At 35.5% G+C, this 72,089-nt stretch overlaps 2 protein-coding genes across 3 annotated transcripts; both read right to left on the bottom strand.

Annotated features, from left to right (window-relative positions):
• Positions 1–19,950: 19,950 nt before the first annotated feature.
• Positions 19,951–55,481, bottom strand: TMX3 (thioredoxin related transmembrane protein 3). Of its 2 annotated transcripts, XM_020282228.2 has the most exons (16): positions 55,233–55,481; positions 54,090–54,144; positions 51,772–51,811; positions 51,239–51,362; positions 44,505–44,550; positions 43,071–43,151; positions 40,935–41,034; positions 40,160–40,237; positions 37,370–37,436; positions 34,094–34,192; positions 32,042–32,099; positions 31,816–31,869; positions 30,663–30,719; positions 26,805–26,934; positions 26,058–26,126; positions 19,951–23,717 (listed from the first exon to the last, which is right to left on the bottom strand). In XM_020282228.2, the coding sequence occupies exons 1-16, from the start codon at positions 55,285–55,287 to the stop codon at positions 23,457–23,459; spliced, it is 1,374 nt and encodes a 457-aa protein (XP_020137817.2). In that variant the 5' UTR covers positions 55,288–55,481; the 3' UTR covers positions 19,951–23,456. The 2 variants fall into 2 exon arrangements, with proteins under 2 accessions (XP_020137817.2, XP_075849924.1); XM_075993809.1 differs by lacking the exon at positions 55,233–55,481 and having other exon boundaries at positions 51,768–51,811; positions 54,090–54,107.
• A 7,587-nt stretch (positions 55,482–63,068) lies between these two features.
• LOC142861599 (paired-like homeodomain transcription factor LEUTX) lies at positions 63,069–63,543 on the bottom strand. Its single transcript, XM_075993742.1, is given in 2 exon segments — positions 63,069–63,468; positions 63,470–63,543. Coding segments are annotated over 2 exon segments (474 nt in total).
• Between the last annotated feature and the right edge of the window lie 8,546 nt (positions 63,544–72,089).

The raw sequence follows: 72,089 nt of genomic DNA, 5'->3' as shown, positions 1-72,089 counted from the left end.
ACAGAAAACTAGAGAAGTTAAGTAACCCCCCAAGGTTATAAATCTAGGAAGTAATTGAACAAGGAGTTATTCCCACAAAATATGACTTTATCTAGTAGGAATCCATAGATACAATTCTTTTGTTGGTGCTCTAATCGATAAAAGATTTCCAAAATGCATTTTTCAATTCCTGTAAATAATCACATCTTTTCCAATTTTTAACAGAAAAACAACTTAATAATTATGTTTAAAAAAGTGTAGACTTCATCTGTTAAATATGTAACGCATATTAAAATTAAATTTTTATACTAAATCAGGCTACTATGCCCCCAAATGATACAAATTATATAGAACTATCATGAAAAATTTATAATTGAGGGTTTTATTCCAAATATGGCACCCAGAAGATTGAAGTTGTAGCCATATTATAAAAATTAAAAAGTGATTTTCACTATCAAGAATTTATCACTAGAAATTTTATATTTGTCCCCAAAGATATGGAGCTTTAGGACTTTAAACCATACAGTTAAGACAAAAACATAACTATAAGAATATATGTGGGCCGGGCGCTGTGGCTCACGCCTGTAATCCTAGCTCTTGGGAGGCCGAGGCGGGCGGATTGCTCAAGGTCAGAAGTTCAAAACCAGCCTGAGCAAGAGCGAGACCCCGTCTCTACTATAAATAGAAAGAAATTAATTGGCCAACTGATATATATATAAAAAAATTAGCCGGGCATGGTGGCGCATGCCTGTAGTCCCAGCTACTCGGGAGGCTGAGGCAGAAGGATCACTCAAGCCCAGGAGTTTGAGGTTGCTGTGAGCTAGGCTGACGCCACGGCACTCACTCTAGCCTGGACAACAAAGTGAGACTCTGTCTCAAAAAAAAAAAAAAAAAAAAAAAAAAAAAAAAAAAAAAAGAATATATGTGGCTAAGTAAAGAGAATGATGACATTTGTTTCCAGAGTCACGACACCTTACAGGGGAGCTTCTCCACCACAGAGACCCTGGGTATTTCATTTTCATTTTTCCAAATCACTCTCCTTGACTACTTCGTACCTTTACTGCAAACACTAAAGGGGTGTTTAAAGCTAAGATTTTCCTAACCACTCAAGCTTCCTTCTTGAAGATATAAATTAATCTTTCTTTATAGACAGCCCGTCCCTGGTTTTGTCAGGAACATGTTCTTCATGACAGAAGAGGTGTTAGGGGTATTTCCAGGTGATAATATAGGAGGGTGAAGGAAATATGGCAAATGATGCATAGCCTACATTGTTTCACTTGTTCTCACAATGCCCATCTTTTGCAGATGACATGACTACTTTCATTTTACACATGAGAACATTGAGACCAACAGAAAGCCTAAGGAATTTCTCGAGGGTGACACAACTAGTCTGTGGCAAAGCTGGGATGTGATGGTGGTTGGCCTCCTGGGTCCACACTGCCAACGACGTCTGCCAAGAGACTGTGCCAGCAGCACCGGTCCAAATGCCGCGACTTTCTGAAGGCTACGGCCTAGAACTATATTCAAGTTTTGCACAAAACTTCCCCAAAGCGACACACCTATCTCTTCCTTAGCAGGTAGTTTGAAGAGTCAGAAAGGGGTATGGTTGAACGTTGCTTATGTGCCGAGGTAACAAGGTTTCCTCTCACTTTGGCTACCGGAAAGGACACACGAATTGTGGGTCGTGTCTTTAGCATCAATCTTATCAGTATAATTACCTCTGTCCATTTTCCAGAAACATGGCAGATTGATCCAATTCATGTGTCCCTCCCCCTACAAACATATATACGCTGAACTACAAATTAAAATCATATAAAACTCTAGGAGAAAGGGAAAAAAAGTCTCCTGTAAGAATTTTAATCATAAGACTCTACCAAATTCATGCTGCCCTATAGTATATGAGGCCTGTCTGGCAAGTATACAGCCATTGTTAATATAACGAGAACAGTTAGCCCGACACCAGTGTAACCTGGCAGCCAAGGAGTGTGGACTGGAATGCACACGCGTGAACAATGACAACTTCACTGTACTATCAATAGTCAGTGGGGCGCTAGACACCACTGAGTGAGTATGTGTACACGTAGCTGTCGCATTCAAAACGACTGAGCGAGTACAGCAATGAGTCTGCATATAATTGTGCATTAAGCTTGAACATTCCTACATGGAAACTATTCAGATGATTCAGAAATCTTTTGGGGATGATGCAACGAGTGCAGCGCAAATAAAAGTGTGGCACGAAGGCTTCAAAGATGGTTGAGAATCTGTTGAAAGCAATCCAGGTTCTGGAAGGCCAGCAACAAGCAGAACACCTGAGAATGTTGAATGTGTGTGACCTGCCGTCAACAAAGGTCCCGAGGTGCCCGCTTTGAAGGAATCTGAGGCATCATTGTCCTATGTACAATGTTTCTTGTATCTTCTTCAATAGATGTCTCCATTTTTCATATTACATGATGCATACAGATCTCATATGTTCTGGACATTTGTTATTTTTATGGGTTACCCAGAATGTGAATCCCATTCCCATGTTTTGGAAACTGTACCAGTGGCAGCCTGGGTAGGAGGTAGAGATTCCTTCCCATAAGGATAGGAAGTGAAACAATGTGAACAATGAAACAATGTAACAAGTGAAACAATGTAGGCCATGCATCATTTGCCATATTTCCTGCACACTCCTATATTATCACCTGGAAATACCCCTAACACCTCTTCTGTCATGAAGAACATGTTCCTGACAAAACCAGGGATGGGCTGTCTATAAAGAAAGATTAATTTATATCTTCAAGAATGAAGGAATCTTGAAGAAGATAACTATTCAATTTCCTGGCCATTCAGTCTTTGCAGCTGGTGGACACATGCAGCCATATGACCTACCTCTCCCAAATAGATGCACTTCTGCCAGACTTGCCTAGAAGGAGGTATGGAAAGAGTATCTGATGTTGCCTTGAATCCCCTTTAGCAAGGATGGTAGCAGCAGCAGTGCAAATCTACTTTCCATAGCTAATGGTGATCCAAACCTAGCAGTAGCACCTAATGTCAAGCATGAGTGGTGTTGGTGGTTGAAGTGGAATTGTCTGTGATCTTAATGGAACCAATCGTGCAGCATGATTTGGATACTGTTCTGGTTCTGCAGCACTCAAGCCTGGTTCTCCAGTCCTCCCAAGATACAACACCCTTGAATAAACTGATTTTTGTTTAAGTTAGCCAGATTGGATCTCAGTTGTTAGCAATTAAGAATATTTACTGGCAGAATATGCTAACCATAAGTGTCAAAATTAGTTTATTATAAAAACACTTCTCTACACATGAACCAACTGAAATCTTTATAAGAAGTAATATATAAAAACAGTTCTACAGGTCCAGAATACAAAATTCAATTATCAAATATAAGTTCACAGTGAAAAATACTAAATACACAGGAAAATAAAGCACCATGAAGAAAATGTTATGAGAGCAAAAATTGAAGAAGCGATGACCAAAACCCAAGAAAAACAGAATATAAAATAGACCTTAAAAAGTGTTTATAAAGATTTAAAAAGAAATGGAAACCATAATTAAGAAATAAGCTGGGCATGGTGACTTGAGTCTCTAATTCCAGTACTTTGGGAGGTAAAGGAGAGAGAATCGCTTGAGGCCAGGAGTTTGAGATCCAGCGTGGGCAACATAGTGAGACCCCATCTCTACAAAAAGAATTTTAAAAATTATCTGGGCATGATGGCATGTGCCTGTTGTTCTAGCTAGTCAGGAGGCTGAGGCAGGGGGACCACTTGAGCCCAGGAGTTTGAGGCTGCAGTGATGAGCTATGATTGTGTCACTGCACTACAGCCTGGGAGACAGGGTGAGAGTCCATCTCAAAACAAAAAACAAACTGGAAAAAATCCCAGTATAATGGAAAAAAGAACAAGCATACTTGAAAAACAATAATATATAACTTTTAAAATAAATGTTTTAATTTAGAATAGTTTTAGATGTACAAAAAATTTACAAGATAGTCAGGGGCTTCCATAGACCCCACACTATTTCCCATATTGTTAATACCTTACATTGGTGTGGTACATTGGCCACAGTAAAATAGCAAACACTGATAGCATTATTATTAACTAAAGTTCATACTTTATTCAGATTCCCTTAGGTTTAAAAATGCTTTTATTGATATATAATGTTTGTACATATTAATATATATGTGGTACATGTGATATTTTGATGCATGCATAGGATGTGTAATGATCAAGTCAGGCTATTTGGAATATCCATCACCTGGAATGTTTATCATTTCTTTGTGTTGGGAACATTTCACATCTTCTCTCCTAGCTATTTTGAAATATACAATATATATTTAAATACAGTCACCCTAGTGTGCTATGGAACACTAGAACTTATTTTTTTCTCTCTGTTTATGCCCATTAACCACCCTCTCTTCATTTCCTGCCCCCAAATACACATACATACCCTTCCCAGCCTCTGTTAATTATCATTCTGCTCTCTACTTCCATGAGATTAACTTTTTAAGCTTCCACATATAAGTGAGAACATGTGATATTTGCCTTTCTGTGCCTGGCATATTTCACTTAACATAGTGACCTGCAGTTTGATCCACAGTGCTGCAAGTGACAGGACTTCATTCGTTTTTATGGCCAAGTAGCATTCCACTGTGTATATGCACCACATTTTCTTTATCCATTCATCCATTGATGAGTACTTAGTTTTATTTCCTATCTTTGCTATTGTGAATAGTGCTGCAGTAAACATGCAAGTGCATATATCCCTGTGATATATTTATTTTCTTTTCCCTTGGATTGCTACACAGTAGTGGGATTTCTAGATCAAATGTTAATTCTATTTTTAGTTATTTAAGAAATTGCTGTACTAATTTACATTCCCACCAACAATATGTAAGTTTCCTTTTTCTCTGAGTCCTTGTCAGCATCTGTTACTTTTTGCCTTTCTGATGATAGTCATTCTAACTAGGATGAGATGATATCTCACTGAAGGGGTCTTGAGCCAAAAAGTGTTTTTTACATTTCTAAAGAGTTAAAACAAAGAAAGAAAATGTGACAGAATCCCTAAGAGGCGCCCATGTCCTTTACAGAAAAAAGTTTGCTGACCCCTTGTGGCGCCTTAGAGAAAATATTTTTATGTTTCTGCAGCACTGAGAGGACTTTATGAGCAAATTTTGCTGAAAGAGTACCTGGAGTAAAGACAAGCCTTGGAAAATAATTTTTGACTGTTTACATAAATCTTCAGAGAGATTTACCTCCTGGAGGTATTTGTCTTCATTTCAAGGGGATGCTGAGACCTGGGCTTGGAGACATCACTGGGTTGCTGAGCTGGAGACTTCCGAGTTGTCTTTCCCCTGGGGAGATCTATTTACATCCCAAAGGACTAGAATGAGAACTCAGGATCCTTTTGAAGGAGAGAAAGTTTTCCCCTTTCTTTAAGGAGGGGAGCTGGGCAGTTTGTACTCAAGCACCTGGATTCATTTTTGCAGGTTTCTTGCCTACAGTATAAACTCTGTATGTGCAGCGTTGCTTCAGGCTTTTATCACACTGCCCCAGGGGTGAGAATCTGGGCACAGGGCAGCCCCCAAATTATTGTTTACTGTAAAATAAATAATGATTTATCCATTCTGCTCTAGAGACCTATGGATGCATTCAGGAGAAAATTGATAAATATGAATATTAAAAACGTAAGACTCTTGCTTCATATCTGTAAGTAAAGATCATGAGCAAATATTTGCTTTAAGCTGGCAAAGCCAGCAATACTCTTGCACTGCCCCTCAGTTCTTCAGCCCTATACCAGTCTCTAGCCAGAGGGAACTCTAATGATATTATGCTGATTGTATCAGTTTTCTAGGGCTGCCATAACAAACTATTACCAACGGGGTGGCTTAAACAGTGGAAATTTATTTTCTCACAATTCTGGATGCTAGAAGTCTGAGATCAAGGTGCTGGCAGTGTTGGTTCCTTCCGAGTCCTCTCTCTTTGGCTTGTAGATGCTGCCTTCTTCCTGTGTCTTCAAAATTGTTTTCCCTCTGTTAAGTGTCTGTGTCCAAATTTCTTCTTCTATAAACATACTAGTCATATTGGATTAGGGCCCATTCTCATGACTTCATTTTAACTCAGTTACCTCTTTAAAGGTCCTATCTCCAAATATAGTCCCATGCTGAGGTTCTGGGAATTAGGCCGTCAACATATGAATTTCAGTGGCACAAGTCACCCAAAACAGACTAATCCTGCAGGAAGCAGGAAGGAGCAGCTACGCTAGACACATTGGTGAGACATTGTGTTTCAGAGGGTAGGAATTTAGTCTCACAAACAATTAGAGGACTTTCATCTTGGCAAAATTGCTGATGGCCCAGGGGTCTGACACATGCCAAGATAATACTTGCAACAAGAAGGGATCAACTTGTGGAATCTGGCCTCAAACACTAAGATAGGTGCATTGGTGTCTAATACATTTCTCTGGATGTGGAGGCAACATATACTTCATGTGGGCACACTATTTCAACCCATTTACCAAGTGACCTCAAAGCCAGTTTTGAGTGGAGCCCAGAGAAAGAGAAGGCTCTACAGTAGGTACCAGCTACGACGTGGGCCGTGTGACTCAGGAGATGTGCCAGTGTTTATCTATGAACCAGGTCAAGATGATGTTTGGAGTTTGTGGCAAGTTGACAAGTGAAACACAGCACAAACCGTTAGGATTTGGGAGCAAGCCATACTGTCCTCTGTAGATATCTATGCGTCTTTTGAGGAGCAGGTAGGTTTTGGCTTGCTCCTGGGCGTTAGTAGCTGAATGCTTGAACTTGGGCCACCAACTTGCCATGGGAGCTAAGCTTTTCACCATGGACTAGGTGTTGGCTGGTCCAGCAAGCTATAAATTTGGACATGCAATGGAGCACTCCATTGCCAAATGGAAATTGTGTATATGAGACTGGGAATAAGTAGGGCTCAAGGGAAGAAGCAAATTGCATGATTGCCCTAGATGCTGCTGACCTTTACTTCTGCTACATTCCCTTCTCTCCCTCAGCATGGCCTCACGAAAAGGTCTCTACCAAAAGTGTCTTGAGAAGAAAAAGCTCAGGTGTGGTTTACAGACAGTTATGTACAATATGTAGGTACCAATAGTGGCCATATGCCACCCAGGCAGGAGGTGGCCTTGAGGACAGGGATAAAGGAAAATCTCTCCAGTGGACAGAACTTCAAGAATTGGGTTGTTCATTTTGCCAGGAAGGAGAGACATCTAGAGGTTCAGGTCTATGAACCACCAGCATTTGCTAAAGGTTTGGCAGGATGTTCAGGCCTGAGAAAGACAAATGGATAGAAAAGTGTGGCGTAGGGGGTCAGGGATAAGGAATGAGATCAGACTTCTCATAATGTTTCGAGAGCATAAAAATATTTGTTTCGTTAGAATGCTTAGTAAAGAGTGATCTTAACAAGAAAAGATAATACAATTGGGTAGGTAACATAACCTGCTCGATGGATATCAATCAGTGCCTTGCTGAGCTACTCCTACCATTGCTTGATAAGCTAGTGAACACAGTAGTAGCAGGAATGGGGGTTAGGCACAGGTTTTGACATGAAAATTTCACTCACTAAGGCCATTCCAGCTATGGCTACTGCAAAATGTATTGTTAGTCAATAGCTGAGACCAACACTAAGCCCTTAATCTGACACCATTCCCTGTGGGAATCAGCCCGTGATCTGAAGGCAGGTAAATTACATTGAATCATTTCTATCATGAAAAAGAAGCAGCGCTTTAAAAAACATTTGAAAAGACCCTTTGAGTATGGATTTACCTTCCCTGCCTGCAGTGCTTCTGCCACCTGTCATTACAGACTTACAGAATGCCTTATCAACCATCATTTCTGACCATGGAACTCATTTCACCTCAAATGAAATACAGCAGTTGGCCTGCCATGCAATTCATTAGTCTCACCATGTTAGTCTCCCCACCCCCCTGAGGCAGCCTCAACAGTGGAATGGCATTTTGGAGACTCAAGTTACAGCTGTACCCTAGGCTCAGTCCTGTAGGGCTCAAACTGAATATTCTAAGACACTGTGTATCAGTAACCAATAATTGTGCTGGATCTCTTACAGTAAAGACTGGTGAATCTGAGCATCAAGGGGTAAGAATGAGAGAAGCCTCCTTGCATTATTATCCTAGGGATCCATGAGCAAAATTCTTTCTTCCAGCCTCTGCAACCTCAGCCTCTTCTGGTCTAGAGATTTTATTCTAAAGAAAGAAATGCTTCCACAGGGGGGCCAGCTGACCACTTTGGATTCTCCATGTCATTCAATTCACAACCAAAGAAGAGGTTGCTTCACTGGCTGTGGTGTTTGATCTAGAACATCAGGGAGAAATCCGGTGGCTTCTTACAGCAGGGAAAGTGTGTCTGGAATACAGCTTGTCCTTTAGGGTGCTTGCTAGCTCTCAAATTTTTTTTGTGATTGATGTCAATGGAAAACTGTAACAATCCAATTGAGGTAAAACTTTTCAGGAAAAAATATTTACATCAGCCCACGAAGCAAAGAGCAGTGCCCAGCTGGGAGTTGCTGAGGGAGAAGAGAATGAACATCGCCCAAAGATGAAAAAGGAACTTTGGAGCCCCTTTTGGCATAAGCAATATCATAGTATCGGTTGTATGAATAAAAGTAGTATCGTGCCTTAGACACTATCTTGATTTGGTGATTAAGTATGGTTTAGGAATATGGCACTGAGCCTATAAGTGTCAATGACAGCAGGTGGCCATTTGTGGCTTCATGATTTGGCTGCGCAGAACACTTCCAAAATTCCCTCTCTTGCATGTTTCCTGTGAAGATGACCCACAAGAGGAATCTCAAGAGAGACATGGAGGGCAGAAGTGAAGCCGCAGACATTTATAGCTCACACACATATGGCTGACCTGTCACTCACCTCCTTGGCATGAGGCAATGGCTGGGCCTCAGAAGGCTCCACCTTCACCTCAGTCCTCCTTCCTCTCTGACTTGTGACCCAGGTGTTTGTGGTTAGCACCATGGAGAAGGCTTCGGAAGGACTCTCATTGAGAAGGCTTGGAAGCACCAAGGTCAGAGGCGAGAACTGAGACAGCTTTCAGTTCATCCTTGTGGCCTACAACTTCCTGCTCTCTCCAACCGACATGTTACATACATCCTCTCTTTCTGAGAGCCAGGACTGTAGACTTTAAGTTAAAGACCACAGGCTTAGAGAGTTATGTTCAACCTGCTCCCCCCATTGTGTAAATCTCAAGTCCTATAATAAATCTGTGTGTGTGTGACATATCTCCTAGTGGTTCTGCTTCAGAGACACACTGTATTTATTTAGCTGTCTGCACACACATGACATTTTTCTGTTTTCTATTTTTATGGAAACATGGTGGAAATGTTGCCTTGTCATTACTGACATACGAAAAAGTGACTTTTTTTTGGTCTGTGTGTATGTGTGTGCAGTCATTCCTCAGTGACTGCCAATGAAGACAGTAGATTGTATTTGAATGTTTGGGAGAGGTAATGTGATTTTGGTATCTATAATCTTTTTTTTTTTGATGTTTTGAAAATTCAGTCTCATCTATCTATCCACTGAATTGATTCAATCATGTTTTGTTCAAACTCTTATGAACATTGAGCCCAGGTAACACAACTTCAATTCCTAAAAATGCCATTAGATTTGCACCATATAAAAAATAAATTGATTTTATTCATTAATAGTGAAATTCTGTCCCTTAAAGGATCACACATAAGTTTATACAATGCCCTGCATAGCCAAGATGGAGGGTAAAATTAACACCTCTTCAGCAGTCAATGAGTACTTCAAAGAGGTGTTGATTTATAAATTGAGCTGAATTATTTTTTGTTAAGAGTAGTGATACTCTAATATGTACTAAGCAATAGTAGTCAGACATTTTTGAAAAAAATTCCTGAAAAAAAATAAGTTGTCTAATTATATATTGGTTATTTTCCAAGTTGAGTGAAAGGGATAAAATTTTTAATCTGTGTTCAGGGCTTTTGAACATAATTTATTCATTTATTATTAATATCAAAAGCCCTTTGAAAGTATCCATGAGCCAATTTGTGCAAACTTTTCAGATGCATCTTTGATATCAAGATTTACCTCTCACATAAAGCTATCTTGCATCTATGTCTTTTAATACAGTATTTTTATGAATCCATATACAATGCTGCCATAGTACATTTTATCTAAAGCCACAATGTATGTTTCTATTATGTTTAATATTTTAAAAATTTTCTAGGTATATATTCAAGATTATCATAATAAAAAAGAACTTATTATATTGCTTAACTATATTTACTCCCCCCCACGAATTTATTTTAAAACTTTTCAAGCCTACATAAAAGCTGCAAGAATACAATTCATGATTCTAGGTGAAGGGTACATAGGTATTGTAAACATTTAGCCACAACTGCTTTGCCTATTTGTCTAAATATGCACAATAAAATGTCTTTATATAATGTTTTTTTTTAACTATTAAATAGAACATACACAACTGACTAAAAGCAGAACAACTGTGGTCAAAACCATGGTACCTTCCTGCCTTTCTTTGCAACATGTATCACCCCAGCTAGGAGCTGGGAATTTTACTTCCTTTCTTATTTTCTTCTTCTGCAATCTGAAGTTATTCAAGCCAGTTTCCTAGGGAAGAGAATGCTTTTAATCACAAAAGTCCAATTATCTGGAAATAAATTGCCACCTGATAACAAACTAAAACGTGAGCAGAAACGCCCTCTTACACAGATGTGCTTTGTTGAGTTCTGGGTTTTTCCTTATAGTTTATCCTATACTAAGTAGGTATCCTGCTACACATTTTATATTTGGGAGCAGTTACTATAAAAAGCTGTTTTATGTTAGATATTGTAAAATAAAGATGCAAACCGTGAATGTATTTTTGTGTTTAAAATTTTTTTTTCTATACAAATGACTCATGAGAATGAAGCCGGAAAGCATGAAACTTCGATTGGTGTACACACCTCACCAGGGCTCCTTCTACCCAGGACGTCCTCAATGGCAAAGGCTGATTTAAGTCAGTTGAGCTCTTGCTCATCACTAGAGGAGGAAGGATGGTAGAATAAAAAGAGAAGTAAATAATCCCAGCTGGACATAACCTGCTTTCTTGTTTACAAGAATAAAGATCATTCTCCTGGAGATGCTACTGTTGTGCTAGCAAGTTTCCTCGCTGTCGGCCGAGGCTGAGGTGTCATGATGAGGCTGGTGAAGCGTATCACGCTATTGTGCTCATCTGACCTCTGAGCACGCAGAAGGAAATCACAAAAAATACAACTTCTCTCAAAGGCACTGACATTTTTTCTCCTCCTAATAATCATTTAAACCATCGGTTCACAATTTGGAGTACACATCAAAATCCACAGGGGAAGGTTCTTTCTCTCTTTTCTGGCTTCAAGCAGAAGCTCATCCAAGACCAACCAAATAGATATTTTTAAGATGTACCTGTATTTTCAAAACTCCTCTGAGGTGACGCTCATGTAACTCTGATAAGCACCACTGGTTAAGAATCTCTGACTTAAAATACAGCAATTATTACCACAAAGGCTAACAATTTTAGACTGATGTTATTAGCAAAAGAGATAATTATTCATTGTTTCGTAAGATTTGAGGGATAGAGAATTATCTGCTCACATAAGAGTCTACATAACATAGTACCTGACATCAAATTTGTTCTTATTTTCAATGGCTACATAAATTTTAAGATTTCAGATCCCAAGCTAACGTAAGAAGTCTTTCATATTAAAACTTAAGGCCGAGCGCGGTGGCTCACGCCTGTAATCCTAGCACTCTGGGAGGCCGAGGCGGGCGGATTGCTCGAGGTCAGGAGTTCAAAACCAGCCTGAGCAAGAGCGAGACCCCATCTCTATTATCAATAGAAAGAAATTAATTGGCCAACTAATATATATAGAAAAAATTAGCCGGGCATGGTGGCACGTGCCTGTAGTCCCAGCTACTCGGGAGGCTGAGGCAGGAGGATTGCTTGAGCCCAGGAGTTTGAGGTTGCTGTGAGCTAGGCTGACGCCACGGCACTCACTCTAGCTTGGACAACAAAGCGAGACTCTGTCTCAAAAAAAAAAAAAAAAAAGGACTGGGAATATATAGCATTGGGGGGAAAAAACAAGCAACGTCTCAGACAATTTAGAACTTACAGTTCAAGTGCATTTGAGGAGGGAAGCAGTCGGTAAACAAATAGCTAATATACAATATTATAAAGAAGTGCTTATAAAAAATAAAGCAGTTGTGTAAAGGGTTAGGAAGAACTAGAGGCCAGGAGGTCTAATTTATATAGAGTGGTTCATAAAGGCATTAATGATGAGATCTAAAGCAGGGTTCCCCAACTTATGATGAGTTATATAATTATTTCATTATGTGTTACAATGTAATAATAATAGAAATAAAGTGCACAATAAATGTAATGTGCTTGAATCATGCTGAAAGCATCCCCCCCCCCATCCCCCAGGTCCCCTGTCTATGGAAAAATTGTCTTCCATGAAAATGGTCCCTGGTGCCAAAAAGGTTGGAGACTGCTGATCTGAAGTAAGGAAGTCTGTCCTGTGGACATCCAGGAGAACATTATTCTAGTCAGAGGCATCAGCAAGTACAAGAGCATGCTTGGTGTGTTCCAGGCGCAGCAGGGAGGCAGAGAGCTGCAATGAGCAAGGCAGACAGAGGTTGGGGGAAGTCTGGGAAGGAGGTAGTGGGTGGGAAGTGGGTAGGTTATTAGAAAGCGTCATAGGCTATACGAGTTTGCTAGGGCTGCCCTCACAAAGTACCACAAACTGGATGACTTAACAGAAATGTACGGTCTCACAGTTTTCGAGACTAGAAGTCCAAGATCAAGGTACTGGCAGGATTGGTTCTTTCTGAAGGGTGTGGGGAAGAAATCTGTCCCAGGCCTCTCCTCTAGCTTCCGGTGATTTGCTGGCAGTCTTTGCAATTCTTTGGCTTGTAGAAGCATTACCCAATCTCTGCCTTTATCTTCACATGGTGTTCTCCCTGTGGGAATGTCTGTCTCCAGCTTTTCTATTTATATTAATATAAGGACACCAGTCATGGGATTAGGGCCCACCATAATAGGACTTCATCTTAACAAATGACATCCCTATTTCCAAATAAGGTCACATTCCAAGGCAGGGGAGGTTAGGACTTCCACACATGTTTTAGGAGGACACAATTCAACCTGGAATAGAGGCGCCGGTAAAAATAAAGACCTTGGCTATTACAATGACAGGAATAAGACAGAAATGTTTTGAGCTGAAAAATAGTACAATCTGCCTTACACTGTGAAAAGATCACTTTAGCTGCTCTTTAGATAGTAGACTGCAGTTGGGCAATGCTGGAAGCGCAGAGCCTGGTAAAATTTACAAGTGGCCTGAACCAGGATGCTAATCTTGAAAGTGGTGCAAAATGTAGCTTCCGACCCTAAAGATATAACTGATGGGCATTTCTCACAGATAAGTGATGTTGAATGAAATAAGTCAGAGATCCAACCTGGGTGATTAAAATAATGAACTTACCATTTACTGAGATGAGAAAGACTGAGTAGGAGCAAGCATCTAGTGGAGAAATTAAAAGCGTTTTGGGCATGTTTTTTAAATTATCTATTAAGTACCTAAGTGGAGAGATGTCATGTTGGATATACAAGTTTGGAATTTAAGTGGGAGATACAAATTTGTGAAATATACATACACAGATTTTTAGAACCAAGAAACTGAATGAGTAATGAGGTTGAACACCTGTTAATAGGCTTATTGCCTGTTTGAATATTCTCTTTTGTAAAGTTCCTATTCGTGTCATTCGCACATTGTTTTCGTTGGGTTGTATTATGGATCTCTCGGTCTGTGTCTTTCCTTTTCACTTTTTTTTTTTTTTTAAGAGATGGGGTTTAGCTCTGTTACCAAGGCTGGAGTGGTACAAGTGGCATGATCATCTCATTGCAGCCTTGAACTCCTGGGCTCAATCCTCTTGCCTCAGCCTGCTGGGTAGCTGAGACTATAGGCATGCACCACAGCACCTAATTTATTTTTTAAAACTGTTTGTCAAGACAGGGTCTCTCCATGTTACTCAAGCTGGTCTTGAGCTCCTGTCCTCAAGTGATCCTAACAGCCTGGGCATCCCTAAACCTGGGATTATAGACATGGGTCACTGGACCCAGCCCACTTCTCACTCTCTTAATGGCGCCTTTTGATAAACAGAAATTCTTTATTTTAATGAAATCCAATTGATACTTTTCTTCCATAGTCATGTTATTTGTGGCCTCGTTAAGCAACTGTTTTCTACTAAAGGTCATGAAGATATCCTGGTAAGGTTTTCTACAAGAAAAGTTATTGTTTTATTTTACATAGTTAGGTCTATTATCCATTTTAAGTTAATTTTCGTATGATGTTAGCTAGAGGTCAACGTTCACTTTTTTTCCCCCGCAGAGACAGCCAATTAAACCAATACCATTAACTGAAATCCTTTTCCCCACAGAAATTTAGATAAGAAAGCAACATGATGGTTACTACTTCCTGGAAATACCATATTTCACCAGACTGAGATAGCTCGGAGCTCATTCCTTGGCAGTAGAGTGAGCTATGTAGTTAGGAGACTCTCATTGACTTATCTCTTCCCCCTGGTCATATATGAGCATGGGAAGATTCCAGAAGAGATTATCAGTGACTGAGAACTACTGTCAGTGTTGAGGAATTATTTGATCTTTTATGCTGAATTTTAGAAGATTCTCTGGCAATACAGCTTCCACAAAATATTTTGAATATTTGTTTATAAGATTCCTAGGGAATTCATGGGCTAATGACCAAAGCCTTGGATTTTATGTGGTCTTGGTCATTAAATCTGTATATCATCTTTACAATAGGTTCTACTTCTCAACACTCTGCTGTCACCTATCTCTTTAACTACTTCTAATCTGACCTTTGCACATAAAATGAAATCAATCATAGGTCAGGAAGATGACACAGGTGCCCTCCCCACACAGTCTCTGTGTTGGTGGAGGCAGCTTATAAGAAAGGCAACATGTAGAAGGTGATGGGGGGCTGTCTTCAGTTTTCTAGCTCCTAAGGGGCATCAATTTTAGGTTGCTGACTTCCCTCTCTTCCTTAAATTAAGCTTGTAGCAAGGAATTTGTTGTTTGCATGTAAAAAAACAGAAGGAAAATGGTCACCTCTCAGTCATGCTATATTGTTGTCTCCAGGCAGAACCCTCTTTCTTAGCAAAGTGTACATTCTCTTCTGGTTTTCCTAAGCAATTTTATAACCTTGAATTAAGAGTGTGTGAAATTCATATGTTCATCCTATAAAATCAGTGAACTTGTATTGCAATTATATCACCAAAGCATTGGCATTCAGAAATGTTCCTTCAGATGTGTACCTCCCCCTCCCCCAAACCCTGGTGAGCACTACCACCATTTGAGCACCATAGTTTTAATCAGTCAGTACCAATTTGATGGCGAGTAGATGCGTACCACCTGGGGGTAGGACATGCTTGATGTTTTGGTAAGGCAGGGGGGCAGGGGGAGGAATGGCAGGGGCAATATATGTAACCCTAACAATATTTGTACCCCCATAATATGATAAAATAAAAGGAAAAAAAAAAGAAGTGTTCCCATTCACAAAATACTATACACTGTTAAATATTTTTAATGTAAATTAAACATATTATGCATGGCTAATAGTACCTCTATCCTTTCAAAGTTGTGATTATATCAGACATGTTGGATAATTTGGGTGAAAGTTTATATGATAATCTTAGAAACTAAGCTACTAAATTAGTCTTTAATGAAAAATGAGAATTAACCCATGTCCGAATGTAAGGTGAATTTTGTGAATTTACTTCTTCCAAAGTTATCCCTTGAGAAAAAGGAGTCAGTTATTTACTTAAGTCCTTACATAAATCTTTCAGATTTTACATTACTCTCTCAATTATTAGATATAGAATGTGTTATTCAGAAAAGTCATATCTTAAAACCTCAATGCCATTCAAAATGTTTATAAAGATTTCCTGACAGTTTGAGGAGACAAGAATTTTACATAGATTTATTACACAGATTATGTCTGTGTGTATATCCTTACAATTTTAACTATTAAATGTCAATGTATGAGTCAAAAATCTAACCATTTACTGTATTTTTGACTAGATTCTTAGGATTTAGAATAGAATTTCCAGTGATAGCATTCAGAAACTGTGGTGTATCAATGTTGATGAAAGAAAACCATTGTTACATAAATCAATAAGTGACCATAATCAATTATGAAGATGCAGATTCATGTAAAAAATATGAGTGTATTGTTTCTACTATAAATTCTTCAGCATTGCTGGACTTTTTCATCCACCCGACTAAAACTGGATATGTTACAGTTGGCTAAAAACTGTCTTATTCTTGGAAAGAAGAGACTGTCATGCACATGATCTCCGTAGAGTGTAGCTTGTGTGCTTTCATTTATGGAGTCACAGAAGGTCAGTCTTGAAGGCAATAATACCAAAGAGTTGTCTGGCTTGAAAAACATTTTCAATGTGGGAACTCACAATTTCCAGCAACCCATTCTATCCCTGGATATTCCATTTGTTGAATATTTCCTCACCTTGAACTGTATCCAATCCACCTGTTATCTCCACCCTTACTACTACCACAGGTGAGGACATGCTGACTAACTCTGATCCCTTTGTACAGTTGAAAATTGGTATGTCTTCTGTTTTATACTGGTCACTAACCCTCTTGAGTCCCAAAGATGCTTATATGTTGAATAACAGATTATGTAAGAAGAGAAACTAAGATAAAAAAAAAATTTTAAGAACTTACAATTGAATGTTTTAAGCACAAACTGATTATCAATTACAGTAGCCTAAAAACTCCATAAGGACTGACACTAGGACTGTTTTTTACTGCTGTATCCTCAGTAGTAGAGAGAAGACATTTAATAAACATTTGTTGAAAGAATAAATCACAAGAAAATAATTGCCACTTTTTCACTAGTTGATTAATGGTCCTTTTCAATTTACAGGAGATGAACTAAGAGAAAAGTTGAGGACTTGAATATACAGTCAGGAATGAATGCAGCATAAAGTAATTTTCCCATCTATATTCAATAGCCATTATTTTAAATCTGCCTAAAGCCCATTTATATCTACTTAAACTATTCACACATATCAATCAATAATCCTACTGGATGCTTACATCCAGTTTATTTGTTGTCACTAAAGGCACAAAAACCAGAAGACTTTCAGAGATGTCTGATCATAAATATTTGTAATTAAGTTTGATTTCAATGTTAAAGAAATAAGTTTTTTCATTTCTATCCAAAATATTAAAATCTAAATTGCAGAAAGTAGCCAAGCAAACTTAAACATATTAGGATTTCACATTCCTAATTTTTTGGCTTTTTCTGTGGTAAATGATTATATAAATTTTAAATGAAGTGAGACAAGAAATCAGTTAAATCTGATACAAAGTCAATGTAATCCTTATCAAAATACCAACATCATTTTACACAGAATTAGAAAAAAAAAATCCTAAAAGTCATATGAAACCAAAAAAGATGTCAAATAGCCAAAGTAATCTTAAGTAAAAAGAAGAACAAAGTGGAGGCATCACATTACCTGACTTCCAATCATACTACAAGGCTATAGTAACCCAAACAGTATGGTAATGGTATAAAAGTAGACACATAGATCAATGGAAGAGAATAGAGAATCTAGAATAAAGCCATATATTTACAGCCAACTGATCTTTCACAAAGATGACAAGAACATACACTGGGGAATGGACATTATTTTCAATAAAAGATGCTGGGAAAATTAAACTGCCGTATACAGAAGAATGAAACTGGACTCTTATCTTTTACCATGTACAAAAATCAACTCAAGATGGATTAAAGACTTAAATGCAAGACCTAAAACTATAAAAATAATAGAAGAAAACCTAGGGAAAACTGTTCTGGACATTGGTATAGGCAGAGAATTTATGCTAAGGCCTCAAAAGTATAGGCAGCAAAAACAAAAATAGACAAATGGGACTTAATTAAACTAAAAAGCTTCTGCACAGTGAAAAAAATAATCAACAGAGTGAACAATCTACAAAATGGAAGAAAATATTTGGAAACTATTCATTTGACAGGAAACTAATATCCAGAATACACAAAGAACTCCAACAACTCAACAACAAACTAATAATCCAGTTGAAAAGTGGGCAAAGGGGACATGAACACTCCTCTAAACAAGACAGGCAAGTGGCCAACAAGCACATGAAGAAAGGCTCAACATCACTATTCATATGAGAAATGCAAATTTAAATCACAATGAGATACCATATTACACCAGTGACTACTATTAAAAAGACAAAAATAACAGATGTTGGCAAGGATGCAGAGAAAAGGGAGCACTTATATACTGCTGGTGGGGGAACACTTACATACTGCTGGTGGGGATGTAAATTAGTACAACCTCTATGAAAAACAGTATGGGGACTTCTCCAAAAACTAAAAATAGACCTATCATTTGATGCAATAATCCCACTACTGAGGATCTACCCAAAGAAAAAGAAATCAATACATCAAAAAGATACCTGCATTAGTATGTCTGTCACAGCACTATTCACAATAGCAAAGATATGGACTCAATGTAAGTGCCCATCAACGAATGACTAGATAAAGAAAATGTGGTATAAACACACAATGGTACTGTATTAGTCAGCCATAAAAAAGAATGAAATGATGTCTTTTGCAGCAACATAGATGGAACTGGCAGCCATTATCTTAAGTGTAATGTACACAGGACAAATACTACATGTTCTCACAAATGGGAGCTAAGTAATGCATACAAATGGATGTAGAGTGTAGAATGATGGGCAGTGAAGGCTCGGAAGGGTGGAGGCATGGGGGGATGTATAAGGAATTACTTAATGGGTGCTGGTACAACTTACATTATTTGGGTGATGAATACACTAAAAGCCCTAATTTCACCACTATGCAATATATCCACATAACAAAATTACACTTGCACCCCGTAAATTTACACAAATAAAAAAATCTAATGTTAAGTTTGAACTGTTACTATGTGCCAGTCACTGTTCTAAATATGCTTCATATGTAACTCATTTACACCATCTAATGAGATAGGTGAAATCATACTCAAATTACAGCCAACTTGGGAGCAGAGAGGCTAAGTGGCTTACTCAACTTCACACAGGTAAGTGATGGAGCAAAAATTTGAACCAGGGAGTGTGACACGAGAGCCTTCATATATACAGGGCAATACAGCTGCTCAACAGAGATGATGAGAAGCCTCTGTCACAGTCCTTTGGAATTTAAAAACAGCTGAATGTGCTTTGTCACTCCAACAGAAGCAGCCCATCCTAACCAGCCAGTCTGTGCAAATTCACAAATTTGTAGGTCTATGTTTTGGGCTTATTCCTGTGCCACTTATTTGCATTAAAAGGCATGCCCTTGGTAAAAATATAAAAAAGAAATTATTTTAAAAAGTAACATCTGTGTACAGCTTTGCTTTCCCACAATACTCTTGATGCTATTAAAAAAAAAAAAACAACCCAAAAAACAACAGAAACAAAACATAACTTGAGTCTTTAAATTCCCAGTTTATTGACAATGAAAGTGAGGGGTCAAGGTTGTAGCCAACATTGTAATTTAGCATTAAGAATTCAAATCCAGTTCTTCTAACTTTAAACTCTGTAAAAAGAGATGAGATACCTTTTTGGAAAAATTAATATTGAAAAATTATTAGGTTTTATAAATACAAAATATATAAAACCTATGACTCTCAGGTTCATCTATTATATAATGGAATCAGATTACAATCTTTCTCAAGTCTGTTTAAACTCTACAAGTCTATGTTTCTATAATTACAAATAACTTATAATTTTAAGAATATCAGTCTTTGCTCCCGTCTGCTTGTACAGAGAACTATCCATATCACAAACAACCAAATGATACATCGCAGAAACAATTAGAGGTTTTCAATTACTTTATTTTAGAAAAACAACGGTTTACAGCCCTAAGGCAGGATATCAGAAATTCAACAAGTTAGTAATACAGACTTTCAAAAACCACTACAGATTAGTCCAAAGTAGAAAATTATTTTTTGCCCACTCTTGGACTCAAACACATTCAGAAAAAATATATATTTATAAAAATAAAACAGCAAACCTAATCTCCCCAATTGATAGTCACCACACTGGTTTATTTGAACAATTTCTGCATAAGAATGGCTGAGTGAATTTTTCCCTGTCCTAACCCCAATGTCATATCAAGCAATGATAATAATATTTAAATTATTTTGCAAAACCAAAACTAAAAAGGCACCAAAGCAAAAAACGAGAAACATCATTAACAAAATCTACTAAATAAAAAATACAGCTAATTGTTTTAAGCACAAATATAAGACCCTCCAATCCCTAGACATTTGGCATCTTAATGTTATTTCTAAACCAGATATTGGAAGCAGTATGAGTGAGGAAGAAAATGAAAATTACAGGCCTCACGCACCCCAAACAAGCTTCGGATACTAGTAGCTAGGAAAATATTGAAGCACACAATGAAATTAAAAAAAAAAAAAAAGAATTGCAAGCTAATGGGTGCATAGGTTACTTGATAAAAACATGCACTTTGCCTCCGAAATATCCTTAAATGTTGTCTGAGCACCAGATGCAGCAATAGCAAAGATGGAGAATTTTGAATTTTACAAGTTAGAAGTAGAACTTCCTTGTAACCGAAAGAGAAGGCAAAACTTCAACTTGCTGAAGGACCTCATCATTAATATGTGATCATAAGACTCATCACTGAATCAGAATGATACCTATGTTCTACTAGATTCAATTATTTAAAAATCTGCCTTTATTTTGAAGTATTTTTTTCTGAAATGAAAATAATGTTCATAGTAAGCTGATATCACATTGAAGGGAAAAGCATACGAGATAACAAATTTTAAAATTTGTTTTGTGAACAGTCTTACAATATAAATAAAAATCTCCCCAAATAATGACAAATGTAAAATTCTAATATAAAAAGAAATAAAATTATTCAATTATAAACCACCTACATTTTCTTTTCCCAATAGACATACTTTAAAAGCACAAACAGAATATGAAGCAATAGTACGAAGCTATGAAAGGGTAACAGAACTAAGGCATTCATTTTTAAAGGACATCACAGAATACAAAGGAAGATCACTGGATTTTTGTTTGCTGGTAGACATTGAGCTATGCTCCTTTTTTTCTATTGAGGTCTTTTGTATTTACATGTGATGATGAAGATGACAAAAATATGCAGAAGACTAACATTTGATAGTGATAAACCTGAAGAAAAAAAAAATCAATGACATTTTCTATAACTATTTCTTCATGTCACCAACCATTAAGTTTTCATTTCTTTGCTGGACTGTCTCCAATTAGGTATCTGTATATACCCATACCTTTCACTACTTAAAACAAGCCTCCCCATTGGAAACATTAATATTTATCTTCCCCAAAAGAATCTCTCATTATTCTGTGCAAAAGATATCTCCGGTGTCCACTTAAGAACATTTCATTCTAGTATTTCCTAAAATTTCCTAATGAAATATTTGTTTCATTATTAAAAAAATAATGGGCCGGGCATGGTGGCTCACACCTGTAATCCTAGCACTCTGGGAGGCCAGGGCAGGTGGATGGCTCAAGGTCAGGAGTTTGAAACCAGCCTAAGCAAGAGCGAGGCCCTGTCTCTACTAAAATAGAAAGAAAGAAATTGGTCAACTAAAAATATATAGAAAAAATTAGCCGGGCCTGGTGGTGCCTGCCTGTAGCCCCCAGCTACTAGGGAGGCTGAGGCAGGAGGATCACCTAAGCCCAGGAGTTTGAGGTTGCTGTCAGCGAGGCTGATTCCGCGGCACTCCAGTAAGGGCAACAGAGTGAGACTCTGTCTCAGAAAAATAATAATAATAATAATAATAACAACAACAACAATAATGGAGAGCCAAAAATAAAGAATAGGTGTTTAATTATTAAATAGTAAAAAAGCACATGGATACAATAAAACAATTGCTAGTAATTCCATTTAGTCCTGATCAATATGGCATCAGAAACAATCTGGTGACCAGTGTCAGGACCATAGATTACAAACTTTAAAAAAAAAGATTAAACATTTTTAAATGTCCAATAGCATCTTTTATAATGGATAACTAAATTACTCAAATAACCACTTAAATAGTTACCTAACAAAAATTCTAAACTTAGCTAAAATAAAGGCCTCAAAAATAACTAATTTACAATAAGCAAACCAAACTATTATCAAGAAACCACAATTTTTAGGCATTACCTAGGATAGAATTCCTATATTATTTCACTATAGATAGAAGATGAAAAGTCACTCACTGAAATGGGTGACAGAATTGCAAGAATAGAGGTTACAGACCAATCTCTTCATTGGCTGTGAGTTTTGTCATTGGACATGCTGATTATGTCCCTCATCACTCATTTATGAAAACAGACACACTCACACAGTATTATATATAGATGTGTCAATAAATTTTGTATCTACTTACATATGTATATTCTGAACTGTACGTTATCAGTTTGCATACCATAAACAAATATATATTACTTTTCAAGAAGCATATTTTTATTAAAGAAAATTTTAGAAGAAATATCAATATATAAAATATAAATGAAACAAAACAAAAATACTAGGCTGTTCTGGCTAAGGCAGGATAGAATTAACAGAGAAATTTCTCTTTCTGCAATGACCATAAGACATCTATTAAGAGTATTCCAGGGCATGGGCTGAAACTATTGTTCCCAGTAAATACTATTTATTTTACAAAGGTCAATCACAAGACTATTTTTTCAAAGACAAGACTACAGGCTCACATGAAAATTTTATAATAATGCAACTGAGTATAAAGTTAAAAAGTAACATTTCCTCTCCTTTAAAAATAATAACAAAATAAAACCACTATGCTATATAAAACCACATTATTTTTTTAACCTCATAATCTTAATTTGATACATGGAAAAAGTTATTAGGTCTCTTTAAAGTGCCTAATTTTAAAGACCTAATTTTTGTTCATATAAATCTTGTCCAAAATATATAAGGAGAATGGTTGGTAGCAGGTGGAGGTATTATTTTTCTATATCGTAAATGTATCTTCTACCTGACTGGCCAATTAAAGTACTCTGCCAAAGAATCTTAACTTTCTCACAGAATATTCAGATAGAGAAACATACAAATATAACTGATCTGTTATAACATCTCAAGGTTAGCTTTTTTGGAGTGCTTTGTTTGTTTTAGACAAACCATCTCTTTGCTCCAAACATCTCCCCATTTATGGAAGGACTACTTTAAATCCATGCAATTGATATTAGCAAAATACAAATAACATGTTCTCTTCTGTAAAGATCATGATTAAATGTCTAAATTCAATAAATAGACTCTTTAATAATTTGAAATCCTATCAAATATTTTATAATGTTAAAAGTCTCAATCTTTCTTCTTTTCCAATACATCCTTGGGCTCTTGCACTGTAGGCACTAGAGATCCTCCACTGCTGGGCCCCTGTTGTTCTTTGCTCTCGTCTATCTGTTCTTGGCTTTCCATTTCACTTTTAGATACTTCATATCGTTCTTCTATATAACCACCATCTGTGTCAGCTGTGTAGATTCCATAGCACATGATACTGATGACACCCAGTGGCAGGCCAAAGAGAAAGCAGCCCATAAGTGGTGAGCTCTTGAAAATAGACTGTGGAAAGATAATTAAAACTCAGTTCCCTTCAGATTTACATAACATGAATTTAAAACCACTACAGATTCCCTTCACTTGTAGCTATTCAACTTGCTTCAAGTTCAAATGAAAGAGATTCCGTACTTAAGCAGTAACTATTATGTTAAAGACAACATAAAAGATACACATTCTATACACATGCACACAGGTGAGTCTGTGTAGAATCAGCTACAGGAAGCAGAAAAGGCACCAAATATCCTACAACCATTCCTGAAGACACTTACTTTTCTCACATTAACCACAAAGGTCTCTTTGAGATGGTTACTATGTGTCCAATGGTCTTAGAATTGTTTCCTGAACTACAGGAATCTGCTCATGAAGAAGGTTGGGTTATTTTTATGAAGAAAGTGTGTGTGTGTGTGTGTGTGTGTGTGTGTGTGTATATATATATTCATTCTCTTCACATGACATTTTAAACATTTTTCACTCATCTGGTTAGTAGTAAAGCCTCATTAACTTACTAATTACCCTTAATCTACATAGTATCTCCTCAGCTCCCAGAAAATTAAAAGTAATTTTACTGAACAGGTTTTTCTAGAGGCTATGTTTACAACTCTGGAGAACAATGTAGACAACTTCAGAGGAGAGAAAGATCATTTTGGATTGAGATAATGGAAGAAGGCATCAGAGAATAAAGGTGAGTTTTGAGGGGGAAATATAAGGATGAGTAAAGAATGAAGCAGGACAAGGTACAGTGTGAACACTAGCAATTAGGTCCAAGAAAGCTTATATAATATTCAAAAACCAATAAGGAAAATATTTTGGATAGATAGAGTAGGAAAATGATCAAAATCAATTATTTCAGTAATATTAATTGTGCAACAGTATATAGAATGTACTGGATAACAGGCAAGAGGAAGTGTGGAAAGCAGGTGAAAGTGAGAGTAGCAGCTAAACATACTGTGATAAGAGCCCAATCTATGCTGGGGGCAGGAGGAAAATAAAGAAATATTACTGATAAGCTGAAGGACATCATGCATGGAATGAGACAAAGATTCTCAGAATTTACTTCTAATGAAGACAGTTACATTTTCATGATTGCTTTTGCCACAATGAATGAAAATGCCCATGGAGTAGCTCAAGACAGACAATAGGAACTGAGTTTAGGGCCCCCCAAAATTTAGGAATGCTTTTACTGTTCGGGTAACTGAGAGTTAAAGCTGGGAGAATAAGAATGATTTCTCAGAGTTCCAAGCAAGAAGGTTAAGATCCAACCACTGAAAAGAGGAACCAACCACAGAAAAAGGAAAGAGGCACTGAAAAACACTGACCAACTGGAGTGATGGGTCATGCGTGGGAGGAACAGCGATTACCACAGCAACATGAGAATGGAGAATACCAAGAAATGGATGCTTTGAAGACATCCAGAGGAAATATCGTAAAAGATCTACTAACTAGTAGGCAACTATGAGACTGGGCATTTTTTAGAGTAAAAAGAAGAGCAAATTAGAATGGCAGAGATAATCAGGTGAGAGGTGATAGTGAAGGAAATCAAGGAAACATTTAGAAACTGTAATTATAAAAATAAATAAATAAAAGTATAATCAGGGGCAGACATGTCAATTCAAGTCATCCATTCACCATTGACAATATTCTACCCATGCCTAACATCTGCAGATACACACGGGGACAAACAAATTAAAAAAAAAAAAACAAAAAAACACTGTTGGAAAGGATTTGACCTATCACATTTTAATTCTACATTTAATGCCTGCTTTTTAAAGAAAGAATGAAAGAAAGAACAAAAAAAAGGGAGAGAAGGAAGGCAGGAAGAAGGAAGGAAAAACATCTATAAATGATTCGAGTTATTCATCAACTTATGGGTAGCATAGAATTAACAGAGATGTTTAAAACTTTAAGATCAATTATTATGACTACTGCAAAAATAAAAACAGGAATGACTTCCCAAGATACATCATTTTCTTCAACAGAAATGATTAATTCACAGAAACAAGATGACACTTAGTAGAACTAAAAATTTCATATTATCTACACTTTCATGAAATTAAATAAGAACTTTACATAGTAGTTTCAGGAAATAAAATCTTTAAGTCATTCTATTAAGTGATTCTGAATTTCAGTTAATTCACCAATCATAAAAAATGAATAATTAGAGAAACTTAATTTCCATCTGATGGAAATATTTTCTTAATGTAAATACTGACTAGTTCATACTCTGCAAATTAAAAAGGCGTATTTTGACCTAATCCTTGAAATTCAGATTTTTACAACAGTTAGACATAAAGACCCTGTACACTCTTAATTACCAATGGCACAAAACAAACTGTCACAACTTACCACAATAGTAGATTTGGCATCAAATACTATTCTTTTCAATCTCTGCAAAATGCTATCACCTCCTTGGGCCTTCAGTTTAACAGGAAAAAAATTTAAATTATTATTTACATGCTTTACTATGTTGTATAATCATACAATTGCAGTCAAAGGGTTGACTTCAAAATACTAAGTAATTCAACTGTAGGCTGTATAATAAAACATTTACTGATGTTTTCCTGTCCTGTATTCCTTTTGCCTTCTTGTGTTAACCCACCCTGATTCTGCTCTGAAGAAGCCATCCTCCTGGATTCATAATCCATGCAGCTTGGCTGAAGGTGACCTACCCCGAGTCTAGGCCTGCCTCATTTTTTAATTTAGCTGAGATTGCCAAACTAGAGCTGCAGCAGGATATCTTTGTTATTGTGTAGGGAGAATCTCCGAGAATGAAGCTCAATAAGAAAGTGCTGATAAGCAGAGAGGGAAAAATTCCTGATGAAAATCAATCAAATCTCTGAATTCATTCATCCCTGAAATCTGGCTCATTCCTTGAACTTCTAAGCTCTATAAGCCAGTAAAATCTCTTTGTTGTTAAATAGCTTGAGTTGGGTTTCACTAACTTACAAACAGAAGGGTTCTCACTCGTACAAGTTTCATTTCAACAAAATTATATTTTCACAAACATAAAATTCCTACTACTATGTGATGACTAAGAGTGGTTCTCCTCCACCTTACCCCAGGACCCCTCTGAAATGAAAGTGAACAACATACTTCTACTGTGCCATCCAAAATGTTATTAATGAATTGGACCATGTCTTCGGTATTCTTAATCTGTCTATCTAGCAAAAAGTATTGTTGATTTGAAGTATTCAGAACAACTACAGTTGGTATTGTCAATTCACTGAAAAATAAAAACAAATCAAAATATGCATTAAACATAGCAATAAGTTTATTCTGATATTTATTTATATCACAGTAGCTACAATGACAGGAGGAGCTATATTAATAGGTTTGCCACCCTTTGCCTATATAAGGAAAATTTCAAATTATCCATCTATTTTAAAACTAGTTAAGATTACATGAAAAACATTTTAATACATAATAACTGAGTAATCACAATTAAACTTAAAGACAAAAATTATGATGGGTGAGGCCATCAATTTCTGGACAATATTATTCCTTGCCACAAATTTATTTTTAATACCCTTACTTTTAATCATATACAATCCCACTAGTTAAATGGTACTCAGGCAATGAGACAGGTAAGGGCATGGTCTCTGAAGTCATACTGCTTATATTCAAATCTAGAGCTTTCTCTTAAAGTTGCAAGTTTTTAGGCAAGTAATTTAGCTTTGTATGCATAATGCTTTTCACTTATAAATGGGGAGGGCAATGGCACCTCTCTCACTACAAAAATTACATTAGAAAATTCATGTTAAATATTCAGCACTACACCTTATACACAATACACGTTCAATTAAAACTACTGCAAATTCTCTCAACTCCCACTATCACACTATATATTTCACCACATCCTCAGAAAGTACTTTAGTGATATATTAGACATCAATTCTGTTCATAGATAGGATAACTATATAATACTACCAATGTGAGTCATTTAATTGTCTTAATATCTACGATTATTTGTATGTCTATGTCTATATGAGCATATTATATAAAAGTATAAAACTTCACAGTAGAAATAATTTACATCACTCTATTATCACCACATTAAGTAACTGAGGCCAGTAGGTGGCCTTCTTGTTCATAATTCTTTTTCCCTTACAATACCACACAATTTCCATGCCACCTGACCGCTGACGTTGGGCCCAGTCATTGTTATTTGGTCAATGGGAAGGTGAGAGATGTGATTTCAGCAGAGGCTTGAAGTGTGCTTGATGGCTGGGCTGGCCTGCCTGGGTTTCTGCAATTGCCATAAGAACGTCCCCCAAGAAAATGTCCTACCAGAGTCAAGGACATAAAAAACACAGGGAGTAGACCTAAACCCAAATGGAAGCCATATCTAGTTGTGCCCAGCCAAGGTCAACCAACCCCAGACAAGTAAAGAAGAATACATGATTACTATTTTAAGCCACTGGGTATTAGGGCAGTTTATTGCCAAGTATTAGGCAATAAAATAACTGAGTACTTAAAAAAAACCTTAGCTCCACTCTTGTTCATAAAAGTAAGAGGCAGCTTTTTAATTTGTAGCTGTTATTATTATAATGCATGAACAGCAAAAAATTCTATTTTTACATTAATAAAATGGATTGGAACCTGTTCTTCCTACAAAATACATTTCATGAAAAAGCTAAATACACAATTGAACTAGGAAGCAAATGTCTGTCTTAAAATAATTCAATCTGAATAACAGTGGAAAATAAGATATCCTATTCCCTCTTAATTATACTCACAAAAAACCAATACAATATAACAGCTCAAAGGTCTGATAGTTCCCCATCTTGACAAAAAGTAAAAGCAGAGTCAATGCTATAATAATTTTATGTTATATAATATCATGCATTTGCCTTAACTTAAAAACATTTTAGGAATCAATTTCTATTCCACTAATTTGTCTATAAGTATTAATGTTATAGTTAAGAGATTTGAAGTAAGAGAGAGATGAATTTGAGGACTAGACTTCTTTATTTGTTGGGCATCCTCTGGCATATTATTTAATAAACTTCCTTGAGTTTCTTATAAAAAATTTTAATTTTCTCAGCAATATAAAAAGGAAATAATAGTACTTATGCCTGTCTGAGTTACCACAAAAATTAAAAAATACACAGGACCACTTAGTCCAATATTGGCACAGGGTAAGTACTCAATAAAGACTTTCACATAACCAACATTATATGCCTTCCCTCTTCTCTCAAATAAATAAAATTAAATTTAAAAAAATAAATAAGAGCAGAGTATTAATCAAAGAACAACACAAAACCACCCAAAAGAAAGGGTGGGTGGCAGAGGGGGAAGATTATTGTTGATGTCCTAAGTGCTTTAATTTCAAATCACCTTTCACACCTTCCTCACATGCTTTAAAATAGTTATACACAGTGATATATAATAAACTCTTACTTTAAAAAGAGTTCTAAGAAAACAATTATCTTCTGTTCCCTAAGAGATGTAAAAATCAGTATTATTTCTCATGTGAAATCATTCACATGGCTGCAACACTATAATAGCATTTTTAGCATGTCAAGTCATTTTCTTTTAATAAAATAATCTTTAAAATGCCTGTCCTTTGGAGGGAAAAAAAGTCCAACACAAAATATGTTAAATACATGTATTAGTTTTCTATTGCTGCCCTAACAAACACAAATGTAGCTGCTTAGGACAGCACACATTTACTATCTCACAGTTTTGTGGGCCAGAAGTCCAGCAAGCTTGGCTGGGTCCTTTGTTCACAAGGTGAAAATCAATCAAGGTCTCAGTGGGGCTGTGTTCCTTACTGACGACTTTGAGAGATAATCCATTTCCAGACTCACTCTGTTTTGGCAGAACTTAGGTCCATGCAACTGTAGGATTAAGGTCCTTGTTTCCTTGCTGGCTATCAACCAGCTTATCAACCACCCACATTCCCTGGTTCTTGGTCTCCTTCATATTCATAGCCAACAACGAGAGGTCTTTCTTACACTTGGAATCTCCCTTACAGACCTTTCTGTCCTATATTTTCTCAGCTTTTATTGGAGAAAATTCTCTACTTTTAAAGCCTCATATGATTAGATCGAACCCTCACAGATAATCCAGGATATTCTCCTATTTTAAGGTCCATAAATTTAATTGTTTCTGCAAAGTCCCTTTTGCTCTGTAATGCAACACATGCAAAAATTCTAGGAACTGGGGCATAGATTACTTTGGGGAACCATTCTGCCTCTACTGAACTACTCACACAAAGATGATTAGCATTGCACAGCCTTTTAAGTGGATACTTGCAACACTGAGCTCAGGGTAACAAGAACATGAGATGGCAACAAGATTATTACATTAGTAAAAAAATTAATTTTATACATTCATGATTTAATACTGCATCTTTATGTTTGTTTGCATTGCTCTCAAGTGCAAATGGCATCATGTATGGTCTATAAGTGTTTGTGTAAATTTTGATAAATTTTAACTTTTTATAATAGATTTGTGTATTTTTATGGTAGTAAATAATAAAATAGGCTAGTGTCTACATATATTTTATGCATTCATGACATAGCTAACACATTTTTCAATAATTCTAGGCTATGCAGTTTACCTGTAAGTTTTCAAATTGCTGCAAGTCTCAAAAAAATTCCAAAAAGTGTGTATTATGCAGAAACTACAAAATTTACAAGATTTTAAATAATTTCCTCTTTTTCCAATACTTTTTCCAATACTCTTTTTATAATACTATATAACATTGTTATATAACATTGAATTGGGAGATAAGTGTTTTGTTTTTTTTTAGGATAGAGCAATATTAAAATTCAGTAAATTTCAAATACACAATTTAAAAACTCAAGTATAATATTTAATGGAATATCTGTATCAGAATATACCATAAGCTTTTTTCAGCTATTTAACCCTTCTGCATGTTTCTCAGCAACAGAAATAAAAAAAATTGATAGATTTGATAACAAAATTATTCATCACTTTACTTACTCCATCAGCAAGGTATTTATATAGTCATTTCCATCCATATGGCCAAACTGAAAATCTCTAACCAACAATAACCAAAAAACAAACAAAAATAAGAAAGAGCATAATATTAAATACAAAATAAAAAAGTAAACAATATAACAAATTGAACTTTAGGGCTTTTTAAGCATATAAACACTGTAAACATTTGACATGTAAATTGTAAACCATAAATATAGAAAAGAATGTAACTTGTACTGGCTTTTGAGATAAAAATACATGAGTAAAATTAAGCAAATTCAAATACTTTTCTATTTCATGTATGCACGTTTAAAATGCAGAAAAATATAGGCATTTTTAGCTGAAGTATGTTTAGAAAAATTATCCATTTCCTTAAAAAAGGACTAACCACATCATTAAAAAATTCAAAATAAGAAGGAAATAATCAAATATTACAAATTTATATTGGCTGTCTCTTATGGCAGTTTAGCACATAGCAAAAATATATTTATTGCTGATGCCATTTTTATATTAAGTTATTCTTTCAATTCCTATTATAATCATTATCTATCTCTGATTTCTGATTGCTCGTTTAACTACCTCAAATTTGTGAGTATATTTGCATATTTTCTCTTCATAAAATTTACCTCAAATTCTCTCAAGATGCAGGTATAATACAAATTTTAAATAAAAGTTTATTTTTTTTTAACTTGTAGGATATCCCATAAAAAAATTCAAGATTCAAACAATTCATGCTGAAATTCAATATGCTATATTACAGTACTCCCCACTTGGCCACTGATTTTTAGTTAGCCATGGTTAACCATGAAATTCTAGAAATAAATATTCACATAACATTTATTATAGTACATTTTTATAATTGTTCTATTTTATTGGTTATTGTTGTTAATCTCTTACTATACCTAATTTATAAACTAAACATTATCAGAGGTATGTATGCATAGGAATAAACACAGAGAGAGTTCGGTTCTATCTGTGGTTTCAGGTATCCAGTGGGTGTCTTGGAATGTATCCCCTGTGGATAAGGGGAAACTACTATAATTTACTTCAGTTCTTTAATTCACCTTGGAAAGTAAGAAATACTACTACTTTTGCTTTTACTATATTACAAAACATAAATAAAGATGAAGGAATCTTCTAGAATACAAGCACCTACCTGTGGAAATGGTCTCTATAATCTCTAGCAACTTCCTGAATAATTGACTTTAATCTGTAGAAATAAACACATGAGTATTTCATCTCTTCACTTGAAAACTATAATTATTCAATTATATGGTGCCTTATCTAAGTGCTACAGGAAAAGTAAGATAACAATACCAAATCTATCTAAAGCCATGAACTGGATGACGTTTGAGGCTTAAAACTATTTCAAGGCACTATACCTGGTATGTTCAACTGATGTATTTTTCTCATCAATAACAGCAATAGCCACAAGCTTTCCTGAAATTAAGAATAATATATCTAAATTCAATAATCTTCATGTACTTTTCAATAATCACTTTAGTTGTGAACAGGGAATCAGTAAAATGTTTCCAGAATTAATTCCAATTATCCTACACATGTTACACTGAATTATACCCACATATTATGGTAAAATATGTTTGTAGAGTGAATTAGTCAACTGCAGATGATAAATTCCCTTCCATTTCCTACCCCCAAAATGTAAATAATAGTAAACATATAGCAATTTATTTAATATATACTCAAGTTGTAATTTAATAACAATTTATATGCTCAAATTATATTTTTTTCACACATCCCACAAACTGACGAAGATAACTATTTTATCCATGAGAAACAGTCGACAAAAGAAGTTTACTAAGAATTACCTTAGCTCTAAAACAACAGTATATAACAGTAATAAAATGACTTTTACATCCCATTCCCTTCATTATCACACATCACTATTTGCCAGGATTTAATTGACTTGCATTTACTTAACCCTAAATAGAACATCAGTCATATGCATCTGATATCCTTTAAGAAGACAGCATGATGTCATAACCAGACCAGTGGGGTTCGAGTAAGAAAACCAGACAATGCAATCTAGCAATCTATTATGTTCTAGGCCAGGGGTGAAGAACCTGCAGCCTTAAGGCCACATGCAGCCTTCCAGGTCCTTAAGTGTGGCCTTTTGACTGAATCCAAATTTTACATAAAAGAAATCCATTTATTTTTATTAATATATTTTGATTTTTTTATATTTTAATTTTTCAAATTAATGTATTTAAAACACCAAAGAATAAAATAAGTTTCAACAAAACAACCCTCCCAGATTGACCAATTAGAACATCGGTTAGTCATAAGGGCTAAATTGATGGCTGCTACGCTCATAATTTAGTTCTAACTTCCTCTGCCTGACTGATGCCACTACGGCATGAGGCATGGTTGATTAGAGTTTATGGGTGGTCAAGTATGCCAGTCTGTTACTAGCTTTTGACAACAGTAAACTGTGTTTCTGTTTGAAGTGGAATTTGTGAATGGTTACACAGCTCGAGAGTATTTTTTAATTCTATCTGCTTAATAGCCCATCATGTCAAAGAAGACCAAGAGAATGCTGAATAAAAAGCACAGATTTTTTTTAATGAGGACTGGGAATTGCAATAGTATCTTGTTTCTGCTAAAGATAAGATGATTTGCTTGCTTTGTGATACTGCAATATTAACATTAAAGAAATTCAATGCTCATCAGCTTTATAACATTCATAAGGACCACAAACAGAAATTAAAACATGAAAAGCAAAGCAAAGAAAACTCTTTCCAAGCAGCAATAAGACCTAGAAATAATGCCACAGAAGTGATAATAAAGTAGCTTATATGAGGTCTCTCTGGAAAGTATCCAGCCATTATTAATATAATGAGAACATATTACATGGCTGGATATTTTCCAGACAGACCTCATATACTTGGGGAAAAAAGGGAAGCATGCAGTGATGTAGAAATTGTGAAAAAAGGCATTGTCAAAGCTGTAGGATGCTTAGACCCCAATAACGTTTCAAAGTACAAACAACTGCCTCTTTCAAGGAGAAAAATAACTGATTGGCAACATGAATTAACCTTCAACTTAACAGAATGCCTTCATGCAATACTTCAAAAGGAAAATATATATTATTCAATTACTTTGGATGGATCAACTGTTACTATTGCTCAACACAGGTTTTATACTTCCTTGGGGTTGTAAAAGACAACAATTTTCCCCCTGACACCTCCAGTTCTACTAGTAAAACATCTCTTGAGCTATAATCTTTGGCCCACATACAAAAGTATACTCTTTGGTAATATCAGTCCATATTCTCATAAGAGAACTGGCATTCAGGTCTAACAAAAAAATTAAGTTATAAAATAGTGCTTAAATTCATTTCTTATAGAATAATATTTAAGTGATCAACCAATGAAAAATTCTGTAGTGACAGAAAGTTGTATGTATCTTGTTACCTGTGTCTCCAAGTTCATACAGGAGGAAGCCATCCATAGTGAGATAACTCTGAAACCTCTCCCTATTGATCCATGATGACAGATCACCATCTTCATACTCTTAAAAACAAAACATTGATAAATTATAGTATAAATATAAGTTTAAGACAGTTATAATGTTTTAATCTGGTAATATGTATAAAATGCCTGACAGAGAATCATAATCTTAGATCAATAAATTTTATCTTTAGGAATTTATTTTAAGCAATCAGATGTACAAATGGATTAATGAACAAAGCAATTCTTCAATATAGCATAATTAAAAATAGTAAAAAATAAATAAAAATAAAAGAAATAATCAAAATGTCCTAAATAGGAAATAATTTAAATAAATTCTAATAATGTTAAGAAAGACCATTTACAAATTAAAGAAAAAACTTATAATAAACAAATTGTAAAACACATTACAAAACAATATTACAATAAGACTGTAACTCTGTAAAAAATACAAAGGAAAGATAAAATGATAGAGTAATAAAATGAAGGCATATAGTCCTAAATGGTTATCCTAGATTGATGATTATACTTGGATCCTGACACTGTGGGTAAATTTTATTACAATTTCTTTGCTCTTCTCTATTTATGATATTCTTCCTTAGTTTACAACTCTTTCCCATATGTATAACACAAATACATATAAAACCATAATACATTAGCTTTCTTCCAATATCAGATACTTCCTCTGCTAAGCAGATAGAAAATACAGTATCTAAGAAAAATTGTATGTCCTGATTAGAAATATAATTCTGAAGTAGTTCTGAAAAATCATTACAATTGCATGAAAAAGAAGCTGATGTAAAGCAAAATGTCTTTAAAAGCCTACCAATATTGAAGACTGGGTTTTACTCATTTCTTGAAAGGTGTGCTTTTTCTGTCACTTGCATTGCTAAACAAAACATTTTCAAGTTATCAAACCTATAAAATAAGTGATATAATGCAAATCTGAAAGTAATTATGGATTTGGAATAGAAAAATAAACATAAAACTAGAAGTTGATTCCTGGGCCACAATCTCCACTCCATGTCAAAAGCAAATTTTCTAAAGATTGCACAAAGTAACCAACTTTAAACTCATTAGAAAATTAACTATCATCCTAAATTCCTACCTCAGTGCTTCTGAGCTTATTAACAACAATTAACTATTAGAATGACAATTCAAGTAAAGCCTTTGTTTTATCTGAAGGCTTTAGGCAGCTTCTAAATACCAACAACTGAATGTTAGAAAAATTTGGCTTTTACAATACCCATAGAAACTTAACATATTATTCCTGTCTTTCTTAAGCAAGGGAGACCACACCTGAAACATGGAAAGACAAGGAAAGGGTACTTTCTTACACAAGCTCAAGGAATACATTTAAATCTAAACAGATATGATCAATTTTTTTTTTCCAAAAAAGAAACAAAGTGGCTCTCTAAATTGTTAAGAAACTCATAATAGAAAAAGAATAAAAGATTTGAAGGCTAGAAGTTTGATACCATTGACTTAAGTATTTTAACTTAGAAAAAAAAATCTCTTTAATCCTGTTTATCTGTAAAATAGCAAGAATACTGATCTTAAAGGACTGTTGTGATGATCAAATAAAATAATATACATTAAGTGCTTAAAATATGAAGAGTACTGTAAGAGCAGGTGATAGAATAAGTATAGATATGAACTATTTTCCCTTCTTAACTTCCTTCTTTTCCTTCTCATATTTTCATATGTAAGTTCCTCTTAAGTTCCTTTTTAAGCTCAATGTCTAATTCAGACATTCAATAAACATCCAAGGAATAAATGACTAAGAGAGCATATGAATTAAACATGCTATTTAGTTACACATCTGTCTCCTTATTTAACAGTCTCAGTTGCCTCTTTTGTAATCTTAGGATATTAATCTATCTGCCTTATTACCTCACAGATGACTCTGAAAATAAAATGAAAATGTCAAGTACATAGATAGTACCTTCCATATAATGACAGTATAAATGGTAGTTATTCTATGTCAAGAAATTAAATTCAGTTCTCACATTTAAATACAATAAAGATAAGAAATGTTTGGTTTTCACAACATAACTAAACAATTAAAATGCTCCTTTTACTAAAACAAAACAATCAAATGTTCCCTTTATTGGATAGTCTTCTATTTATCTGAATCATTTAAGCAATTCGAAGTCCACTGCTCAACTAGTCCTAGTTTCCTTTCTGTTATATATTAGATACAACAAGAAAAATAATCACACTCTAGAATATTTCTGCAATAAATGGAATGTTCTATATCTGAGCTCTCCAACATGGTAAGCACAAGCACATAAAGCCACCGAACATTTAAAATGTGGCTAGTAAAAATGAGAAACTGAATTTTTTATTTTATTAAATTGCAGTTTATAGTATTACTAATACTGCTGTTAGATGAGAGTTGGCATTCACTTTTGCTTTTGAGTGGCTGTGTGGTGTCTGACAAATGTCAAGTTTTATCGTTTCCCTTGAAATTTAAAATATCTCCTGGTGCCCCTGTGAGTGTGTTGCACTGCCCTTGAGTACCTCAGAACACAGTTTGGGAACCATGGGAGGAGGTATTTGATAATACCAAGAGATTACTGTTAATTAGATGTCATAACAGCATGTGTTTACTAAAAAAAAGTCTACATTTTTTTAAAAGAGTCTTAATACAGCACACAGTGATAAAATGCCACTGGGATTTGCTTTAACAAGAAAAGAGTTGAAGATGAAGCAAATGTGGTAAGATCTTGGTATTTATTTAACCTAGGTGATGGATATATAGGGTTTTATTTAAAATATTTAAAAAACAGACCAAGTATTTATATCAATAAAGAAATGATGAATCCCTTTAAGTAAGTGGTTACTTCTGAGAAGAAGGGAGAAATGCAGCTAGGGAGGAATACACAGGTGCTTCAACATTATTAAGCATGTTTTATTTATCTTTTTGTGTGTCTGAAATGTTAGATACTTTTAAAAAAATTAATTTTGAACATTTTAAAGTAATGCATAAACACTGCATAGAGTTTACTTTTCAAAAGGCAAATAATTTGACAAAATAATTTACTGTAGATAAAACTAAAAATGAAAGAACACTAGATGGAAAAACTGCATTGGAAGGGTAAAAAAACCCAACCAATCATTCAATTAATGAGGAATCGTAAGAAGTAGCAGCATTTACAAAATCTTTACATGTAAGTCCTACAATAGATATAAAAACTTTAAAATTAAAATGTTGTGAGTTAAAACTTTGGAACTTACCATCATAAACAAAGTACGTGCCATCTTTGAAAACAAGTACAGCAGGCATCTCTTTTAGTTTCACATACTGCAAAAAATTGTAAGTTTAAATGACTTATTAAAAGATTGTAATTGGTAGCTATAAGTTTGAAAGTATTCAAAGATATCAAAACACACACACCCTACTAACAAAAAAACTATTACAGTTAAAAAGACAACAGTCAGTCCCAAACTCATCTAAGGATCAGATCTGTATCTCTTTATATATCCCTAGCACAGTGCTCTGTTTGCTATGGTAAAAAACAAGGATTATTCTTAGACCTGATAACAAGACCTAAAGATACCATCATAAGAAGAATGGGAGGTACTAGGAGTAACAAAACAGCAGGGCTAAGGTATCAAACAGCCTATGTAGGTTTGAGTCCATCTCTACTGCTCACCAGCTGTGTGATAATGAGCCAAACACTACTTCCTCATCTGTGAAATAAGGACACTTAGATCGCCTACCTCACAGGGTAGTTATGAGAGTTATAGTAGATAACATAAGTGAAAGTATTGCTTAAGCTGTCAACTGCATTATAAACAACTTTGATGGTAATTAATAAGGGATTTATTCAGAAAGTATCTGCTGCTTATACCTGTGTTGTACTTATTCTGTAAAAATAACGTTATAGTTAAAAATCAGTATCAGATCAGAAGACAAATAATTTGGGTAAGCCACAAAGAATTATTACATGAAAATGGTAATACTAAAAATAATGACAAATATATTAACTAAATGAGTAGATGAATAAGGAGGCAAAATAAAAATAAAGACAGCTGTCTTGAAAAGATTAAAAAGGTAGGGTGGCACATCTAAGGACAGAGAAGATAATAAAGAATGATCTGATTATATTACTACTGAAATATGATAAAGCACCATAAAAATAACTATTTTAAAGGCAGAGGTAGAGCTCTTATGTAAGGCTCTATAATCAAGCATGCTTCTATTCACCTTATCTTGGTAACTCATCCACAAAGATGCTTGAGAATTTTTCAACATTCAACATCTCTCTTTCAAATATATCCCTCATGGTCATTATTATAACACAAATGAGATAGTCTGAAACTTTGTAGCCATCTAGTTCCACATATTCTGAATCTCTTCTCCTCTCCCTTGTGTTTCTTTAAACTATCTTACATTATACAGTTATTTGTTCACATGTCAATTTTCTCCATTTATCTCTAAATATTCTGAAGTCAGAAACTGTCTAAATCCATCCTTGTATCACCTTATTACACCTACAGGAGTTTCCATAAATACTAGCTGTAAAGCTAATGAAGCTCTGAAGGAAAACATTAATATTTAAGATATGAGAAGACCATAAAATCATGGGCTTTATCCTGGAGAATTTTCTATAGGAGTAAAACTCTCCATATTATTCTAAAATAATGATATCCCCTAGCAGACTTTTGTACCTGCATACTCACAGCTAAAAAAAAAAAAAAAAAGAGAGAAATGACAAATATTGATATTTTCAGAAATAAAGAATGCTTAAAGAAACTAGCTGAGAAGGCTAATAAAAATAATAATACATAATAACCTACCATCTTATGTAGCAACTTTTGTTTGTGCTCATTTCATTAAAAAATTGCATTCCGTGCCTAAGAAGTTTATATAGATTTTACTTAATTCTAGACCCTTATATCCAGCTGCTTATTTTGATGCTTGTATTTGGATATCTAATATGAAACAAAACTGAATCAAAGTAAAATGAACAATTCAAAGTTCTTAATCACTTCCCCATTTCCCAACCTGTTCCTCTTCCAATATTCCCTTAGTTCATAAATATAACACCAACATCTTCCTGGCTATTCAAATCAAAAACCTAGGAGTCATCCTTAGGTCATCCCTTTTCCTCACACAAGCAAGCTATGACAATTCTATCTCCTGAACATCACAATCCTTTCAATTCTCCCCAATGTTTTTTACTAACCATCAAGCCCAAATTTCCTAGATTACTGCAAAAGTTCCACAGAGCTCCCTGGAACTACTCTCATATCTATCCAATTCATCCTGTACTTACCACAGACTAATACCCTTAACATGAACATCAGACCATACTCTTTACCAGCTTTAACCTCAACACATACATTGATTGTCATGACTTACATGACTACACTGACCTCTGATCACTTCCTATCTCACTACACTATAGTCACATTGGCCTGCTGTTCTGTTCCTACATTATCCATGATTTGGGCATTTGTATTATCTGTTCCCTGTTTCTGGTATACTTGGTCTATAGAACTTTACACAGCTCCTTCACAGAAGTTCCAGTTTAAATATTTTCTTCTCAGACATTTCTTGATCAATCAATTAATCAGAGCATCCATCCCACCTTTATATGCTCCAACTATCACACTGCCTCTTTTTTTTTTCATATCACTTATATTCTGTTCATAGATTTGTTTACTGAGGACCGTAAGATACCTCAGTCTGAGCATCTAACAAAGGATCTCATCTGCAACACACACACACACACACACACACACACACACACACACATTAATCCACCACTGTAAACCAATTTAATGTAACACTTGTCACTATTGATATTATTTTAAAGAGAAAAAAAAGCACTAATGTAATAATCATAATCCCCTAAATGCTATGAATCTAGTATTTGCTATTAGTAACAAGCAACCTAATACCAGTAACAGATTAACAGGTTTACTCTTTCCACACAAATCACAGTAAATAATTTGATAGTAAAATCAAATAATTCAAAAAATGAAATCTTGTCATTAAAATCTAATTTTAAATATTACCTCAGGAACTACATCTTCTGAGGCAGAAAAAAAGTATGTATATACAATCAATTCTGAAGCAGCATCTATGTATTTCTCCTGTGAAGATACAAACAGAAAAAATGCCATTTTAAAATCTTAATTAAAGACCAAAATATCCATTCATCATTAAATAATTAAAGTCACCTTATGTGGTAAATATATCTTCACAATTTACTATCTTATGGTATTTTAGGTGAAAATATGGAATATAATAAGCAAATAAACTCTTTATAAGCCAAAAGATAATTATAACTAGGTGCCTGTATCTTCCTCCAAATACAGTTCATTAAATATAACACAAGCTCAATCCATATCTATTAATTTAATCTTAAATTAGATGAAAAATGTTAAGTAATAATGATAGTGATGGTTATAAGAGGTATACATATACACACACAAAATAAGCTGAAGACAATGGTCTTTTGTCTTTAAAAAGTTTACACTCATACCAGTTTGGAGTCTCAGTGACTGAAAATTTTGAAAAAGCAATACAAAATTTAAATAACTGGGTTAATAAAAGGAGAAGAATTAAGGCAGGCAACATCTATCCACACAGTTTACTCACTTCTGTTTCATAAAGGCAAAGACTATACAGGGTATACAAGAATGTGTTTTTATTATAAAAAATACTTAGATTAAACTAAAATATTTCCAATAGGAGTGGAGTCAGCTTTGAGTTTCTGGTGAAGGTTTGGCTAGACAGAAAATTAGCATATAATACATTTGTTTTTGTGGATAAAAAATAATTTCATACTTTCAAAGGTGATTCTCCACCTATATAAACGAAAAATACACGATGTCTCTTCTGCACATGTTCAAACATTTGTTGACTTGGAAGTGGTCGAATTAGAGCCCTGTTTAAAAACAAACACAAAATAAACTTGCATTATGAACTAAAGATAGTACATATTTTACTCCTATGTATGCTATAGCTGATCATGTCTCAAGTTATAAAGTTTTAATAACATTTTAGCTGCATTTTAAGTGTATCTCAAAATCCACATAATTCTAATAAAATTGTAGCCCATGACTATTACTGTACTCACATATTAAAAATTAATATAGTACCCGTATTTTAATCTACCAGTTTCAAAATAAATTTTAAATACATCCCTTCAGAGAGTACCATCATTGCCCATATTTTGACAGGCAAAAAAGGGACAATCATTCATTTAGAGTCCTTGGCTAAAAACAAAACAACTCACGAGATAATTAAGATCATTCACAAAAACACACTGTGAAATACTATCCCAAGAGAATATGGTACTATATTAAGTAATTTATATCTTACTGTCAATTTAAATACTATATAGTTTTTAAGTACTCTATGAAGGTAAAAGCCTGAAAACTTTCAAAAATATATTATTTTCAGAAAAATTAAAATGGAAATGATAGTCATAATACATAAGAACCTCATAAAGAGAAACACAAAACTCAATAAAAAGTTTTATTATAGAAGCATTTTTCAAAGCCAAATAGACTGATACATGAATTACATCAAAGATTATAAAACATGTCACTTATAAAATGTCATTAAAAACTAAAAGAAGAAACAGTCTTCTCTAAAATATGGTATATATTATGGAATTTTCACTCTACAAAATTTGTAAAAAGAACAGAACATATTTAGCAAAGGCCAACATTTTCATAATGCACAATTCTTAGGATGTAATTGCATCACTCACTCTATACTAGCCTCTATTTTAATACTTAGTAATTAACATGTAAGTGATGCAACTCCAGAAGTGACTCTTGAAATTCCAATTGCAATACAGTCATCTCTTATTACATCAGGAGAATCTCTTCTTAAGCTTAAAACAAAACTCATTAAAAAGTAGCACAACAGAAAGACTAATGGAAATCCTGAGGGAATAAAGTACCTCCTACTAGCACCCCCCTCATATAATATAAAGTTATCTCAAAATGTATTTATTCATAAAATAAGCATGCAATCAATAAGAAAATCTACCAAAAATTATATCAGTATTAGGAACTTTAATATATTATGATCATTCCTAATTCTTTATATTTTCTGAAATAATTTGAGACAGCAAGCACCGCACCACCCAACAAATCCATCCCACTTTAATTTACCTTAAAGTTGCATAAAGCTATCAATATATCCTGTTAAACTCGTAAGTGCCTATATTTTAAAGCTAATAGATTAATGTATCTTGATGAGTGTTCTCTTCAAGAAGTTAAACATAATAACATCAAATTATAAGCACTAATTTTCTTTATACCTAAGCAAGATATAGCTTTTAAAAAACATCACCACATTCAAATCAACAGGCAATACTTATAAAGGAATTTGATTTTTTATCAGTAAAACCTCAAAGATCTGTAAGTCAAATAGATCTGTAGGCTTTAATTATGTCATATTCTATGGATAAAATGCAATATTTCACAGTTGGCATAAAGCAGCACATGATAGATAAGTATTTCAGCTTCTAGTATCAGGGGCTAGGTAGGAATGTCCGACTCTCTCTATTCAGAACAATAATATTCTATGGCTTCTCTTAAAATTCAGAACCAGCCAGTCCAAAAGCAAAATTGTCATAAAACAAAAATTAAGATTCACTAAGTTGCTATAAGTAATCAAAATTTTGAAAATATATTAAAAATTCATGGGGGAAATTATTTTATACATAAAATGAATTTAAATGTGAAGTACATATTATAATACAAATCATTATCTCTGTTTCTTTCTTCAAACATTTCTTTGGCTATGCAATGTAAACCTTACCTTTTCTCATAAATACATTTTTATTTCGGTACTGCAAGTTCCTAAACTATGTGTGTTCAATATTGTTTATTAAAATATATTTAATTTTCAAATATTAATAGCATATAGCAAAGGCCTTTCCTAATAAGAATAATAAGAACTTACCCAGATACTCTGTGAGCAAACTCAATAATATCATCTTTAGTTCGTGGTCCTCTATAATTATATGCCAAGTCCCCTTTTAATCTTAAAAAGAAAAAGAGATACAAACTTGAATTATCTTAGCTGTTTTAATATTTACTGTTAATCATCACTCTATTGAACAAAAGTACCATATATAAAGTAGTAAATGTATAGGAGTTTTACAAATAGCATACTCAGAAAATACAATAAGCATTTGTTTTCAGAGGACCAACAATTCAAAAATGAAAGAAAATGTCTGTTTTCTATTAAAATTATATAAAAATATTTTACTCTGTAATTGATATTTTACTCTGTAATTGTGTCTACACTTTCTGAAAAGTAAATATTCTACACATTCATGGTTAAGAGCTTGGAAAATTAAAGCACTATAATTATCACCATTTTGCCTGTCAAAAGGTCAATAAAATGACAAGGAATTAAGGGTATTTTGGTAGTGGCAAAATAAATTTTAAGCAATCCAGTATCACAGACACTTCAAGATGCTCCAAAATGGAGTAAAACAATGATAAAACAACTCCACCAGAAAATTAGAGAATTCTCTAAAAGCCAAGCCAACCAATGAATTCATTTATGTGTCTAATTAAATGAAACTTTAAAAAAAGAAAAATTGGGAAGGATAACAGAATAGCTATAATTAAATAGGAAGAAAAGGATAACTTAACACAAAAAGTAAAAAAGGCACAGCAAACATTTTTAAAATGTTAGGGAAGAAGAAAGGTCAACACAAAACCTAAGATATAAATTTAAATTACTCAAAATTTGAAATTTAAGATTTTAAAAATTGAATAAAAATGCTTTATTATAAAAATAACTTCCAAAACAATTCCTTAGCTCCTCACATTATCAAAATAAGGTTAATGAAAATCATAAGAAAATTCAATAGTCATGATTAGAAAACAAATCCTTTACAATTAAGCCATTTCTTCCTATTTGTATACTCTATGAGACTTGATCAACACTAACAGATTAGAATTAACATCCATCAACTTTGATTCTTCTTTTATCTCTTATGAAATAAGTCTATTTTAATTACATAAAAGTTAAATCTGTTAAGAGACAGGATTTTCAATGATAAAGCAGAATATATATATGTGCTCCTCAAGGGTCAAAGACCTTTCATAATTTATGACTGTATACCTTGTCCTGCACAGTGCATGTCAAACAGTAAGCACTCAAAAAATGTTTACTGAATTAGCCATAAACAACACAATTGCTTAAACATGAAGAAAATCATAAAAATGCAGTTTGCCTTCTTTGATCACATACTTCACCTAAACAGAATGGCTGAACCCAAATCTTCAATCCTCCAAGGAAGTTACTGGAAATTAATGTAATAAAATGTAAGTAGAGTGAACTAATAAAAATATACATATAAACATACAACACTCAACTTACAGCTTAATTGTTGGATAACCTCGAACTCCAAACTCTGAAGCAATGCCTTGATAAGAAAAAGAATAAATAATTCTAAATTTTTTTTAAATGAGAAACTAGGTAACAAATGAGCCTTTTACTTAAAAAATACAGATTTATTTACAGAGACCCATAAAGATATGTTTTTAAGTCTTAAGAAAAAATATAAACTCACACACACAAAAAGAAAAAAACATGACATTCTCATATGAAACATTAGTCATCCAACCTATAGTCTACACAAAATTCTATGACAAAATTAGAAATAAATGCCAAAAGAACAGTTAAAAATGTATCTATACTTATTTTAAAAGACATTATGATAAAAAATAAAGTAATTCTCATTTGACTGCATTTCTAGGACAAATACTTCTTCTAGGCCTCATTTATTCTTCTAAAAAAAAAAAAAAAAAGCCCATTTCTTCCATCAGTGTTTTCTGAGACTTCAAGGAATTGCAGTGTATTCTAATTCTAAAAACATAAAATTGTATTTGCAAAATTTCTTAATTACTACAGTTAACAATCAAAAAGCAATTTACCTACTTGTTTTAGGTGTTTCTGCTTTTGTGATAACCTAGAATAATTCCAATTATCTCAAAGATTATTCTGAAATCCTCACATTAATTGAAATGAAAAATAGTTGCTACAATGGCATCTTTTGAGGGGAAAGAAGAAACAGTAACAAAATCAAGCAAAGGTCAACAGGGAATGAGGCTTTTAAAGAGTATGGAAATCACACAGCGAATTAATAATATACTTCTTTGAAGACTAAAGGCAACTAGAACAGGAAAAAAGAAACAAAAAATTCTCAGTTAATACACTTTACACAATACATTAAAAAAACTACAACAGTATATTGCAAAGTACACTGCATTATATGATCTCTTCCTTTGGAATTTTCTTTATTTCCAGGATATTTTCTTATCACAGTTGGGTACAAGGAAACTCCTATATCTGGATCCTTTTTAAGAATCACTTTGGTAATCTTCATTAATCTTTGGTTTTTATCATTTCTCACCAATTCACAAGAATAGTAACAAAGTGAATTTGTGACAAAATAATATCCCAAATCTCTCAGCCTTTCTTTGTCAACTCTAGTGCTTCTACCTTACACATATGGAGAGAGGTAAACTGAAAGAGTCCATATAGTGACTAATGACCAATACTTATTTTCATAAGAGGTGGCACAGACAGAAGAGATAACAAGAACTCAAGTTCCAAAGATACAGGTCCTTTCTCTGAAAAGTTTTGCCTTCTTCCAAGCAAAAACACAAAATGATGGGTAGATTATGTCAGTAAAGCCTGATTTTAATGCCCCCTTCCCAAATTAAGGAGGCAAGTAAATACAAGCCTTTAATACCTTCAACTAAAACTCATTAAAAACTGCCAAAACATAAAGACTAATATAATTGATTGGAGGAGGGAATTATAGCCCAACAGCAATCCCTTCACATAATTTAAATTATCTTAAAATTTACATATATACAAATCAAATAAAGAAAATGAAGTATGCAATGAAAAAATATACTGGTATTTCATAGCCTGATATTGTGTGTTAATAGGTTTCAGAAAGAAAAACCCCAGTTCCATACTCAGCCCTATTACTTAATTTGCTTGACCTCAGTCTTTATATTCAGAAAATGGAGGTATCACCCAACCTATAGCCTCTTGACTTCTTGACCACTAACCTTCGTTTCTAATAGAATTTTAATTGACAGTGACTCCTAAAATTTTGGCCTTAGCTTCTCCTAAAGAGGAATGGCAGTCCAATACTAAAAACAACTACCACAAAAACATACAATGATTGAGTTAGGATTCCAACATCATTTATCATCTATGCAACTCTAGGTAAGTTTTTCAACTTCTCTAATCCTATTCCTCTCCTGAATACTACTCATCTTATAGAGTTATGGGTAGGGATTTTAAAATGAGAAAATCTGTGGAAAAGAATCTAAACAGAGTCTGGCATATAAGAGATTTTTAAATGCTAAATCCATTTCTGTTTACTCTTGAGTCTGATTTCACTGTTAAGTAATTATGTGCTGACACATCAATGTGCAGATATTAATAAAAACTAATTTGTAGAATATTTTATAACTACTTTAATATTCTCCAACTTACACCTCAATTTTGTTAGGAGGCAAAATGGTACTAATTCAGATAAAGAAACTAAAACTTAGGAAGACTTAGTAATTTGTTTGAGAGCAAGCATTGATCACATAACAAAGCTGAGACTAAAACTCAGTCTGACTCAGTTTTTATTCTTTATTTTTGCATATTAGAGAAGAATGATTTATATAGAAACCTGAGATCAATTACTTTACAAACTGAAGAACCTATTTGCAACATGAGTAACTTCCTTGAAGTTCTGCAATTTTAAATGTCTATAAAACGAGATTAAACATGAAGGAAGCCCGCTACTTCATTTGTTTTCTTCTTGAAATGGTAACAGCTTGATGATAGAGATTAAGTATGGATGTGAACCATGGTGATCTTGGACTCCAGGCCTTAATTCCATTTCTAACTTTGGTGTGTGAAATTAAATTATTCAAGGTCATTTCACCTATAGTTTACATTGTTACTTATCTATAAAATGGAGGTGGGGAAAGGAGTGAACAGTTATCTCTGAACTCCTTTTCAGCTCAAAAATACTATTTTTCTTAGAATTTACTGAGTGCCATTACATGTTTAACATGAAAAGGTCAGGGATGCTCCTAAATAGCCTACAATGCACAGGAACACTCCCCTCCACAAAATAAGACCAGATTACCTGGCCCAATAGTGCAAGGTTGCTAAACTCTGGAAAACAGTCACTAACCACCCCCAAAGGAAAAAAACAAAACAGAATTTTCCAGCCCAAAATTTCAGTAATACAAGGTTGAAAAACCCTGAAATACAGTCATTTACCACAGTTTATAACCTAGAGAGGTAAAATTAATTTGTAACTATAATCTGTGAACAAGAAGTCAGACAAAGAATGCTATTAGCCAAATGTCACTGAAAATTTATACATCAAATTGGTAAAATATGATCTTTACCATAAAATGATGTCAACATTTAGGTTGGAGGGTAAACAGAATTTCAATGGTTCCATAATAATAATCAGTATATACCATTACACACAGCATTATGTCATATTTTAACTTCTGAATGAGAAACATTTTTAGTACGTATATCTGAAAGTGTAGGTACAAAAAGGCTAAAACATATATCTAAATTTACAATGGACATTATCTAACTCTTTTCATGTTATTTGATTATGGTATTATTAGTTAAAAATCATGCATCAAAATCTTGGGTACAATTCCAAACACAAAATAGGATAAGTCATAGTTCAAATTTCTCCAGTCGAAAATCTCAATACACAGATGTTTGTTGGACTGAGTCTGATGACATTTGCTTCCAAGTACTGCAATTACATGATTGAGAAATAAGCTACCATCAAAGACTCCTAAAGATTTTATACACGTTATCACTTTGAATAATCTTACCCCATTCTGAACCAAAATCCTATAACTACTTATTCATCAAAAAAAAAAAAATTCTACTTTGTAGTTCTCCAATCTAAGTGTGCAGTGGGATCATTTGAAGTGTAGTTAAAAATGCAAACTCTCATGACCCAATCTCAATGATTTTCATTTGGTAGGACTGATGCAGGACTTCAGAATCTAAATTACTAATGCCCATCCAGGTGATCCTAATGCAGATAGTCTACAGACTACATGCTGAGAAACACTGATATCTGACTGCTTAAAAAGCAACATATGAGGATGGAAGCGGTATCTATAAAAAAGCCAACCCTTCAGTATTCTATAGGTAGGCACAGAATAATACTGACAGATGGCTTGAAAGAAAATTTCAATTTCTTTACCTGTTTGATTCCAAGTTCTACTAAAATGTCTGTATTTGAGCTGCATAAAGAATTTAAGAAAACTTTGAGAATTTATAACCAAAAATCTATTTGTAATTTCTTACCGGTTGTTTTTGAATACTTATCAACTTTTTCTCCACAGCACATAAAATATCTCCTTGATGCTACATTTAAGTGGATAATCCATCACTGACAATAAACTTTAAATAACAATAGATAATTTGCTTATGTTTATAGATTATTGTATGTCTCTCCAGACAAGAATGTAAGTTCTATGAGAGCAGAAATTTTTGCATGTTTTGCTCGGTGATGCATCCAACCTAACATATGATAAGTACATTAAACATCTGCTAAATGAATGAATGCTCACTCTATTCTTCCCTTTTTACAAAGGGATAATTTTTTTCAATAAACCACATTTGGATGATTCAAGCAGCCACAAGGATTTACAAGCAAGCATCACCATGCAGGTTGGGATATAAGTTGTGAGAGGGGGGTGGAGAGGTTTAGTATTTCATATCTGAAGAGTAAATTATACACAGTGCATAAAAGCACTTATGACAATGCCTAGCAGAAGGTGGTCCTCAGTAAATACCAGTTCACCTTTTACTTTTCCAAAGACTAGATGGTTTACTTGAGATACATGTATGTTTCCTACACTGCAACCTCTACAGAGGTTTCTTTCTCCTATTAATTCAACATAATACAATGCTAAGTGAACAAAAAATAAAATGTATAAACAGTCATGGCACAGAAGCAAACAGTAACCACTGAATAGTTTATGAAAAATTAAATTTAAAAAGCCCCATCATTAAGTACCTAAAAAGTTGCAAATTGGATATGACATCTAAAGACTTATAAGAATATAACCTTTTAGTCATAGCATTTAAACCATTTTCTTCTTTAGGCTATGTAGGAAAAAAAATCTTGCTTCCTTTTTCCATAATCACACTTAATAAATATTGAATAATAAACTAATAAACTAGATCTATAACAAAAAATTTGACTTAATGTAAATTGTTAGTTATCATCAAATCATCACAAGACCAGTTTACCACTAAAATTTTTACTGATTTATATAAATTACTTTTCTCATTATTTTTCTTTATATCCCCAAACTCCTTTACACATGACTCTATTACTTCACTGAATGATTCAAGTGATCAAAAGAATCTGCCATTTTTAAGACTTTATTGTACTTATTGGTGTATTTATCTTTCTTCTTCTATTAGGCTGTAAGCACTTCTAGGACAGACAGGATTTGTTTGGGTCTTTCTTTAATCTCTAGAGATTAGCACAGGGCTTGACAAACACAAGTTAGAAAATAAATACTGATTAAATGAATAAATAAGTAAATGTATCTATGAATGAATATGTGTATGCAGGTCTAATCAACATATTTATCTAGACACAAGAACTTACTTTCATGAGCAATAGCTTAAACAGTAACTTCCTAAACACTGTTAAAAGCTTATTTCAAGAAATATCAACTCAAGCTAATTAGCCTTTCTCTAACAATTGCCTGCCATTTGTCTCTTCTTCTGTCAAAATTTCAAAAATTCATTTGTGTGACTCAATTAATTCCAGCTCTAACATCTTACCTACACCTTAGATTCCCTATTCACAAACATCAGTAAAGCGAAAGACCACAAATTAAAAACAGCTAATAACTTGAAAACACAAACAAAATTAAGCTGATTCTTTTCCACATAACCAATGGTTATATTGTTCAGCAACTATACCAAGAATCTTATACCATTGTTTTTATTGTTCTTTTTTTTATATATATAGTGCAAAGCCAATCTATTATATCTGCGGTTTTACTCCTGAAAATGTTTCTAAGAATTACTATTTCCACTTCATTCTACTGCTACCATCCAACCCTGGGATCCCAGCATCCTACACTGGACTAATAAAGAGTCAACTTAGATGAACTTCCTTTCTCTGTTCTTTTTCATCCTACTAGTTGCTGACAAATATATTTTTATAAATTCATTTACCGTCTCAAAATTGTGCATTAACTCCCTATTGACAATTGAGAAAATCCAAAACACTTTGACCTGGTAAGCTCTTGCACCATATATGTGCAAGCCATTTTGCTGGGGGTATGAAATATAAAATATTAATACAATCTTCACAACCTTGAGGATTATCACTTTCCCTTACAGATACAGAAACTAAAATTAACAGAATTAGTTAAGTACTTCTCTAAAGCCAAAAAATTAGGGGATAAGAAAGTTGAGATTAAAACATAGGTCTGTCTTGCTCCAAAGTACAATCCACAGTATAATGCTGATTTCCTGAATAGACTGGACAGATTTAACCTATGGGTCATAATTTGCCCATCTCAGCTTCATTCTATTCTCTGGTACTCATTAAACTCATTTTTAACTCTATGATTTTACTTAATATTTTTTCCAATGTGAATACTTTCCTGATCCTCACTTGTACTTATCTAACTAAGTCAACTCATTCTTCAAGTTCCTATTTATTCCTCTACCTGCCATCTCAGAGTACTCAGACAACAAAGTTTTTTCTTTACTCACACAGCAATATCAATAGTTTAACACTCTACTTTCTGTAGCTGCCTCAGGTAAACTGATTATCTGAAGTGGGCTCAAAGTAGGAAAAAACATGTGTCAGGCATAAGATTCACATATACTGCATATTTATTATTCAATGGCTAATTCATTTAACTCATAAAGTATACAGTCTTAAATTATTAAGATAATTTTGATTTTACATGAGCAAAAATAATTTCTTCCTCCCACACTGAATACTGCTGCATATAATTAAATCATTTTCCTATGAGAACAGTAAAATAATAAACTAAGGAAAGGCTTACTAGAATAGGATGTAGCATCCATTTTTCCAACTTTAACTGGAGAACCAATGCTTTTCATTTCAAGACCAACTTCATTCCAAATTGGCTCCAGTTTTTTACAATGGCCACACCATGGTGCATAGAACTTGTTAAAAAAAAAAAAAGATAACCATTAAAATCGTGTGCTACTGTGAATATCAATCTTAATATTTAAAGAATCTCTTTGACTAAATGATCTGCTAATAATCTGTTTTAGACAAAAAGTTTAATTTTTAAAGTAGTTACATAACAAAAGATAAAACACACATAAACCTAGATAGGTTAACTCCTAGCATATATCCCAAAACTGATAAGATGTGAAGACCATTTTAAATGACTATTGATACCTACTTAAAACATACTCATTTTAATATAAAAACCCAAATATAATATTTGAGAAAACAAATTGAGCATATACATAAGCACTAACTGTATACTGCCATCTTTAAATGAATAGAAAATAATACTTAAAATGGTAAGAGTGGGTAATTAGCATAAAAGATTTACATACTCACATCTACAAGCCAAATGTCATCTTTTCGATTATCTTTAAACCTAAAGAAACAAAAAGAAAAATAAATCTTTGTATGTTATATCCACTTTACGATTCGTTAGGTAGGTAGGGATAATAAACTGATAAATAAGGGAGCATGAAGCAAATACTTTCTATAAATTTGTATGTAAAATTTTTGTTCAGTGATCTCTAAAGCATATTTCATCCACTAAACATCTTAACAATAAAATCTAATTACTTGGTCAAAGATAACTGCAGTAAGGAAATCAACAAAAAGAATTTAAGTAGGACGTAGTAGAAACACAAATATACGCCCCTCACACTTCTATTTTACACCTATGCAGAAAAGTTAACATAGCAGGCCTGAGGCTGCTATGATTAGAAAGACCCATTTCTAAGATTGTCCTTGGTTGGCATCTGTGACCTTGAATTATAGAAGGTTTCCCACCATTTCCTGGTAATGATGGCTCCACGTTCATTAAATGTTTGTGAAAAGTACCCAACTGGGGAATTGCTGCATTGAGATCCCAGATCGTTTGCCTGAAATGTGTAATCTAGGCTGGGGTAATCTTCTATCCCACCATCAGTCAGTTAGGTTTGTCCTTTAACTCTATTAAAATATTCAACCAACCCTGTGAATTAGGGATGATAATGGAAAGTCCATTGTATGCCCCATGATTGAGCCCATTGATGTGTAGCTTGGGCCAAATATCCAGGGCCATTTTTCAGATGCAATGTTCTCGGGGTACCTGAATAGGAAACAAGGATGGTCCTGTAAAGTGTGGGCCAAGTCAGTAAACACAGGAAGATAGCTAAGCTAAACCCAGAGACATGTCAACTGCAGACAGGATGAAAAGAAACACTACAGACTGGATAAAGGGCCCATTGGCTTGACAGATCTGTTTCTAGGCAGTATTTTTAGTCTTAATCGGGATCCGACAAGCAGGAAAGCTTTTTCAAGCTGTTTTGGTGTCTTCTCACAACTGTGGCAAGTCCATGTGTTCTTCCCCAGTGTAGGATTATGTCTTGAATTTCCATGGGCCATCCTCTTGTGGATTCAAGAGGCAATTGGTGTTATATCTGCTAGCACTAGAGTGAGGAACAATTCAGTTTCCACATTTAGCTGACAAGCATGGTAAGGACCCTTTGTTAGTGTAAGGTCCTTTTCAGTGAGCATCCACGTGGGTAACAAAACAATTATTAGGATCAAAACCCCTTCCTCGTCCTCAGGCAGAGTTGCCACTCTTAGGGCACACCGAAGGAGGTGGTCTGTAGTGATGCACCCACAGGCACCACGAAGTTTAGCAAGACTGCCCCTTGTTAACAACGGTTCCCTCAGAATCAAAGTTTCTGTAAACAGACCACTAGCACTCTACAAGACCCATTAGTAAGAATGGCTAAGTGCTTCCATGGGGCAGCCAGGGTCAGGCTTTTTGCTCTTCTAGAACAACACTGTATTCACCAATTATCCTCTCACTGTCCCAATTTAGTCAGGTATCCAGGTGGTCAATTAAGGTATCCAGGTGGTCAATTAAAACAATCAGCTACACTATAAGTAACAATCAAGCCTTTTTCCACTTGTGACAGTGCAAGCCAAGAGGCACAAAGGAGGCACCAGCTCCTCAGTGTTCCATTGTTCCCCATGAAACAGCACCAGGCTAGGGCCAGGTGGATGAAGTACTAACAGAAGAAATCATCCCACTGCAGAGGAACAGTAAACAAAAAGCCTTCTGCCTCTTTATGAGGGGGACAAGAGGAAAAAGGACTAGGAGTGGAAAAGCGCCTCACCTGAGGCCCTTAATAAGGATGTTTTGGCCTTGGGAAATGCCTTGCATGAGGCTCCAACAAGGAGGCCTCCAAATAGATGCCACTGGGCTAGGAGTGCAAATATACATATTAGCATGGCTGGCCTGGGAGTCCTGAGTCCTTGACAACAACTCTCTCCAGAGACTGCAATGAACTAGTTGTGCACCAAGTTTGGTGTGGGGAGGGCACCTTCCCCCCTGTGGCCTGCCAGGAAAGGCCTTGTAATTCCCCGGTAATGCCTGAAAGATCACACATAGGATTTTGGTCTGGAGCTGGACTCCGCACCTGGACTCCTCACCTATCGTAAGCAAGTCCTTGTGATTAATCATCTAATACTACAAAGGTAAATATAGTGTGGTTATTGAATTCTAGCACTCAGTATAATTAAAGGAAAAAGATACAACAAATACAAGGTTAAATGATTTTAAAAGTTTTTTAAAATCTGATTTTTTAAAAGTTTAACTTTTAACTTTAACTTAATATTTTAAAAAATTATTTAAAATATATACTCACGATTCATCTAAATCTTCTACAAATCCTTTACAGAGGGCCACATCAAGTAAAAGAACTGGAAAAAAAGAGAAGACAAATGTAGACAATAAATGTGGACTTATCATTTGTCCTGTACTAGATGTTTAGTCACCTACAAAGTACTTTTGATTTCTTACTCAAAAATTAATCATCGATCCATCCCACGGTACAAGTGATGCAAAAGTATAAGCAGTTCATTCGTTGAATGAATACTCTGCCTGCAACTATACCATGACTGGCAAGTTCTATGTACGTTAATAAATAAAATACACAGGGTTCCTTTTTCTACACATTTTCACCCTCATCTATTCTTCCTTTTTAACATTCTATCTTTTTTGGACTAGAGATAGAAATGACTTCCCTATATTTGTTTCTCTAGTAAGAATTACCTCTTCAATAAAAGCTCCAAATGCCATTCAAAATGCTACTAATATTAGTTTTTCTTCTCCCAAATAGGTGGAAAAATAAGAAAAGAAAGAAAGAAAAGATAGAAAGTCGAGCTACAATTCTAACACTATTTACAGAACAGTGTCTAGCTCATAGTGGGCTCCCAAAGGTTGCTGAGTAAGTGAGTAAACCACAATGAGAACCAGAGTACCCCATGCTGACAGGAGGCCGAGAAAGGCTGACACATACTCAGGTCACTTTTCACAATGCACAATCCCGGGCAGTCTAGCCATGATCTGTCCTTGACCAGACCTCGCTTAGCCCCGGTGGTAAAAATCCTTCAAATGTGACAGGACTCGGAACCTAAAGCCAAGGCAACATTTAGCCCTAAGTTAGGATGGTGCCATCCTCGCCTATCAATGGAGTAAGCGCTACTGAAACTTCCTGCCATAAGAAAATAACCAAACAGAAGGCAGCCACATCTTTTCCACATCTGGTACAGGGTATCCAGCAAAGCCTAGGTCAGGGAAGGACTCGAAAGCGTCCGTTAAGTCAGGTCGCTGCAGGACGGCGCGGCAGGTCCGGCAGGAAGAGACCAGGTGAGTATTTCCGCGGACCCCACAGGCCTCGCTCCATCCCTGGCCGGTTACCCCAGGCCCCGGGCCTGCTTCCATCCCGGCCCCCACTTCAGGGCCGGGTCCCCGCGCGCCGTCGGAATCGCCTCCGCGCGCCCATTACCTGTGGCGCAGAGCTGCAGGGCGGCCCGGCTCATCCGAGCTGCCACGCTCGCCATGGGAAGCTCCAGAAGGCTACTCCGCGTAGGGAAGAGAAAGAAACACCAGCGCCTGCCGCCTCTCCGCCCGGAAAGGGAAGCGGAGGCCGACCCAGCGCGGCAGAGAAGCTCCGCGCTGAGAGCGGGGGCGGGGCAGGTCGGCCTCAGTTACCCTCTCATACTTCTCCGGCCTCTGCCTCTGCGCATGCGCGGGGGTTGCGACGCATGCGCGAAAAGGCAGCGCATGCGCAGTCGCGTTCCACAAATCCTTTGCGAACCTCGGTGGTCTCAGGGAGCGTGGGAACCGCGTCTTGGGAGCTTTCATTTGGGGGCGGAGCGGTGTGTGTGCTTTGGGGGGCGTTTGAAAGAAGCCAAATACCGGTTGAATTTAGTACTGAAGGGGAGGTAGATTCCGAAAACGCTCTTCAAGGTTGAATTTTGAATTTTGGCAGATCATTTGCTTGCTACACCTGTGCAGTGAACGCACCTGTGAGTTTGAATGATGGGTCAGATTCACGGAGAGAGTCATGTGTTAGCAGTGGGTGAAAAGTGGAAGGTTATGGATTGTTGAGCTATGCGACGCTCCACATATTACCAAAATGTATTTGGAATCTTATTTGAAATTTTACAAAACAGGGCACCTCTCTTACAGCAGTAAGCTCCTTGAATGCATTGGTTTTTTTTTTTTTTTTTGCCAACTGAAGGAGTCTCTCTTTAAAACTTTCTCTTGAAGCCTGAAAAAAATGAAGTTAAGTATAAGGAGATTTTTCTGTTGGTTCGTGGTTTGTTTTGAGATGGGGTCTTGCTCTGTTGCCTGGGCTGGAGTGCAGTGGTGTTTTCATAGCTCACTGCAACCTCAAACTCCTGGCTCCAGTGATCCTGGTGCCTCAGCCTGCAGAATAGCTGGGACAACAGGCGCATGCTTTCCCGCTGGCTAATTAGTGATTTACTTGTTTTTGTAGGGAGCAGGTCTCAAGCTCCAGATCTCAAGTGATCCTCCCGCTTGGGCCTCCCAAAGTGCTGGGTTTACAGGCGTGAGCCACCACGGCTGGTCGGCATAGTTATTTTGTGATGACTGTTTTCTGATTATTTGGTGGCTAAATAAAATAATATAAAATATTTGTATTGCTACTTTTTCCTATATGACAGTGATGTTTAAGAACAGTTTGTTTTTGTATGACTGTGCCTGCAGCAGTCACTGCACTTGACGTAGGTGACATTTTTGTAGGCCATAAGGTACCAGAGGATTTAGATTAAACCAATTCTTGAAGTCGTATGAGAACTTCAGAAGTGGATTATGATGTCAGCTGGTTCATCTTTTATTCAAAATTCCAACAGGCAGAAATCTTACAAAATATTGTTATGCATAGTGACTAGAAGCTTTAATTACCTTCTGATTGAGGGTAAACCCTAGATTTCACCCCTTTTGTGCACATAGCACGGTATCCAGTTTAGGCCCTCTACAAATTCAAATACTTTTTGAATGGAAAACAAAATAGGCTAAATAATTAGAGGAATATTAAGGTCATGGGAATGTTCTATCAGCGGTAGCAGGACAGCTTTATATTTCGTGCCTAGACTTGATACTCTTATGCAAAAGCTTTCCTACTTTCATGGCAAGGTCTCTGACCCATCAATTTTGTTTTTCATTGTCATCTATTTCAAAATTCTCTGTCTTCCACAGCATGTAAAATAAAATAATTTCTTTTAGAATTTTCATTATAGCTTAAATTAGCATGTGAAGAAAAACAAAATCTACTCTTGACCTATACCTATAGCTGTTGAGTTCTTAAAATATGGCTAGTGTAATGAAGTAACTGAATATTTAGTTAGTTTTAGTACACTTAAAAACTAACCCTTTGGTTATTGTAAAACTTTTAAGTGGAGTCAATAAATATGAAATCTAAATACTGATTAAGTATTTCTGATGGAATCTTAGAGGCTGTAATGAGATGTACTGTACCGTAAACATAAAATACACACTAAATTTTGAAAATATAAATGTATAAAATGTCTCAATATTTTCTTATATCTTGAAATGATAATATTTTAGATGTAATGGATTAATAAAATATATTAGAGTGAATCTGAACTGTTTTTTTATTTTTCAATGCAGCTACTATATCTACAGGTAATACAGTATCCTGTTGCACTATATTGATCATCCTATGATTATCTCTGAAACTGAGAATCAAGCTAAAAGCAACTTTGATCATATATTTGATTGGGGATCTGATTGAGGATGGTTAATGAACCCTGAAAAAAAAATCCAAGACCCTGCTCAGACTGTAAAATTGGTGATGATTCCATGGGTTGGAGTGCCCTATGAGACACTGCAGACCACTAGGAATAAATGTTCTTGCTCCCTTCCCCTCAGACTAAGTGAGAGATCTAATGCCTTGTAGACCTATTTGGATTTTAGAAAAATCTTACCCTTCACTTAGGCTACTTACTGGGCCTACTCCATTAAAATACCTGGGAAAAGTCCTTATTTTATTGGAAGCTTGAACAAAATAAGCAAAAAGCCTTCTTGGAACCTGTAGTTTATGCTGTCCTGGGCCATATGGTGACAATGCTGAAATGTTACTCAAAGTGTCAGCCACATGCACTCATGCTAACTCAAGTCTCTGACAAGAGCTTGTAACCATGGTCAACAGTGATATCTGTGTTTTTGGAATAGAAAATAACCTAATAACCTAAATAGCCTAATAGAAAATATCCTAATAACCTAAATAACCTAATAGAAAATAACCTAATAACCAAAGAACCTAACTGTTCTCTGGTATATTTATTTTAAAGACAATTACTAGTCATTGGGCATTTACTGAGACAGCCCCAATAACTGAAGGACATAAAATTATATTAACTCCTAAATTACCCCTTATGTCATGAATAATGTCAAAAAAGCATCACAACATGGAGGAAAATGATCATAGAAGGTTCATCATAAAATAGAAATAATATTACAGAAGCATTTTGTTATGATATTGCACAGTGGGATTAAATGTATTCATGTGCAAGTGGCTTATTTTCCCCTATGACTTTCTAAAATGCTATGTGAAGACTTGGCCACTTGTGTTACTTGCAGACTTCACCTTTCTACCCATTGCCCCAAGGATACATGGCAATGGGCTTGGTTCACAGGTGACAGTTCCAAAATAGAGTGGCATGGCTCAATATGGAAAGCACTTTTCTATGTCCAACAGATAGTAAATTCTTCATGGAAGAAGAATAGGCCAGGTCGGCAGCCAACTGAGCTAAATTACAGGCTTTGTTCCTGGCAGTAATAGATCTGGACACAAATAAAATCCCCATGATTTGAGTGCAGTTTCATAAAAGTGCTCATAATATCACAAACACCTATAATCTGGTTCCTGTGTCCTTTGATTTGATTCCATTAACCCTTGAATGAAACTGTGGCGTTTTAGATAAGAATTTTCAAATTCTCTTGTACCTTCCTTTCCCAGATCTGGAAAAAAACCTTCCAAAAAAACCTTGTTCCATATCATGGAAAAATTAATTTTAGGAACTATAATCTGGGCTGTATATATTAGGTTGGTCCTATCTGAGATGCCATTGCCTCTAGGACATTTCAGTGACAGAGGAAAAAGCAATGTTTTATAGATAGATAGATATCTGTTACATTGTAATGCTAATTCAGATATAAGTCAGTGAAGACTCTTCAAACAGGCAATTGTTTTTGAAATGGTGAAATCTCCAACACCATTTCTACTTCAACAAAAGTACAGGAGAGTATATGAATCAGTGCAGTCCCAGCTCTTTATGGAGGAAACAAACATTTTTATTTATTTTTATGAAACTGTGATTACCTCTCTTATCAAAGAATGGTTTACAGTTCTTCATATTTAAGTTTTAGAATGTACTAAATACTTCCTGCTATTTTTCTTTCAAGTACAAAATAATTTCTCAATTCTCTGGCTTTCGTACTATAAGATCACTCTGGCAAACTTTATCCATGTTGATATATTTTCAGTTCTCAAACATTTAAGTTCAAAAAGTGGGGGAGCTAGTTCCAATAAAATATACTGTTTCAAGGAAAGAATCTTGACTCTCTTTTAGGTGGGCCAGACAGCATTTATAGGAGTTACAGGGCTTTTTTTTTTTTTGAGTACTCTGTGTATTTTATGTATTTCTGTTATTTCTATGGTGCACCCTACTAAGGGCTCAAGAAATAATAATCATATCTTGAAGTCTGACTCCTCGAAATAGGTATTGGTATATTTTTTGAAGGCTTTCTATAGGAATGTCCCCGACAGTGGGATCTCGGGTAATCACTGTTGGGATTCCCCTCGCGCGCAGGCGCATAGGCGATAAATTTCTCTCTTCTCAATCTACTTCATGGCGAGTTGAGTTGACCCTTCAGGCAACTTCTGGGAGGGAAAGGGGAAGTTTCCCTTCACCCCCACAATTTGGGTAGCCAGCAGGAGCTTCCAAGCCTCTCTGCTGTTTTGAGAGCCGCAGTGTGGAGAGAATCTGGACTCTCCCAGCGGGACATGGGAAAATACCTTAACTTCCCTGTCAGACTCCTGGCTTTCCTCCGTCTCTCGGTGGGCTCCGGTGGAGCAGATGGTAAAGATCATTGTCTCTTTTGCCTTTCCAAATTTAAGATTGATGAGGGAAAAATTTTTGCCTGGGGCCAGTCTGGGTATAGCGACTGTGGTATATTTTTTGGTATTTTGTGGTATGAATATTCATATTGTCTGATCCCTCTTCTCTCAAAAATAGCCTTTTTGTTGTTGTTGTTGCTGCTTTCTTTTGTCATTGTCTTTCTGTGTCGTCCTGTCACGAAGAGGGTCACCACAGGGCAGAACACGGGCGGGAACCCCTGCAAGCCGCTCGTGGAGCGCCTGCCCTGCGGCCGAGCCGGTTTCGTGGTTCTGACTAGACCGGTGGCGTCTTTCAAAGACAAACTTTGCGGCAGGTCCCCGGAAGAAAAAAACATACGAGGTTCCCCTCTGGTCCGGCTGCACGTCCCTTGTGACTGAGCGGGAATTTTCTCCTCAGTCTCCTCAGCGGTGGCGGCGTGTTTTTTGAGAACATGTCAGGCAGCCAATGTGAAAAAAGAGTCGTGGCCGGGCGCGGTGGCTCACGCCTGGGAGGCCAAGGCGGGCGGATTGCTCGAGGTCAGGAGTTCAAAACCAGCCTGAGCAAGAGCGAGACCCGTCTCTACTATAAATAGAAAGAAATTAATTGGCCAACTAATATATATAGAAAAAATTAGCCGGGCATGGTGGCGCATGCCTGTAGTCCCAGCTACTCGGGAGGCTGAGGCAGTAGTATTGCTTGAGCCCAGGAGTTTGAGGTTGCTGTGAGCTAGGCTGACGCCTTGGCACTCACTCTAGCCTGGGCAACAAAGTGAGACTCTGTCTCAAAAAAAAAAAAAAAGAGTCGGGGTGCAGACACATACGATTCTAAGCAGCACACTCTTTGTACCCCAGGTATCAAGCTCTAGGGGGGGGGGTCTTTGTCTTAAAAAGTTCTACTATCTTTGTCTTATCTTGTCTACTTCTGACAGTGATTTTTGGGGACTCAGGGAAACTGCCTTGTCTGTGCCCTCTCCTCACTAAACCCGAGAAGTTCCCTCCTGGGCTTTCTATGAAGAGGCGTCGGATTGAGTCACTTTTGGAATAAATATACCATTGAGAATTCTAATTTTTAATGGCCAAAAGGCGGATCCTTTAAATTAACAGAGTTCTAAATTTAAAAAAAAAATTATTTTACATATTTCTTATTCTAAACAATTACTTTGTGTTGCTAGAGAAATGACGTTAAAAGAAACACAAAGTGCTGCGGCTAGCTTTAAAAATTCTCTTGGCAGCATTTGAAGACCAAGTATCTGATCTAAAACAAAGATTAAAATCCTTTGAACACTACCCCTGTGGGAATAATGGCAGAGGCAAATTTATCTTGTAGCCTAATGGTTAAAGATCTGTGCTTTCACTGCAGCCTGTTCTGGTTTATATTTGTGTATAAATGTACACCATATACACTTTCACCATTTATTGATTCTATTTACTTCCACGGACAGCTTTTGATTTCCTGTATTCTGTGAGAGCATATGGGGCTTTTAGACCTGTATGTATAAATGGTCAGCTGAAAAACTGGGACCCTAGAAAGTATGTCTAGACAAAAAGTATGGGTTACACCCTGTTTATGACTAAAGAGACTTTTCTTTCTTTGAGCTGTTTTGGAGGCTTTTTTAGATATAGTAAAATCTGTTCACCTCTTTGTAGACACTTCTTACTTTAAGTTATAACCTTAGTTAAGGCTTATTAGTTTCACTTAAAAGGGTACTTTGGATAAAAAGTGGAAAATTAAAAATGTCAACTGTTTGTCCCAGCTAAAGTCAGCTCTACTCATCTTCACTCCTCTCTTCTCCTTCCTCTTTGCTGATCATGGATTTTTGACCAATCAAAGGTGGCCAACTGTTCAAATTCTGTTTAAGTTAGGCAAATGCTGAGCTGTAACCATCCAGCTGTTTCTATGCCTCATTTCCATTTTCTGTATGTCACTTTCTTTTTTCTGTCCTTGATTTTTCTTCTAACATGCTACAGCTTTGGAGTCTCTCGGAACCTGTTCTGGTTCAGCTGTCCAATTCATGAACCATTCTTTGCTCAATTAAATTCTGTTAAATTTAATTTGTCAGAGGTGGGTTCTGAAATAGAGAACCCAGAGTCCAAGCAAGGTACTTGCTGGACCCATCATGTCCGTTGCTTTCTCTCTCAGGGCAACTGGGGCTCATGGTAAGTTCTCTCTCAGACTCCAAAACTTCATATGGTTGTGTTTTGAGCTCTGTGTGTGTGTTTGAGCAATTTTTTTATCCAAACTGGGTTCAGAAGTCACAACAGAAACTAAAATAAGCCCAGGATCAGTTGGATATGATAATTAATTAGCTTATATTTCATGGCCCGTTAGAGGCTTCAAATGTCTGACCAAGTTAGGCAGGCGCTAACAGTAATTGGCAATACTACAGTGGGTGTGAACTCCAGCTCTCAGGGATTCACTGAGATTTCTGTGTTCTATCCTTTTGTTCCTTTTTCTTGTGTGCTTGTGTAAGGAAAAACCATTGCCTAAGTTGATCATGGAGATCTGAGAGCCAAAGCCAAGGTTCAAGGTAAAAATAGGATCTTTAATTTCTCAAGAACTTAGTATTCTACCTTCTGGCTATGGGTACAGATCTATACATGTATAATAAGTATTAGGCCCTGGAAGCAGCAAACGCTTACAGAAATGGCAAAATCGTACTAAAGGCAAATTGTTGCCTAGCTAATAATTGCTTAAAATAATAAAATAGGTAATTAAAAGATTGATAGTCTGGATAAAAATAATATTTAAGAGCCAGAAAATAAAAATTCTTTATAAATGCTATAAGATCTGCTTCTGTCTGTATGTCTATATGTCTATGTATGTCATATGTATGTTAATTGGCTTAAAAATAAGCACTTAAATCAATTTTGTTTTTCATGTATAGATGTTTATTGAGTGCATCTGTGAGTGAAGGGAGAATCAAGAAGTTCCTATTTTGCCATGTTGTTGACGTCACTCCTCTGATGACTATCTTTAATACTGAAATTTGGGTGAGGAAGCACTCATATGGAATGCAGAAAATGCAGGCAATCATGAAAGGTAAGAGGATTTTATTTTTTTCCTACAGAAAAAGATACATCCCTGGTTTCTGATCTGTTTAAACTGGAGTTGGTCAGGATTTAGATCACAGATCTTTCTCAGGAGCTGTGGGTGTAGCAGGATTTGCACTGAAAATCAGTACTGGCCATACTCCCTCAAGCAAGACACCATGGGAAGAGATATTGATCTAGGCTGCTGGGATCCTCTTCACCAGGTAGGTCACATAAGTGTACAGACTTACCTATTTCATAAGGAATGGAGGCCCAAGGAGGATCAAATTCCCCCAGACATATCTGTTGAATATCAAAAGGCTGAGAATCCCATGATGAATTCCACACAGAAGCACTAGTCCCTCTAGGTCTGTTGATACTAGAAGGCTTGTGTGGATCATGGTAAGATGCATCTGGGCTTCCAGGACTCACTGGATGAGTGTTTGCCGCACTTATGAGTAAGGTGGTCTCCTCCGCTTTCACTGATGTAGTCTGGTTTGATGCTCCTGGCGACAAACTTGGCTGAGTTTGTTGCTGCTGCTGCTTCCCCTTCTTCCATTTGGCACCAAGTCTTTATCACTGATTCATCAAAGTGGAGCCTTGAAGCCAGTTTCCCCATGGTAACCCAGTTTGGGAACATGGTCTTTTTGAACTCCACTTTCAGTACTTTGAGTTGTTCCAGACTAAAGTTTGTGTGGTGCCCACGAGAATTCTTTGGCATTGCTGACTTGATAATAGACATAATATCCCTTAGAAGTGCAGAATTCCTAGCTTACTCTATGTCTAAATCAAATATTTCATTAAGAAGATAGAAACTAACTCAAATGCTTTTTAGTTCATGTGACTTTAGTAATATAGTAACTGACCTCTGCTCAACTTTCTTTTCAATTCTTTTGTACCCTGATTCACAATTTCTCTTTACATCCACCTTTTAAGGGAGATAATTAACATGGATCCGAATAACTCAGATGCTGTGAGTCTCCTTCATTATTCTCTCAAATTCTCAAAGCTAATTTAGACTGTAATCTTTACCCGAGAATCCACTGTTGTTCAATATGATGATGATTTTTTTCTCTGTAAACAGGGTGCCCTCTTGGACTCCCTCATTCTTTTAAAGACTCTAGCTGAACAAAGCCTTAAAGCCTCTAGGTCTAAACTCCAGTGAGTACAGACAACTGTTGCTTACTTAGGACACAAAATATCTCAGGGTACTCAAAAGCTCACCACAAAATGCCTTGAGTTGATTTTGTAATAGCCCTCACTGGAACCTGCAGATTGGCAAAAGGAAAAGCTGCCACTATTTACACAGACTCCAAATATGCTTTTGTAGTCTGCCCTGCACAATTTGGAAATCTAGTAGTTTCTTAACTTTTTCTGATACTCCTATTGCCAATCAGCCTATAATTGCTGTCCTATTACAAGCTATCAACCTTCCTCCTAAGATTGTTGTTGTTCATTGCCCAGCCCATGCTAAGGAAATGGAAACTGTATCTCTAGAAAATATGCAGCCAAATATGGCCCGCCCTATCTTTTTTCCACTCAGTTTATCACTCCGTCCTTATCCCTGTTTGATATTATTGATCATCAGGCTAATGTACCACATCTGAAAAGGATAGGTGGATACAAAATGATACTAAATAATTATCACATGGATTGTATATTTGGCCAAACAGACTCCCTATGGCCTCTTTTCTTAACCTTTTGACTGGTACTTATATACCATCAGATGGGACATAAGTGCAAACAAAGGATAATTAAGAAAAATATATATATATACGTGTAGTTGGTACTCCCCTGGGATCTACAATATCTCTGACCAAAGTATTTCCCAGTGCACTGTTTATAAATCTCACCGAGTGTCTAAGGAAAACATACTCTCCAGGAAGCCCCCAAAGGCCCAGACTGTACTTTGCAGCACTCCAAATTAATTTTATAGATTTACTCTAGCTTTAGGCTCTTCTTACTGTTTGGTTAGAATTTGAATGCTATCCAACTAGGCATACTAATGCTACAACAGTGGTAAAGAAATAAGTAACTGAGATTATTTCTCATTTTTGGTATTCCTTTATGGATTGAGTCAGATCAAGGGATTCATTGTATAGTGGAAATGAACCACTTGTCTGCAAAAGCTCAGGGGTACTTATTATAGTTTCATACCCTATATCATCCACAAGCCTCAGGGCAAGTGGAATATAAAAATCTAGACATAAGAAAAACTTTGGGAAAAGTCTGTCAAGATACTGGACTTAAGTGGCCAGAAGCATTACTTCTGGCTCTGATAAAAATCTGAAATGCTCCAATTAGAACACATGGATTAACCCCTTTTGAAATAGTGGTCAGTCACCCCATGCTTACTGGCACCTCTAAACCTTCTATTCCTGGACTGACTGAACACTATGGGAATTTAAGAGAACAATTTGATACTGTGACTAGATACATACAGACGATAACTAATATGCTTGGAGCATATCACGAACAGGTGAAAGGAGCATGGCCTCCGCCAACTGACAAGCTCTGCCATTCTGTTTGACTAAGAGATCATGTGTATATCAAAGTTTTTAGAAAAAGATATGCACTGTCACCTTGCTGGGAAGGCCCTTATGAAGTTCTGTTAACCTGATGTTCACCACCATCAAAATAAAAGAAAAATCTTCCTGGATTCACGTGAGCCATGCCAAACTATACTGCAACAACTGGAGGATCACCCTATAGGTGACCTGAAAGTAAGGATTTCTGGGGCCATTTTCCAGGACCCTGAAGCAGACAACTTCATGAAGTAGACAGCTTTTTCCCAAGGTTATGAATCAAGAAACACATTTTTCATTTTAAAACTCCTCCCCCCCCCCATTTTACTGCACCCTCAAAAGGGTCCTTTAAAAACACTTCTTCTTTTAAGCCTTCCCCTTCAAGGATTGTACATTGGAAGCTGAGTGGAAATAACATCAATGTATACTATTCTCTTTAATCTTTCACTATGACTCTCCTTTCAAACTATGGCTTGCTCTTACTAACCCTTACTGCTTTTCCAGCAGGTTAGGCACAGATCTAGTATCCTTTTGCACCAGTCTTTCAAACTCAGCCACATTAATTAATCAATCTAATTGCTGGTTACACCAACATCTAGACCATGCAAAGAAACCTGAACTCATTTTGTTTCTGCCAGTGTGAGTGCCTGGTGGAACCAGTCTGGAAGATCTATGTATGACAAGATGTGTCATCCACAGCCAGAGGAGAAAAAACCGGTCATACCGTTTCTCCTGTTGGTGAGTCAAGTGGACAAAGAGAAACCTCTGGGAGCTCAAAAACTGTATTTTGCTCAGATAAAGTTTCTAGGAAGAATATTTTTGTCTTTTCTGGGTGACATCCTAGGGAAATATTGTGATCAAACCCTATGATTTGATTCCACAGATGGCATCCTTGTACCTCTCACAAAAATCATAAATGGCACTGACACTAACCTTCATGACGTCAACATTTGTCAAATTACAAGATGGATGGCTCACAGCTGGCCTGTGCAACTTAGGGTAACTCACTTGCTTCCCTTGTAAAGTTACTAGACACTAAAGATGCATATAGATAGAGCAAAATTCTGGACTGATTGGTTAGGTGACAAAACCAAGCCCTATAACTGCCAGAACTGAACTGAAAGCCTTTTATTTCAAATATTTCACAACCTGTTCTGTTACCACAGACTGGCAGGGACACACAGAAACTGGAGATGTGGAAGTGCCAATGAGGAAGAAAAGGCACAGCAAACTCCAGGCTGGGAGGTCACAGGTTCCAATCTGACCCTATCTGTAAATGACACTGGTCTTTTTATCTTGTGTGGTGATAAAGTATACAAGTGGCTCCCATCTAGATGGTCAAGATTCTGTGGACTTGGTTATCTGACACCCTCTGTTACCAAGTACTTTACTTTAAATGCCAGCCAAATTACAAACTTGGGCTTTTTCATTCATAAAGTGGTACCACACAAAAATACTAGATGTGATATTATATATATATATGAAAAAAACCAACCCTACTTGTATATTACAATTCTAAGTGCTGAGGACTCTTTTCCCAGTATTTGGAACTTGTGAGGTTGAAAGGCAGTTTTGAATCTCTCCATGGTAATAGAACAAAAGTTCAACATCACCATGTAAGCACTGGGAGCACTTCAGTTAGAAGTCAAAAGTCAAGCCTCTGTTGTATTTGAACACTGCCATGCCCTGGATGCCCTGACAGTCCAACAGGGAGGAACTTGTGTGATTATTGGCAAAAAAAATGCTGTTTCTATGTAAACTGCTCAGAGCAAGTAGAGACTTATCTACACCTCTTTTCTATTAGATTAATGAAGACGAATTCCCAGGAGTGGGAGACTGGTTTAATGGGGTGTGGGGAAATGTGCTTCACTCTGTTCTTTTCTACTTATTCATTCTCATTCTAGTCTATGTCTTGCCCCACTTTTTCAGATATCTTGCTGCTGGACTACTAACCTGATTTCTTGTTCCACAGCTACTGACTAAGCTTTTAATGTGTGAACCTTCTAGTGAAGTTCCAGACAGAGAGAATGAAGGAGCTCAGGAAATTTTATCCCAAAATATAACTCCTTGGTAGAAAGAGTATTTTGAATTAAAGGCTTTTAAAGATCAACAGACTTTAGAAGGCATGTTCTCTCTCTCTCTCTCTGCGTAAACCAGATGGACCCATCAAGAAAAACAATTGACTTCCCTTCCCCTCCCTGTTATCTCAATATATTGCAGTAAGGAAGTTCAACAATGCAACCAGACCTGGCCCAAATAATTTTAAACATAATACCTGTCTCTCAGATTAACTTACAAGTAAATCTGTTTACCCCCATCCACTCATTCTTCCTCCCTATATTTGTTGGCCCTAAACAGAAATGCCTATATTCCTCATTTTCTCTCCTCTAAAAGGAGAGTATATCAAGTTCTGGACCCCACTGAGATATTGGGTAAATACTCTTTGATTCTCCCTGTGTGCAGGTGCAGGATAAATAAACCTCTTTCTCTTATTAATCTACTTTATTGTGAGTTGACCTTGTGGTGAACCATCAGGGAGATGGGAAGTTTCCTCTCACCCCCACAAAACCATGGTTCCCAAAACTATATATGGAAAACTGTAATTTTGAGTCAACTGTGCCATACTACCAATTTACAGACCAGGGACCATGATGGTTGAACATCAGTGGGAGAGGGGTGGAACTCCCTTCCAGATCTTTGGACTGGGGACCTCCCATAGATTCATTTAGCCTAGGACAAAAGGAAGATATCCAATGTGTAAGGAGAACTATATAGAAAAAATATTGGAGCTAGGAGAAAAGGTTATGTGAAGACTAGAGAGACTCATAAGCTAAATAGACTCAGTTTATGATTTTATGTGAATTAACAAGTCTTTATGAACTAAAACAGCTCAGAAATGGAGACAAACCCAGCCAGATCAGCACCAGGCAGTGAAGGGGAGTTGATGAGATCGTCTGAAAAGAACTTATCAATGACTCATGACTTCCACACCCTCTATCTTTGTTCTGAGAAATAAGACAAAAGATTCAGAATTAAAAATAAGTGTTGTTTACTAAAAGCCAATTTAAAAAATTAAAGGAGTGGGAGGAATGAACATCACATTTTAGTTTCTCAATATATCAAAATTGCAAATCATAAGTCCCTTTGAAAATTGTGGTTGATGGGGAGTAGACAGGGATGAAAAGACACTCTAATCCTCAACAAGAGATAGAAAGGAAGCCTTCGAAAACTTTGGAAAGCTCTTTGAAAAGGGCACCAGAAATATAGATTACAATGCAGTTATAGTCTTTCTTTCTCTCTCTCTCTTTCTTTCTTTCTTTCTTTCTTTCTTTCTTTCTTTCTTTCTTTCTTTCTTTCTTTCTTTCTTTCTTTCTTTCTTTCTTTCTTTCTTTCTTTCTTTCATGTTAAGGACCCACCATTTTGTTGAGATTCTACCTTGCTCAAACTACTGACCACCTAAGGAATGAAGTCTTCATAATTTGGCTTGTTTATACTTTCGAAGCAAAGATAATTTGCTTTCATTTAAGGAGTGCTGAGGGGCATTTTGCATTTGTTGCAGTAAACCCTCATAACAACCTCAAGTGCTATAAATTGGTAATCCTTCCTTATAGATGAGTAAACTGAGATTTAGGAAATAAACCAGCAATGACTTGCCTAAAATGAGAATTTACCTAAGAGACCTTCCACATTCCTCTATAACTTCAACTGTTAAAAATAAAGTTTTACGCTTGATTGCATGTTTTTACTTATTCCACATTGTGATGATTTTTGACTTATAAAAGCTAAGATTGTTTTTATCAGCCTGGAAAGACCTTTATTTAGGTTCCAATGTTTTGCTAGTGGTAAGAATAGCGACATCTGCTGGGGCCACGTGTTTCAGCATCAAAGAGCAAGATCGGAACAATTGCCTTTCATCCATGTCATGCCTGCATTTTCCCAGGAGAGAGATACACAATGGAGAAATAACAACATCCATGTTTTATTTAGAATGAAGGCTTATTATGGACAAAGCCAAGCTTTTTAAGACAAGATTACAAGATCTGAAAGCTTCTAGAATAATATCTTCTCAAGGAAACCCACACTATGAAGAAGCTTAAAAAGTCAGAAAGAAGGCAGTTAGCAGTGGTTGCTATAGTAGCAAATGTAAACCTGTCCTGTGGGAAGAACAGAAGAGAATAGTTAGCTACCTCCAGGGGATTGGTTCTAGGGCTCATTAAGAGATATAAGTGACAGGAGATACCTAATTCTGAAAAGACAAATGGCTAGAGAAACACCTGTCTGTAAATTCTTTTATTATCAGAAGCTGTGGTATCTGGGGTGTAGAGATTAGCCAACATAGCAGGTTACCAATATCTGTATTATTTTAAAATCCAAACAGCATTTTACAGTCAGCATTGCAATGTGTTTTGAAAGCCACAATATGACAATAGCAAGGGATTATGGTCATTGTCTTGCTGAGGGAGAAATTTTACTCATCACATATGTTTAAACCACAAATAGAAATCCATAAATGCCAAGAGTTTTATGTGTAGTGACTCAAATGTTACAATTTTAAATTTCTTTCTGATTTAAAAGCACTGTCTCCTAATTCAGTATTCTGAAAATGACTTCCCCTATTTATTCCTTTCATACTTTTATAAATGTCAACATTTTCAGATTTTTTTTTTCAGGCTAGAGATCACAACCATTTAAATTCATTCCTTGAAGAAAATACTTGATACCACTGTCTTAGAGTTACCATTCTCTAAATCGTATTTTTTTTGCAACTTGTCAGGATGAAGACAAAATATGTGACAGATTTGAGTAGTTCTTTTAACTTCTCTCTTCTCAACCTGCTCATATTTTTTTAGAAATTTAGAATTGAGTTTTTATGAATAATTCCTCCTTTTGAATTTCTTTAGCAATTAGTTTTTTAGACCACAAAATGCTTTAAGATATCATTAGATCAGCCTTACTCCCCATATCTCTTGTAGAGATTTCAGTATTTCCCTCATGAATGTTTATAAAGGATTTCTTTAGCTAGAAAAATTTCTGAAACTTTATATTGCTGAGATAACCTTTTTATGATCACAACATTTTAAAAGGACATTTGCTTAGGTATATAACTTTATATCCAACATTCTTTTTCTTAAATACTTTCTTTGCTACTGATCTGCTCTAACTCATTGTAAGCTTTATAAATTTCTCTATGCCTTTGATGTTCTTAAATTTCATTCTAGCATTTCCAGGCATAGGTTTTTCTTTGTATATGCTATTTGGTGTTAAGATAAATCAGGCAAGAAAACTCAAGTGCACACACACTCGTGGCTTTCTTGAACTGCTCACACTTCTTGCCAGGGGTTCTCACCAAACTGCCTTAGAATATGTCCAGGACTCTTCAGCCAGAGGTCCATTATTTGCTAAGTGATATGTAAGAACCAGTATAAATTCACCCATTAAAAACACCGTATCTTGTAAGATCCATGTTGGTTTGTTCTTCTAACTGAATATATATATTTCTTTTATCTGCAAAGTATGTATGTCTTTTGACAATTTCTTTCAAAGGTTTTGTTCCATCCTTAGAACCTTACGTTAGAGGGACATCATGTGGTAATATAAGGTTATGCAGGCAGGCTTGTCAGTAACATTCTTATAGAATCACTTTTAAGAGATCAACTCTTCAGTTACAGGATGCACTTTTTCTATTGGCAAACATCATATATTTTTATACCAAAATATTTTATCACTGTGTAATCTACTAAATTATTTGAATGAAATTGAGCTTTCAAGATTTTAAAGAAATATGTGTTTGAAATAAATAAAGGGAATAACAATTCTAAAAGGCTGTCTTAGTACATACAGTGATCAAAACTATAAAACTCCCCAGTGGATGTCATTTTTGAGAATAACTTAAATTTGAAGTCATTAACATTTGAATCCTAATCACATCCTGTGCTATGAGGACCCACATTTTTAAAAAAGTATGAATTTTTATTTGCTTATCAAAAACAGGAATAGTAACCTTAAATATTGAGCCCAGGAGTAGCATCTATGAAATATAAACATCTCTGCCCAACTTGACAGTGAATTAACATTAACTGAGTATGAGCTACTGAAAGACCTTTATGATTCAAATTTTGTTTTTCTAGTATTCTGATCTAAATAATTATTAATGTTAGTTATTACATCATGTTCATCTTTGTATCATCGTATTCTGATGCTATGCATTAAACACATGGTTCTTTTAAACTTTTTTTGATGCAATAGTGTTATTGTGTTTGCACTATGTTTTCTTCGTATGTTTTTATTTTGTTGATTTACAACATATCCAGTTTTTATAGAGCATTGAAGACCAAACCTATACAAAACATCAAGTGTTTTAGTTTTGATTTCTAGCAGAGCCTGAGATTAGATCCTTGTGGAGTGATTTAGTGAGCAAGTGTCCTCAGGAGAAGAGCCTGGAGTCATTAGGACAGGACAGGGGATCCAGCTCAGCAAGGGTGTGTCTTAGCTGGAGACAAGCTTCCAACTGATCCCACAAAACAGTTCTAGGGCAACCCTGTCCAATAGAAATATATTGCATGCCATATAGGTAATTTTAAATTTTCTAGTAGCCACATTTAAAAAGGTAAAAAGAAACAGATGGTTTAGACACATTTTATTTGAACCAATGCATCCAAAA

Source organism: Microcebus murinus, chromosome 17, assembly GCF_040939455.1.
Source record: "Microcebus murinus isolate Inina chromosome 17, M.murinus_Inina_mat1.0, whole genome shotgun sequence".
Taxonomy (NCBI): Eukaryota; Metazoa; Chordata; class Mammalia; order Primates; family Cheirogaleidae; genus Microcebus; species Microcebus murinus.
Note: the sequence above shows the minus strand (reverse complement) of the source record. Positions and strands in the feature narration are given on the sequence as shown.

What these genes read in the sequence shown, in the direction of transcription:
- TMX3 (XM_020282228.2), bottom strand. Translation starts at nt 55,287, where the DNA reads ATGGCGAGCGTGGCAGCTCGGATGAGCCGGGCCGCCCTGCAGCTCTGC. An exon ending in GTGGAGAATCACCTTTGAAA is followed by an intron (nt 40,238 to 40,934) that starts GTATGAAATTAT and finishes GTATCTTCACAG; the next exon opens with GAGAAATACATAGATGCTGC. An exon ending in GTATGAACTTGGAGACACAG is followed by an intron (nt 32,100 to 34,093) that starts GTAACAAGATAC and finishes TCTTAATTTCAG; the next exon opens with GAAAGCTTGTGGCTATTGCT.